This window comes from Hetaerina americana, unplaced genomic scaffold, assembly GCF_022747635.1.
Source record: "Hetaerina americana unplaced genomic scaffold, ioHetAmer1.1.p SCAF_24, whole genome shotgun sequence".
NCBI lineage: Eukaryota > Metazoa > Arthropoda > Insecta > Odonata > Calopterygidae > Hetaerina > Hetaerina americana.
Window position 1 is genome coordinate 6,964,376 of NW_027286808.1, and position 72,089 is coordinate 7,036,464.

The window sequence follows — 72,089 nt, forward strand, 5'->3', positions numbered from 1 at the left end:
TAAATAAATAAATAAATAAATAGATAAATAAATATATAGTAAAAACAAATGACATCGGCAAGAATAAAAATACCACAGCTAAAGTTTCCTCATTAGGCCAGTTTCCTTTAAAAATAATAAAACCTTGCTTAAAGAGTTGGGGTCGTCTCCTAATATTTGATCCAGATCTCCCATTACATGAAACTTTTCTCTGGCCCTTTTATATTTTTGGCACTGCGTAAGAATATGTTTCATTGTAAGGGGCAGGTCGCACTCATTGCAGCGCGGTTGCACTTTTCCCTCTGTGAAGAGGTACGAGTGTGTGAGGGCAGAGTGCCCTATCCTCAGACGCGTAATCGTGACCTCTTCCCTCCGATTCTTTCGGATGGAAGAGGGCCATGCCGAAACAACCGGTTTTATCTCCCTAAGTTTATTATTTATTAGGGACCGCCAAGCTTCTTTCCACTGGTTTAGGACATTATGCCGCAAGGCGGCCTTTATGTCCTCCACCGGTACCAAACAATGATCGGACTCATTTTGGTCCAGGGCTTCCTTCGCTGCTTTGTCGGCTTTTTCGTTGCCAGGTATTCCCACATGACCAGGAATCCACATAAAGGATACCCTGGTCCCCTTTCTCTGAAGGGATAAGAGACTATGATGGATCTCTTGGACTATCGGGTGCATTGATGAGAACACCGAAATGGATTTTAAGGCGCTAGAAGAGTCCGAACAGATGAGAAAAGAGCCGTTATTTTCATTTAGTTGTTTTAGGGCGGTTCTTATGGCTGACAGTTCGGCTGTGAATATACCGCAAAGCGTGTTCAATTTTTCCCTCACGACTCCATGGTAGCGGGAGACGACTGCATAGGCACATGCGGACGCCGACTTCGACCCATCGGTGTAGACCGGGACGAAGTCCGGGTGCGATCCGAGGAAGGCGTTAAAGAGTCCTTGGTATTCTGACTCGGTCGTGAACGCTTTGCAGTGCGCATGAGGCAACGACTTCATATCCGGCTTTGGTGTTAGCCAAGGAGGATGTTTAGCATAACCGACAGGGAGAACTTGAGGTAAGGTAATATTGAGTGCCTGGATAAAATCAGTAAAACGAACGGCCAAGGGCCTAGTTGCCCTTCTTCGCCTGTTAAATATATCTAAAAATCTTGGTTTAAAAAGAATGTTAAAACATGGGTGCTTGGTCACGGATAAAACTTTACAGGCATAATTTCCCATCAAAATCAACCTTCGGGTTGCTAACGAGGGTTCACCTGCGTCAGCAAGTAGGCTGGGGACTGGGCTGGTTCTAAATGCCCCAGTGGCCAAACGTATCTCGGCATTGTGGACACACGTCAGGGGTTTCAAATAGGACTCTCGTCCTGACGAGTATATTATGGACCCGTAGTCCAGCTTCGAACGGACCAAGCCTCGATATAATAAAAGCATGGTAGAGCGATCTGCTCCCCATTTGGAGTGGGTCAAAAACCTTAGGATATTTAGGGTCTGGCGACACCTCTCCCGTAATACCCGTATATGCTCCCGCCAATTTAGTTTTTCGTCCAGGATCATGCCGAGAAAGCGAATGGACTCGACAAATGGGAGATTTCTGCCCAGAAGGCATAAGGTCGGTGGTGTGTGCTGTCCGCGAAGACGGTGGAAATGAACACATTTCGTTTTCTCCGTGGAGAAGCGAAACCCGTTCCTTCGCGACCACTCTCCCAGTTTGTTCAAGGTGACCTGGGCTTGCCTGGAGGCGTATGCCAGTCTTGTAGAGCGGCAGAAAATAGCCAGGTCGTCAACAAATAGCGATGCCATCACCGGGGCATTGATGCATTCCGTTACGTCGTTGATTGCGATGGCGAACAACGTCACGCTCAGGACTGATCCCTGAGGTACGCCGTTCTCCTGAGTGTAGGATCGGGATAAATGATTGCCCGTCCTTACTCTAAAAAGGCGGTTTGTTAAAATTTTTTTTATAAATATGGCCATATTGCCCTTAAAACCCCACTTGTGCAACGTGTTTAAAATCTTTCGTCGCCACACACTGTCGTAGGCCTTCTCGAGGTCGAAGAAGACTGCTACGACGTGTTGGCGTAACAGAAAGGCTTCCTGGATGAAATTGTCAGTGCGCACCAGATGATCTGTCGTGGACCTCTCACGCCGGAAGCCGCACTGAGCGTCGGAGAGGAGGTGTTGTCTCTCCAGGCACCAGACGAGACGTCGGTTAACCATTCTTTCCATCACCTTGCACAGGCAACTGGTGAGAGAGATGGGCCGATAGCTGTTCGGGTCGCTCTTGTTCTTACCCTGTTTCGGAACGGGTATCACCAGGGACTCCCGCCAGGAATTCGGAAAACTACCCTCAATCCACAATTGGTTGAGGGTATTGAGGACCTCCCCCAACGCTGACTTCGGAATATTCCGAAGAAAGGCGTTGTGGATCTGATCCATTCCCGGTGAGGTGTTATGGGAGTCCATGATAGAGGACTCTAGTTCCCATGGCGAGAATGGCTCGTTGTATGCTGCAGGATTTCCAGCTTCGCCAAAATTGAGAGGGACTCTCTCACATTGCCTCTTGAAGTTTGCGAAGTTGGCGTCATATAGTTCATCACTGCTGCTGGCCGCGAACTGCTGGGCGAAAGTGTCGCTTATTTCTGGGGGTGAAGTCACCACCCGTCCAGCAACAAGCAGTGGCGAGATGACGAAGGAGCCCTTGGACCCAGAGATTTTTTTGACTTTCTCCCATACCTGCGCAAGGGGGGTTCTCTGGTTAATGGTAGCGACATACTCTATCCAGGATGCCCTCTTGGCCTGCTTCACCGCCTTCCGGGCTCGCGCTCGTAGGTGGCGGTAGGCTGCCAGGTTTGTTGCCGTGGGGTATTTCTTAAAAATATTCAACGCTTTTTTCCTCGTCCGGATCGCCCTGTCGCAGTCCTCATTCCACCAAGGGACGGGTGCCCGATGAAGGGTGCCGGACGTGCGAGGAACACTTTCGGTAGCTGCGGCTACGAGCGTTGAAGTCAGTGTCTCGACATTTTGCAACGCGTCGAGACTTGCGTCGTGTTTAAAATGAAAAATATTCTTAAAAAGCGACCAGTCGGCACGGCTGATACGCCAGTTTTCTGGAGGTCTGAAGGTGTTTGGCGAACGATCTACTTTCTCGAGTAGAAGAGGAAAGTGGTCACTCCCACAGAGATCGTTGTGGACGTTCATCTTCAGCTTCGGGGCTAGGCTTCTCGAGCATATGGCAAGATCTATTGCTGAAAATTCCCGATTGAAGCTGTTGAAGCGAGTTTTTTCCCCGCTATTTAATAAAAACAAATTAAAATCCTCAATAAAATTCGATAAAATTCGCCCTCTCCTATTGCTTGGGGTGGATGGGCCTCCCCATAGTGGGTCATGGGCATTAAAATCGCCCATCAAAATAAATGGCCGAGGTAGCTGACGGACAAGGGCTTCCAAGTTAAAACGAGTTACCGGTGCACCCTCCGGCAGATAGACGTTGCATAACGTCATCGTCTCTGGGGTGTGCACTGTGACAGCCACTGCCTGGAATGGGGTGTTCAGTTGGACTCGGGAGGTGTAAAGGGCCTCGCGAATGGCAACTGCCACTCCTCCTTGGGCGCGTTGACCACTCGTGTCGTCCAGTCTAAAAACAGTGCACCCCTTTAAAACACCCTTGTCTGTCGCTTTAAAATGCGTCTCTTGCAGACAGATGCAAGAGGGATCAAAAGCGTCCATTAAAACGGCCAGCTCCTCCTTGTGCCGATAAAAACCGTTGCAGTTCCACTGCAGTAAAAAGGCCATTAAAATTAATTATAATTAAAATAAATAAATAGATAAATAAATGTGTTTTAAAATTTGGGAGATGACCGGTTTTTAAGAAATCATCGCTTAAAGCGATGTTTCCTCCTCCACTCAGTTGCCAGGACCTCCGTATCCGAGATACTCTGGTCCTCCAGAACCTCCGGCCTCCCTGGTTTTGCGGGAGGTGTAGGGGAAGGTGTCTTCTCACGCCGTATCGTCGTGTTCCCCTTGGTGGTTTTTGGTGGTGGGCTCATCTTCGAAGGGCCCACCGGAGTAGGTGGCGCATTGTCCACCTTACTCTTTGTCTCTTTGGTGCTCTTCTGTTTTTTGCTTCGCGTGTCCAAAGCGGTGACTTGAGGGGCGTCAGTTTGCGTGGCGATGGTGCACTTTGGCAATGGGATAGACGCGACGGAAGCAAAGGACCGGGAGAACGTCGGGGCGACGAGTGCCCTGTACTTTCTCCTCGCTTCCAAATACGGTATCTTTTCCAGCGTCTTTATCTCCATGATCTTTCTTTCCTCTTTCATCTTTGGACAATCACGGGAGTACACTGGATGTGTACCCTCGCAATTGACGCAAAGAGCTTCCGAGGAGCACTCTCTATCCTCGTGCGCGTCCTTGCCACAGCGCGGGCAGGTTGCCTTGCCCTCGCAGCGCGACGCGACGTGGCCGAAACGTTGGCACTGAAAACAACGCACGGGATTAGGAATGAACGGCCTCACTGGGACCGATTCATATCCAATGAATACCTTGTCGGGCAGCCTATCACGTGCGAACGTCAAAATCACGGACGTGGTGTTAATGTTCTCGCCGTTGCGCCTTGTCGTTAGTCGACGACAATCCGTCACTCCCTGAGAGAACATTTCTCTCTTGATTTCGTCGACGTCGACATAGAGGAGGTCGTAATGGCTGATGACTCCCCGACAAGTGTTGAGAGTGCGGTGCACCTCCACTTTTACCGGAATATCATGGAGCATTCCCATTGCCAATAATTTTTCGCTTTGTTTTTCATTATTTGTCTCTATAAGCAGAGTACCGTCCCTTAGTTTCTTGACGCTCTTTGGGTCCCCAGGTACTATCTGCGACAAAACTCTCCGTATAAGGAAAGGAGAGACCTTTTTCAAGGTCTCACCTTCCTTAGCACATGACATTATGAGGTACCGCTTGCAAGCACCTATGCATTGATCTCCCCCGCCCGAGTCCGGACGGGATCTTTTTGTTGGTGGAAAGGGTTTTTCCTCCATAATAATTAATAATTCGTCCCTCGGCCTCCCCACCCACCACGGAGCCACACATTCGGGACGCCGCTCCGCCAAACCGGAGCGGTCGCCAGGGCTAACGCGAGGGATATAGCGCTTCAGGAGTGGTTGTCTGTTTCGGGGTGGATCTTCGATACAAGGGCCCACCAAAACCCTTACATCTCCGACCTCCCTACGCAGACCCCCACAACCTTGGCACTCGCCACCGGAGCGAAAACGCGACGGAAGCCGATTGACCGGGAGTGGCTAGCTCCCGGCCTCCCGTTTACACGAAATCCGGGGCCGAAGAGGGGTATCACTCCCCGGTCCATACAGGGCATCAGTAGTAATTAGATAATATGCACCTACCATGGGGTAACCCTAGGACATTATATTCATAAACACTATACACACATCACCCAAAGGCTAATAATATAGGCTTAAAATGAGTAGGAGAATGGAAAAAGGTGAAATGCACAAAAAGGAAAACAAACGAGAAAGGATTAGGCATGGTGGGAGAAATTCCAAAGGAAGATGAAGACAGAGCGTTTTGGTTGGCGACGGGATGTTGAAGACTTGGATAGAGGAGAGAACGAAGGAAGGGGAAATAAAAGGATAAGCCTGTTGGAAGGAATGAAGGTAGGATGGAAGTATGTGGAAGTGAAGAAGGGTTTATTGAAGTGTGAAGTTAGGTTGTCTTTAGGACGAGTGAATACACATAAGCATATGTCTATTTGCATCACACAATAATGGGCGAGTGTGCACGAGTGTTTTTGTAAATGAGCAGGCATCATGAACTGTTGCTCCAAAAAAATCTAGGTATTCATGTCCCGTTGATGGTGATTTTTTAATGAGATGGACTAATTAAATGGTGGAAGGCATTTGAATGAAGACCAATGAGATGATTGCCAATGAAATAGTGTATAACAAGTTGGAAAAAATGGAAGTAAATTTTATGTTTCAGGCATCTTGGTACGTGGACTGTCTTAAGTATAATTTCTCCTGATTAAGTTCAACTGCCTCGGTTTCTGAATATTTTAGATGCATATGAAGACAAAGTTTTCAACTTTTCATTACGTCCGAGAAATGGAACAAATGTTGTTGCCTCTTTTCCGAACGAATATTCGCATATGACTCCATTTTCGCCTTCATAACCTAATACGCGAATACAAACACAAGACCTTCATTTCCGCGAAACGTGCTGTCGTATGAATTCTATGGTCTCGGGCTCAACTTTGTGGAGGTTCATGTTCGTTTGAATGAAAATACTTTGTAACTTCCACACAATTTTTATTCGTACTACCGGTTCCAACGCATCGGCGTCATCATCAGGTACTATGGTACCATCATCATGGTACGGCATCATCATGATACCATGGAACGGCATCATCAACGGTACGGCATCATCATGGTACCTGATGATGACGCCGATGCGTTGAAACCGGTAGTACGAATAAAAATTGTGTGGAAGTTACAAAGTATTTTCATTCAAACGTGCTGTCGTATCTTTTGGGTTTTCTTTTAATTATTCATTAATTTTCGCCAAGTTAATCATTTTTCCAAAAATCATTTATAATTGCTTCACGAAAACCTTAATGACAGCGTTCGATTTCAGTCAATCGATATCATACTAATATAATAATAATAATATGTATGCAACAATTTATATTCCAGCGTGAGCCACCATTTTATGCCAGGAGAAGAGTTTCGCTTACGACTAGACCCTTATGCGATTAATAATCAAAGTGTAAAACATAGGAACAGTAACCTGAGCTTCCGCTGCAATGGCGCGTGGCAAGGACATAATAGTAGCATACCGTTATTTTGTTCATTAACTGAAGAAAAAACGATATGTTCGTAGTAAGAATGACAGATAAAACTATGTTTTCTACAGCAGCAGTGTGAGGGAAGAGCGACTATCTCTGATCGGAGGTAAGCGTCTCCCATTTTGTGGGTGGTCTCAACTGACGATTTACCGGACCACAGCAAGAATCCGAAAAGAGTCCCTCGCATTGTAACCTAATTGCATACCATATGTTAAGGCCATCTAGCGATTCATGGCAGGAGGTAAGAGTATCAATGCAAGCACCAAATTAAAAAGGAAGAGGAAAGTGCTCATAATTGGGGCTGGATTTAGGAGTATTCGTCTTGTCATTTACATGCTCATTTTAATTTCTTGGTCCGATCCGTGGATATGATTTAGGTGGTTGACGAAACAGTTGATTAAAGCTCTCGCGATTAGCGTCTTCAGTAAAGTCAATTGTTTTTCTTCGATATTCCCCACCTCCGGTTTGTTAGCACCGTGATGAAACTTATCATCAAATCACGTAAGTTTTTGGAGAAATGGTTGGTCTATTGAAGCAGTAGTGGATCAAACATGGGCCATTACACCACTTCGGAGACCTTGCCATGGTATAATACTTCTATTATTCGGTGTGTTAAAAATTATCTAACGCCCAAAACCGTAAATATTGCTTTCTAAAAACTATTATGCGTTACTGATTTAGCCATGTTTCCATCCAATGCTGAACAATGTGTTCAGGAAAATGTTTTCGCTCCTCCACGTCAAAGTAGACCGTACGAGTACCATACAGTTTCAAAATTGAAGGTACTCGGAGCCACCGATATTTGAACCCAGACCTCGGTTCAGCAGTCGACCTACCACTAAGTACCGTCCTATTAATTTCCATGAAAGTGAGTTCTCGTTTTCTTCCTAACCATGAACATTTTTCGCGTAGGCGCTGTCTTCACCGAATGGTGAGAAGGGAAGAATGGATAAAAAGAATGAATCGCGAAATTACGGCAGGGGTGCGGCAGGAAAGGGCAGACGGTTTTGGAGCGAGAATAAGCGGAGAAGATGAAATAGTTCGCCGTGAAGGAGGAGGAGAGAAACATTTCACGAGTCAAGTTTACGACGGTACCGTGAGGTGGGAGGGGAAGGCGGTGTCGCGCAGTCTGGGTGAGCGCGGCGACGCGAGAGCAGGAGGGACGGGAGGCGAAGGGATTCGAACCAGGGCCGTTGAAAGATCGAATTTTTTCAGTCCAGTTCACGGGGCACGGCCGCGCTCTCTGCTTGCGTGGGCGTAACATTCACGTCCTCTCCCGCAGAGCGCCTTTGTCTCCAGTAAAGGTCGGCGGTGGTGAATGAGATTTACGTGACCCGGCCGTTTACAGTCGTTTCGCGCGGGGCAAGAAGCACTTGGGGGCCCACGTGGGGCAATGGGGGAGCAGTTTCGCACCGCTTAACTTGCGGTAGGGCGGAGAAGAATATTCGGTCCAGGTCTCCTTTGGCAAACACGTTGGACCTCGAATCGCATTTACCGACGTCTCCATACGACCGCTTTTGCGAATTTTCCATTGTAAAACCATAAGTGAAGGGTCTTAAATTTAACGGCAACCTCAAATTCAGTTCACTAAAATTATTTTCAACAGTTTTCCATCCTTTCGGCCCAGATCTCGTATTCAGGTGGGGCTTCAAATTTAGGCTCTTGAAATGTTACCTGTTTTACCTCTTTGTGTAATTTCATTTTTTTAAATTCGTTTTACTGAGACTAAGAAATAAGTTTTTCACTCATCATTATAAACGCTTTTGAGCCTTTTTTTCACACCCTGAGACAATACAGTTATCAATACATATAATACACGCATATCACTGATTCGGTCTATGCCTACCTCGACTTCTCTTGAGACGCTACATATGCCCCCAGGTCGCAAAACTACATGATATACGAATACACGAGAGAATTTTGGAGGGGAAGACAAAAGAAAAATAAAGACAATGTTTGCAATAATAACAAATGTTTAAGATTTGAAATATATCCTAGAAGATAAAAACGACGTACTATGTATGTATATATATATATATATATATATTATGATGCATATATGATATATATTATGATACATATATGATATATATATATATATATATATATATATATATATATATATATATATATATATATATATATATATGATTACAAAGATGGATGAGCGGCGAAAATGGAAGAATATAAATACAGAATTAGGCAAAATGAAGTACAAAGAATTGAGCAATAAATTGAGGCGGGCAACAAATAAAGCAAAAGAAGCATGGTGGAAGACGCAGTGCGAGGATATGGAAAGTCTGCAGAGGAAGGGTGAAATCGGTGCGCTGTACAGCAAAGTTAAATCGTTATCGGGAAGTAAGAAAGGAAGAGCTATGCTAACAGTTAGAGATAAGGCGGGTAAGGTAATAGTTGACGCAGGAAAGATCAAAGAGAGATGGAAGGAGTATATAGAAGAACTGTATAGTAAAGAACTCAGACCAACAAAGTTAGACATTGAAAAAGAAAATGACGTAGAGGAAGACAGCTTAGGTCCAGGCATACTAGACAATGAGATAGAAAGGGCATTAAGGGAGATGAAACTAAATAAGGCCGTGGGGGTAGATAACATTCCCGTGGAACTTTTAAAATGCTTAGGAAAATGTGGGAGGAAGAGGCTATATGGGCTGATCCGTAGCATTTATGAGGAGGGAATCTGGCCGGAAGACTTTGTGAGAGCAGTTTTAGTTCCGATTCCGAAAAAGGTAAAGGCCACGTCATGTGAGGACTATAGGACAATTAGTTTGATATCCCACGCAGCTAAAGTTGTTCTCAGGATCATAAACAAAAGGATAGAGAGTAGGGCAAATGATTACTTAGGGTATGATCAGTTTGGGTTTAGGAAGGGGAGAGGTACGCGTGATGCCATTGCAGTAATGAGATTATTAATCGAGAGGAATATAGAACACAACCAGGAGGTATTTGCCTGTTTCGTAGATTTCGAAAAAGCGTTTGATAGAGTGAATTGGGAAAAACTAATGAGTATATTGCAGAAAATAGGAATAGATTGGAGGGAAAGGAGGCTAATCCGCAACCTGTACATGTCTCAGACTGCTCAGGTGCGGGTGGGAAACGGGGAGTCAGGATGGGCAGTGTTAGGAAGGGGTGTAAGGCAGGGTTGCCCATTATCACCGTTGCTGTTCAACCTGTATGCAGAGGAAATGATCAAAGAGGCATGGGAAGAACTCGAGGTAGGAATGAAAGTGGGCGGGGGATTCGTAAAATCAGTTAGGTTTGCTGATGACCAAGCTTTAGTTTGTCAGTCAGCCAAGGGGCTGCAAGCATTGCTGAGTGAATTGGAAATTCAGTGCGACAGGTATGGGATGAGAATCAATATTAAGAAAACAAAGGTTATGCGACTTTCTAGAAAGAAAAAGGGCAAGCTTAACATTAAAATAGGAGGGCAAAAACTAGAGCAGGTAGAACAGTTTACGTATCTCGGTAGTGTTTTGGACCAACACGGTCAAAGTAGTAGGGACGTAAGGAGAAGAATTGCGCTAGGCAAAGAGGCTTTCACAAGGAGGAGGGAGTTGATGACGGGGACTTTGAGTAAGGATGTTAAGAAAAGACTCGTAAAAACTTTGATATGGAGCGTAGCTATGTACGGCGCGGAAACGTGGTCATTGAAGCAGGAGGATAGACGTAGATTTGTGGCTTCCGAAATGTGGGTGTGGAGAAGAATGGAGAAGGTGAAATGGACCGAGAAGGAAACAAAGGAGGGAGTACATGGTATGGTGGGCAAAGAAAGGGGTTTGTTGGGAGCAATCCTATGGAGGCAAGAAAATGGGATGAAGGGGGTTTTGCCTGGCAGTGGGATGTTGAAGACTGTAATGGAGGGGAGAATATTAGGCAAACTAGGAAAGGGCAGGAACAGGATAGGGATGTTGGACGGGATGAAGGGAGGAAGAAAGTACTCAGAGATGAAGAGGGGCCTGATATAGAGTAGGATGATGGATTTTGTGTTTTGTTAGGAGTAATAAAATATTTGTTTGGTAGTTATGTCCATCGAAAAAACTACCTTAACCGGTAGATTACCTTAAAAAAAAAAATATATATATATATATATATATATATATATATATATATGCATAGTACGTCGTTTTTATCTTCTAGGATATATTTCAAATCTTAAACATTTGTTATAATATTAATTAATATAATAATTGTATATATATGTGTATATATATATGTATAAATATATATATAATTATATATATATGTATGTATAGTGGGCCGCGGTAGTCCAGTGGGTAGAGCGTTGGACTGCTGACCGGAGGGTCCCGGGCAAGGCATTCTGGGCACCTGCAGCTCCACCCAAGCTAAAGTGATTTTTCGGGTACCAGGTCTTCCTGGGAGGCCATAACCGGCCCAGGGAAAGGAACTGGCCCCCTACCCTGATGTGTGAACTTTCACACGCCGTATAGGCCTTAGTACTGGGTGATCTCTACCATCACCTACTAAACCGACCTTCGGGTTGATTACTGTGTTTATGGTTTTTTTATATATATGTATATATACATACATATATACATATATATATATATATATATATATATATATATATATATATATATATATATACATACATACATATATATATATACATATATAAACATCAACACAGTAATCAACCCGAAGGTCGGTTTGGTAGGGTTCACCCAGTACGAAGCCCTATACGGCGTGTGAAATTCATTGCTGATTGCATTTCAAAATCAGTGAAATAGATATGGGATGAAGATCACTGTAACCAACACGAAGGTTTTGAGGTTTTCGAGGAGGAGGCTACGTCAAAATTGGAGGGTTGAAACTAGAGCGAGAGGAACAATTTTGAACGGGCAAAACGTAGCATGTCTTTTGTGACCAAGATGGTCAAAGTAGCAGGACGTCGAAATAAGAATTATGTAAGGCAAAGATGATTTCTAAAGGAGGAGGGGATTGAAGACAGGAACGCTGAGTAAGATGTACTGAGAAAAGAGCAGTGAAAACTTTGAAATGGAATGATTTTGTACGACATGGCAACTTGGTCATCAAAGGCAGATGATGGGCGTAGTTTGAAGGCTTCTAAGATGTGGGCGTGGGGAAGGATAAAAAGATAAAACTAACGAAAAGGAAACCAAACGAAGACGTAATAGGAATGGTAAAGAAGGAGAGGGGATTGTTGGGCGAAATCCAAAGGAGACAGTAAAGGTGAATGCAGAGCATTCTGATTGGCGAAGGAATATTGTATAGTATACTGTGATAGAGGGGAGGATATTAGACAAGCAAGGTAGGAGTAGGAAAAGGGTAGACGGATGAAATGAGGTAGAAAGTATGAAGAATTGAAGAGCAATTTATTCTAGTGTGGGGTAGTAGTCAGGTTGTGTCTTATTAGAGGAAACTAAGAAATGTAGAGGCGTCAAGCTAGTGTCAATCCAACACATTCATGTATTTTAAACCGTATACTACCAAACAGTAATACGAGTTATGATATTTCTAAATATGTTACAGCTGAATTCTATTAATCATGCGGCAAATTCATTAAGAGATAAGTTTAAGAATGCTAAAAAAATATCGTGTTGCTTTATATGAGTCACAAACGACTGATACTGAACTAGTTCAATCTAAGCTTTGTTTACTTCGGCCAAGATACGTGGCGTTAGAATACGGCAAGGGAGTGCTGCGATTCTTCGTCAGCTTATCTTTTGCTTAGCCAGCAGAGCTCAGAGACTTATGTTCCTACTGCAACCGAGGGAAGGTTTGGATTTTTGAGCGTCTGTATATTTGAACGAGCCCCATTCGAAGAATGGGCAAACAAAAATGCAGCGGGAGATATGAGGCACGAAAGTCAGACAACTGGTCCCGGTCAGACTCGTTATATACCTCTCCACCCTATTGCCTATTCAGGCCAAAACACGGTTTTACCGTGTCGTTCTTCGTGGATTCAAGTCGAGAGAGCATTTACGTAACCACGTGAAATATAGTATATCAATAGAGATTTAGGTGTGATGTGGTGGAATCGTTCCATAATAACAGAAACAGAGAAAAACACTTGCAATTTTCCACTTTTTATAAAGTAAAAAGTGGAAAATTTCAAGTGCTTTTCTCTGTTTCTGAAAATTTTCGCAGGCCTGGAAATGGGATCCGAGACAGCGACGCTCGCTCGTTTCTGTTGGCGTTTGCGTTACGATAGCAAGGAATTAAAACCTGCCCCCCTGCCACATACCCTTTTAGTGGTGTGAAGATGATTCAATTGTAGAATTAAAGATTTAGCTCATTTTTCAATCCTATGAATCCCTTTTTTATTGCTCATTCTGCCGTCAACTCGCTCTTTTTTTTGACATGGATCACGATTAAAAATTTCATTGAAGAACTAGTGAAAACTCTAGTATATGGCGTAGTATTGGACGGTTCGGAAACTTGGTCGTTGAGGTAAGAGGATAAACGTCGCCTGGAGGCTTTTGAGATGTGATTGTGGAGGGGAATAGAGAAAGTGAAATGGGCAGAATGAAAAAGAAACGAAGAAGTTCTAACCATGGTGGGGATATAGAAACATTGGGAGATATTAAAATTAGGCAAGAAACGTGAATGCAGGGAATATTGAGTGCCCATGGATTATCGAATACAATGGTAGAGGGTAGCATTTGGACAGACGTGGTAGAGTATTACTCGCGATCATGATGCAAACAAAGGAATGATACACCTACTACGTATTTAAGCATTTATATCTATTCATAAATGTTTTCCTGTGATTTTGGCTGGGATATATATATATCCCAGCCAAAAGCATATACATATATATATATATATACACATTTATATAATATATAAATATAATATAAACATATATATATAAATAAATAAATATATATATATATATATATATATATATATATATATATATATATATATATATATATACACATTCAAACACGAAATCCCGCCAAACGGCGAATAAATACTCATATATACAGAAACAGATATAAGGAAAAGGGATAGGAACACATAAAGGACGAACGAATATATATATATATATATATATATATATATGGGTCGCGGTAGTCTAGAGGGTAGAGCGTTGGACTGACCGGAGGGTCCCGGGTTCGATTCCCGGGCAAGTCTCTGGGTACCTGCAGCTCCACCCAAGCTATGTGATTTTTCGGGTACCAGATCTTTCTGGGAAACCATAACCGGCACAGGGAAAGGAACTGGCCCCCCTACCCTGATATGTGAATTTCACACGCCGTCGGGCTTAGTATTGGGTGAACTCTACCATCACCTACCAAACCGACCTTCGGGTTGATTACTGTGTTTATGGTTAATATATATATAATCAAAACCTTAATTTTTTTCAAATCGGTATAATTAATAAATCGAATTTATTACGAGAAATAATAATATTCACATTCCTTTGAATGAAATCGTTTAGGTAAAATACACAAATACTTTTAAATACTTCCATTTCTCTGATAATTTGAAAAATAATACCATTAAATACGATTGAAATGTCAAATAAATAATTAGTTCATAGTAATAAAATGGTCACAAGTTTTTTTATAATTGTGAGTCAACATTTTTTTTGCATTCAATTGAATGCGGAAAAGCTTTTAAATCAATAATTACAAATTTACTATCCAGCCAGGGATCATGAATTATACCTTCAGTGTCCGTCACATTCGACAGCAGGGTTAATCAATTATGCAACGGCGAGCCATTAAACACGAGGTTGCGTGGCTTCTGATGAGCAGAGAATACTATTGTGTTTAGCAACTCAGAGGTGAGTAATTCGAGGATAACGTCACCACTATTCTTTTAGAGGTTGGAAGAGGAGACAGTGAGCTGGTAATCTTCAAGGTATTTGCCAAGAGACAACTTTATCACTCGTATTGTGCATTCAGTGGCACATTTTTAAGGTCGCCAGTCAGCGAGAAAATCTTGTCGCTGACACTTGTCTCACTGATATTGAAGCAGCACGTAGGACACTAACGCAAAATGAATACCCTGAAATGAATCATCGCCTTTGTCGAAAAGTCTACATTCATTACTCAGCATCATGGATTCAATGGAATCTAATTTAGGTATTATGCTCAGAAAAACGTACTTGCACCCATTTCCTTATAATGGAAGTGAAAGAAGTGGCTAAAAGCGATCATGACACATAAACTTCATGAACGGGAAATTTACCCGGAGTTTTAGAAACTCTCTCTTTTGCCCTGGAGGTGGAAGGCAAAATATGCAAGAGCAATGTTTTACTTGATAAATGATTGTTGATGGCTATCATTTAATTATGACTAGGAATTCAAGAGCATATACGATCGTATTTCAACTAAACATTTAGTACGTATATGATAATACCCTTTCCAGATTCTATCATTAATGCTTCATTTAACACAATTGGATCTACTTTAAGTAATGAATTACTACCTCAAGAAATGAGCGCCCATCTTTATATTCCACCATTCGTAAAGGGATATGCATTTTTCGTCAAAAATATTTAAAACAATTAATAACGCGTGATTACTTTTGTGCAACCATACTATTCATCGTATTAATTACGTGCAATAATAAAGTTACCAGTCTATTAATTCATGTATATGAGTATTTCTTTTGGAAAACAATTTTTTTCAAAGGTGCAACTTACATTGCAGAGACAATATAACAATCACATCCAAATTTATCAACATGGGATTTGGCATGGGGGACACTTACTCAAGGAAAAAGTTACTTCCAATTTAATCTCGTAAACAACAGAGAAAGGGATACCCTGCACATTGTCCTTTCCAGCCAACATTAAATTGCTTTTCATGGCTAATCGAAAAGCGTCAAGGTTTTTACCTACCCGAAGCAATTTTCTTTTCAACTCTCCACTAAAAAACCTTGTGCATTCTAATGCTTATAGAAAAATTAAAAAAATGAAAGATCATTGCCATTCTCCAAAGACATAAAAAAACACAGAATCGCATAATATATCCTTCAAACGGATTAAAAAACCTCTCTGTTAGCTTCAATTAATGTCGAACAATAAACATTTTTAACAATTACAAAACCTGAGAGCGGTACAAAACTCAGTCTGGATTCAAATGAATTATTATCATCTCCAGGTGGACCTGAAATATTTTGTAAAGCATATATTTATTGATCACGGAATACAAAAAAATATACGAAAGATCTTTATTTATTTCATGATGACGATCTAGCTATTCTCAGAGCCTAAGTACTGTAAGTCCATTTGGCCATATGTTTTTTGCTGAATTCAGTCGGAAAATAGTATGGTTAAGATTTACTTCGAGAAATCTAATCACAAATACTTCCATTATATCAGTCCTATCAAAACGGGAGGAGACGGGAAAGCTTTGCCCCAAGGGTCTCAAAAGTAGCTTTCTATCCTTTAATTACTACCCACTTAGCTTTTTGTCAGATTATATTCTCTCTGTAATGAAATAATACCTCTCACACGATTGACTTTTATTTACCAGCAACTACCAAAAGCGAACAGTGAGAGAAAAAAATTATTCTTTTCAAGAACATCACACCTTTGTTTATATTACCCAATGGCGATCGACTCAAAATGAGTCCGGATCAATAATTAATACAATATTAACAAGCAGTGACCCATTCCTGCAAATACTTATTTCTGAATATTAAAGGCAGATTTTCATAATGGTAAAATTTCTGTACACCTTTACATACCAAGCTATCTATTGCTATGACGAAAATATGATATGTCTGCATTTACATTGCTGCTCAGATCTTTTGCCTGAAGAGCTTTTTGCATTGTAAGTATGCCTTATCGCGGAAAAGTAAAGATTAGTTGCATGAAACTATTAAGCCTTCGTCGTTTGTTATGTGTAGGAGCCGACATTATCATCTGCGCCCGTTTATGACAATGGCTCTTCAATAAAAAGAGAGATAATACATTTTTTATTCGCATGATTTCACGTCCAAAAATTTGACTTAATAATATATAGTTTAGCTTTCGCTTTATGTATTATGGGTATTTGGTTCAAGTTTCATTGATTTAAAACTAGTATTTAATCAGCTGCAATAGTTGCAACATGTTTAGTTAGCCTGCGGCAACTATGGGGTTAAAACTCAGCAAATAATACGCTCCATTCAAATTTGGTTGAAAAAACTTCATTCTCATGAGGCCTCGTTAATTCAGGAGGCCTGTACACAGGAGATCTGAGGAGAGATTTTTTCTACCCAATTTCACATATAAGAAATAGTTTAAAATGTATAAAGACGGGTGACAATCAATTTCAAAGGGAGGTAGACCTGGTGTTCCAGACACTGCCATTACGACAGTAAAAATTAACACCCCTACTGCTATTGTGAGAGGAGATCATGGAATAGCGTTAAAAGCACTATCAGAAATATTGAAAATTACATTGGGTATCCCCCACAAGTTGCATCAGAAAAATTGTACAAGAGACGTAATTGTGCGCTGTGGGTTTACAGACTGGTCATACTCGAATGATTGTACATTCATCAATCGGTTTGTCTACAACTGAAGTTAATTGTACTGGTAGATGATGATTTTCTTTTGATGGTTATTATTGTAGATGAAACTTGGCCACAAGATGTAGACACTAAGAGCTAGCAGCAAAATTTCGTTTGGAATTCTCCACCATCACCAACACAAAAAAAGCCAAAGTGGCTTCTGCTGGGTGAGTTATGGTAATATCATTTTTCAATAAAATTATAAAATTAACGTACCTATTGTCGTGAAGCAATGACAACGAGATAGCCGAGACCGTGAACTTGATCGACTGTTGGCTCGTAAAGAGGGGGAGGTAAAACAAAGTTACTAGTAAGTGAACGAGTGAGTCAGTGCGATTCACGAAGGTCTAACACACTCGAGTGATTCAGTGATTGCGAGCGGGAACTTGGGTCTGTTCTTTTTATTTTTATTGTTTTTATTCCAGTGTGAGTACAACGGATCCCTGGCATAGGAGATATCCTTTCAAATCCTGAGTGTGTGTGTGAATGCGATTCGCGATAGTGAATCCGTCCCGGCGTCGGCATTAGCCTACTCTTTTCGAAAGGCGCCAAGGGGTCCGCAGTTTAACGTCCCATCCGACAGACGTCGTACACACTCAAAGTGCTCTCCATAACGCACCTCAAGTAGGGATCGGGATACCAATGAAAAAATTTGCCGCCTACGGGATTCAAACCCGGGCCCTCGCGGTGGGAAGTCTGTACGTTAGCCACCGTACCATCCCGATCCCCACATTATAAATACAGCTACGAGGAACGATGGAATTAAGGGTTCAAAGATAAGAATTTCTTCTTTTTACACTAAATTACGCAATTTTAACCGTTTCACGGCCGTCACTATCCCATAAATTAAACGATTAATATTAGACTAGTAAGATAATTTTCCGTAATCGTAGAAATCATTGAGCCTAATACATATCGACACCAAATTTACCCGGACTAACTGCTGCTTGAAGAGCACGACGATGAACGAGATTAAGGGTAATATCCTCCAAATCGTACTACGCTTGCTCCGTGGAAACGAGACACCGCCGGGAGCTGAGCGTCCAATAAGCCGTAACTATTAGTAGCTCGTTGGAACGTAGCGATCGAGGTCACTGGTAAGCTAAAGGAGTGCCGCGGTGTTTATTTCCCGGCGATCCCAAGGCCGCCAAGGGGAACGGCATGCCTCTCGGGCGCAAGGGAAGACGTGGAAATGGACAATTAAACGCTGAAATCCATTACATTCTTACGCTAAATATTCTAATATCCCGGAATCACTCGATCTGAGCATCGCCGAAGTGTACTCTCGCTCAGTTTTCACGAGCGAAGGCAAAACTGCGAAATGCCTCCGGGAAACAATGGGTGTTCTTTTTTAGCATTGAAGATCACTTCCGCGTGGACATAAACATTTTTTCCGTCAACCGTGCTTCATATCGGAGCAAAAATTGTAGGTCATTTGAGCGGAAAGGCGTTGCCGATGCGGGCGAGAAATTTCTCCTCTCGTCGATCTTTATTCCTTTCCAAATGGGTGGGTATAATATTTTTTGTCGACTTTTCGCCGTAGGCATACTTCCGGATCCTTAACGCTTGAGACAAAGCTCACGTGACTCATTACAATCAGTATATCAAGTGTATAGGGGATGCAATTAATTGGTCATCTGCGTTCTTTGGCTTGAGTTGTTCGTCGAGACTTGGATGACTAATCTAAGAAATAATAACCGAAATATGACGAAAGCTACAAACAAATCAGTGATCGAATATTCAGTGACGTTGTGATTGAACTGAGGGGAAGATTCCTCGCCGTGATAACCCAATGTTATAGAGTTGGGCGTGGTCAGAAATAATCATGCCCGCATTGATTTACAGTTAATACCACTTACCACTTCAGAGTTTGTAGTTGTTTGTTGTAATTTAAAAAGAATCATCACGAAGGCTATTAACGGCAGCATGAACCAATGCTCCAACAAACTCCAAGGAAAGCATTTAATAAAATCTTGAGGATTTTTATCAAATAGACTATTTTCATAGAGGGAGAGGCTGATTAGTTTTGAAGTTGAAAGGTATATTGACTGAAACCTTTCGTTGCTCCTCATGCAATTAACTCTTAGACTCACATTATGGTTTTTCAGTCTGTTGTCCTTCATTTGACATTCATATTTCTATCGTAATCTTCCTTTTGAAATTGAATCGAATTGAATGCTGCTTTAAATTATCTCAGATCTCATGCATGTGAATCGTCAAGGGAAAAAAATAGTTATTGACGGCTTCACCATTGCTACTTAATTGCGTCCATGGTGTAATAATTGAAAATTATGTCGTGCATCACGCAGAGCAATACTGAGAAAATCTAGGATGATGAAGTTTTTTGTTGCAATATGAAAGTCAAAATTGTATTTTCATATCTCAATGGGATTTTTTCAGACATCTACCGGCCTTCAGCTCTTTTGGGAGAAAAATAACACCCAAAAGGTATGTTAACCACTTTCAATATGAAAAGGGAGAAACAATTACTCGATCTAAAATTTTCATTTATTCGTTACCTAGATCAATTTGTAAATCGATGCCCTACGTACGTACAATGCTACCGTCGTAATTACGTTGTTACTCCATAGTAAAAATTAACCGAATCTATTTGTTTCCCGGGTGCAAAGCACACAAGTCATTGATTTTTTAATTAGTGAAACAGAAGTCACAGTGAACGATGGCGATTGGAGTCGAAGCATGGCATACTTATCTATAGTGGATATGTAATTGATAATGTTTATATGAAAAAAAACTACTAAGGTGGAAATATAGAAAGAATAATCTCGCTCGGGAGACGGGTAATACTTCCGCATGCATTAGAAATTATTGAGATTGTTGCAAAGAGTGGGAATTAGATATTTACATCTTATCTGGGAAACATCTAACAATATCCAATTAAGAACATCAAATTTTGGAGCACAATAAATGTCTAGCATAATATCAATTTTCTGAATGAAACTAGGAAACGATTTGGATAATTGGAAAAATTTTAAATGCTCAGGAGTCACTTTTATCGCTTGGGTAAAACGTATTAGAAAAATGTGCTGATCACTCCACAGCAAACATTTCTTTGTTTGAGGGATTCAGGGTAAAAGCAGAACAAAATTGAACCAGAGGTTATAATTGTCTTAGATTGACCAGCTTGATGTTAAAATAAGTATTCCGGATTCATCGACGAAAGATTTGATTTTGGAATCAAATAAAATACAATGAGGGAACTTCAAATATACATCCTTAAATTTGTTACTCGGAAGAATGTTACAGCTTTTGTTAAAGAGATCAAGGCAAAATCAAATTTAAGAATCCTAACAATAATGTTAGAAGCCATTATTTTTAAGAATATTTCAGGTATCCACCGATTCCAAAATTAAAGTCTGGTGGCATTGCACCTACTTTTCAAACATTGTTTGCCTCGAAAAGGAACGGTAACATTCTCTCTCTCTGATCGCACTTGGTAGTCCTAATCCTTGAGATCCCTTCATAAATGATGTCCTAATATGGCTTTAATTTTTCCTACAACCAATGTAACGCCCAACATGATTGCAAAAAACAAACAGCAAAATAATAGCAGGATCAAGAAAATTAACAGTTTTAAAATCAAAATTGTTGAATGTTATTCAGATTAGACAAAGTGCATTATCACACAATGAAAGGAAGCTTGACTTTTTCTCTCAAGATCAAATGAAAAGTTTATTTTGAACATAAACGGATGCCATTTAGGGGATCCCCTTGTCGGGGGACACATCAAGGCACATAGACCAGTGGTTCCTCGATCTATTTGATATTCGGAAACTGTAGACGAAAATGTTTAAATCTTACCTTTGGTATGGAATATAAGTAGGCTCAACTTCCCGCATATTTTTCATGTCTCACAATTTTTGGATATTGTTATAATTTTATGAATATATTTGCATTGTGACTGTGCAAAAATGGCGAGAGAAAGCAAACAATTTCCTCGAATTAAACCACGACAGCGTACCTAACAGTAAGGTTTAGGTGCGCTTTAATAACAATAAATAGCATAAACATACAAATTGTGTGCTTCTCTTGGTCTCGGCTTATGTAGGTGTCAAACTGCAAATCTTCATGCGAAGGGAACCATCCAAAAATATTTTTATCAAAATATTAAAAATTGGCTTGAAAACGATTTCACACATTGAGCAAGGTTTCCGTAGTGTAGTGGTCATCACGTGCGCCTCACACGCGCAAGGTCCCCGGTTCGATCCCGGGCGGAAACAATTTTTTTCCCAATTGCGTTAGTTTGCTGGTAGCACAAAGGGAATGGTCAGGATACCAAATTGATTGACCGGATTGTGCAAGCCCAATGAGATATTTGAAAAAGACTTCGGCTCCAATTTATTCTGATATTTAAATAAATCTGATGTTTATATTAAATTAAAATAAATCCTCTATCTTCTCGCCTTCCGTCTTCTGGTATTTTTTTCCCGAGCAGAATTCGCGATCAGAAAAATAACTTATGTTATTACCACCGCCACACTAATCAAAGTACCTAACTATAGTTCGACATCTCCGTGGGCGGTAGCAGAATTACTAGCATAAGAGGATGCGCCGAAAAGAAATCATCCCCGATTATATTCAAATTTTTTTTCCTCCGTCATGATTCAAGGACTTGTATTTATCAAATTAAAAATTCATAAAATCTTTAAAGTTTTCAATTATATCACTGCAGATTTGCAAATATCCTCACATTTCATAAGGCAGAAGAGCAAGACAATGGGCATTCCTATCATGAATGAGTCAGCTTCTCCCGAAATTCTATTCGTTGGACTTCCGAATACACCTGCCATACGCCCCCCCAGAAATCTCGCTGGTTGTAATTCACATTTAGAGTGCTAATCAGGTTAGATCAAGTGTTCCAATTCAAAACTAATAACGAGCACGAATTCCACCGAGTAAAAACTTTCATACTGTTTTCCATTCTAATTCACATGCATACAAATTAACTACCATTACCACTCAACGAAAGGGGGTGATGTGGCCATTGCAACCATTACAACTTAGTAGACAAAGGAAAATCAGCAAATAATAGTTGGCATTTTCTGGATTTTTCTGAAAATTGCCTCGAGTGTATCTCATGGTTTCCGTAGTGTAGTGGTTATCACGTGCGCTTCACACGCGCAAGGTCCTCGGTTCGACCCCGGGCGGAAACATCTTTTTTTCCTTAGATAGCCACTCGGTGTCCGATTTCCTTTTAGTAATGATTTCCAACAAGAAAGGGAAGGCTTTTGGAGAAAATTAAGTAAAGAATGTGATTTCCACATTTTTCGGGCTGCGTCCGCGTATGTCGTTTAAATGTACAACAGTTTCGCCAGCTATCCTGCTGGCGTCCTCAGGTCAAGGATGAGAAGAAGCTTGTTGTCCCGTCTTATATAGGGAAAATCCGGCGCCAATACCGGGAAATTTCTTGGCCAACCAGGGAACGTCCTCATATTTGCGCGGAATAATTCTTTTCCACGCACTGTGGAGTGGATATCCATCCTCTCTGTTAAAATTTTTTTTCTGGCCTTTTAACGATTTCAATGGCCTCTCTGATTATTCTCTGGAAGTATTTTCCTTCTTTCGCTATTATTTTAGCGTCGTCGAACAGAATAGTGTCCGGGTTCACTCCAGGCGTGCTCAGCGATGGCCGATGCTCTAAACTGTTTGGCCTTGGTTGCCCTCTGGTGTTCACTCATGCGTGTTTTCAGCGCTCGGCATGTTTCACCGATGTACCATTTGCCACAGGAGCATGGCACTTGGTATACGCCTTCTGATATTAACGGTGAAATTCCATCCTTGGGTCCGGGTAGGGTGTCAGCTATCTTGGTGACGCAGTTGAATCTGGTCACCACATCATGCTTCCTTAAAGCCCTCGCGATTCTTTCCGAAGTCCCTGCGATGAAGGGGATGGTGACGTAAGCCTTCGGTCGTGGTCTGGAGTCTTCCTCCCTGTCAGGAACAGCGGTGGTTTGTCTCTTCTTTTCTTCCTTCTCGGCCCTTTTTTGGATCATATGAGCGCTGTATCCATTCCTTTGCAGGGCATTTGTCAAGTGTTTCTTCTCGTTGGCAATAGAATCGGAGTCACATATTTTATATGCTCGGTTGACAAGTGTGTCTACCAGTGAGGTCTTCTGACTGGGATGGTGGTGCGATGCAGCATTAAGGTAGCGGTCGGTATAATAGCGAAAGAAGGAAAATACTTCCAGAGAATAATCAGAGAGGCCATTGAAATCGTTAAAAGGCCAGAAAAAAAATTTTAACAGAGAGGATGGATATCCACTCCACAGTGCGTGGAAAAGAATTATTCCGCGCAAATATGAGGACGTTCCCTGGTTGGCCAAGAAATTTCCCGGTATTGGCGCCGGATTTTCCCTATATAAGACGGGACAACAAGCTTCTTCTCATCCTTGACCTGAGGACGCCAGCAGGATAGCTGGCGAAACTGTTGTACATTTAAACGACATACGCGGACGCAGCCCGAAAAATGTGGAAATCACCTACTCATCGCCGCGGAAACCTGCGAACGAACATTAAGTAAAGAATCATCATTTTTACAATGGACGGTATTGATTTTTATCATATTTATTATACTATCATGTCACAGTTTCAGGGGTACTATAGAGAAAATTCTTCATGATTGAAGAAGGTCTTTGGCTTTTATAATTGACACTAATATTATAATAAATTATTTAATTACCATGTAAGACTCTTTTATGTGAAAAACCAAGTGTATTATTTCATTATTTTATGATAGTGTTGAGCGTTATTTTGGAAGCTATCTTTCCCTCCGTCTCATCTCATCTGTCACTCCCGAAAAGAACTATGGTTATACAATGGTTGAAGTGGCAACGTAGAAATTTAATTCACTATTACGCCTGACAAAATTGGGGAATAATTACAACAATGATGAACAATTTCATTGAAATAGTTTTTTTTCCGTTTAAACACAAGAAATTTTTGTAACTAATTTAAACTGATATGAACGCATGTTCGGTTTCATTTTTTAATTATGAAATAAAAAGTAAAATGGTGTAGTGATGTAAATCAATCGACGATGAAATTAAACTTTTTCCCATCATATAGTATACCAATGACTGAAATAAAAAAAAACTTCACGATACTGAAACCCACGTCAAGTTACAGAAAGCTCGCATTGTTAAAGCTATTACTATAAAATATTTCATACTGTTCTCAAAAATATTTAATTTTTCATAATTGAAAAATCAATGAAATTGATAAACTGAAAAAGATCCTTCCCATAATCGACTATGTAACTAAAAAATTGTTGCCCATGGAACTATCCAGAGAAAAAAACATGATGTGGATGAAAACCTGATGAAATTTCGCTGGAGACCGTTACGAGCAGAGCAATCTCACTAAACGCGGTCGCATTGGAATAGCTTTCACATAATAGTTATTTGTTACCACCTCGGGGCATTAGCTTCAATTTTCTTGCTATTCTGGAACGAAATCGTTCAGAGGAATATAAATGTCTTTTCCTGAGGCCAAGGCATTAGAATTCTGCATCGAAACATTGGATAAGTTTGAATTAGCGTGGAATAACTAGAACATATCATCTGCTTGCTCTCTTTAGGCAACTAATGTCTAAGGTATCCTTCGAATAAATCGACGGATAATGCCGGAAGAATTCAAAGAGATGCGTTTGAAAAAAGGTGAAGTACATATACTGGACAGTATTGAATCGCCATTGTGAACATGGGCAGTGGATCAGAAGAGAAAGTATCTATTCACTAGGAAACGATATAAATGTCGAAAAAGGGAATGAAAAACAAAAATTCAATCATAGAATCAAATTTGATTCTTGAATATGACGCGCAAATGAATGATTTTCACACAGGAGTGTGGCAGGCCGTTACTAAACATATTTAGCCACCTGCAAAATCTATTGCACAAAAAGGGCCACATAGTAATAAAATGTTCGTTTCACATAAATTCTCGAAATATTGCCTAAAGGTGTAATTTCCAATAAGAGTAAGATTTTGAATTGAGAAAAAAGTCAATAAAGTAATGAAAATAGCCATCCAAAATTTTACATTTTGAGCGCAAATCTTTCTTCTATATTGAAGCCATAGGCAAATCAAAATATGTCGCGATTTTTTTGATAAATCACAGGGAAATTTTCAACAAAAGAGGAAGTATAATACATTGCTGATATAAGCGGAAGGTATTAAAAATAACTTACATTTGTTGGCATTAACTTAAAATTGATGACATAAAATATATTTTTATATTTTTTATTTTTTTGGCATTAGATATGATCATAGAATTTATCAACCCGTCAAATAGACTAAAAATATTATTTGAAATATATTTATATAAATCTGTGCCAATTATCACATACATAGATAACTTCACAAGCTATGAAATATTGTCCAAAAAATGTTCACAGGTTCAAGGTAATAGAATAAATGCACACACTCATTCTTTCCCCGTAGAATTAGCGATCACAACAAAAATTGGGTCAACTATTGCTCGCATCAAATACATCAAATCAAAGGCCCTAATTACAGTCCGACATCTCCAAGAGCTCTGGCAGAATTATTTGTAGATGAGTATTTTAAAGTTTTCGATTAAATTGGAGCAGATTTCAAATATTTTCATTTGCTCCATGAGCCATAAGAGTGGAAGACATTCAACGCCCTGGGACCAATGGGAATCCCCTAAATAGATATAAATGCATTTGTTCAGCCAAATATATTTTAGATAAGCTGCCAACATCACCTGCCGCACGCCTCCGAGGATTCTCTCAGGGTGTGGCGTAGATGTATATTGCAAATCAGGACAGACCAACCAGGTGTCCAAAAACAAAACCATTAATACGCAGGAGTTCCATTGCATAACAATGCTTTGCGTTCATATTGTCTTATATTCAAATCAAATGTTTACCAAAAGACTACCATTACCACTCCGCAAAGGGAGATAAGTAATGTTGTGCTCATTACAACCATTATCACCCTGTAAACCGAGGTAAATCCTTCTAATAACGTAAAAATATCATTCCGAATTCGGCTAAATGAAATTTGTATCAATACTTCCACTACATGTGATAACTGTTTCCGTAGTGTAGTGGTTATCACGTGCGCCTCACACGCGCAAGGTCCCCGGTTCGATCCCGGGCGGAAACATTTTTTTTCTCTCTTTGAATTTTTCTATAAATGTGCATTTCGATATCCTGTGTCAGTAATATTTAGTAAAACTGACACCAATTTTTGTTTCACAACTTCTTCCTCAAATTTAAAACAGTTGATCTCATGGCATATTTGGGTCGCTCTTTCTCACACTAGTCACAAACATGATTTGCAATAGCATTTTCTATGGCCTGATATTTGAGCGATTCTGAATAACGACCGAGATTAAGCAAGAGATATTCATTAAAGTAGAATAATGGAAAAATCTATGTCCAATGCTTTCCCTTTTTTTGGCCCATGCTACTTAACAACAAGTCCTATTGATAAGTTGGGGTTTCGAACGCCTTTATGTTATCAGAAAAGTTCGATTATATCATAAGTGCCATAGCCAGGTAGGTTTATTCCTTGCAGCATATACCCTTTATCTTAACGATAAATTGAAATTGCATTCGTAGAGAAAGGTTTTCGGTAAATAGAAAACAGTTGATTGCATATGTAAAACGCATTTCGTTCTATGAATGAATTACACACAATACAAGCAAATGATTGAAAAAGTAACAGTCAGAACTGCCAACATCTTTTGTAGTGAGGATTTTTTATCCATTGTCAGGAGATAGCTCTAAAAGTTAGTTTGTTTGAAGAAATAATTTAAAAATAATATTAATAATACTCAGTACTTCCAAACCAATGCTCGTTTTGGACCGTTGTAAGAATTGACCAAGAAAATACATTACGCAACTCATTAAAACGTATTATTCAATTTCAGACCTGGTTTCGAACTGTTGACCATCAGTTTAGCCTACGATTTCATTCCCCACAGGTCTTAACCAAACGATGAGGTCCCTCGGTTCCCATCATGCTTCATTCCTCACAGGCCATGCCATCATGCTGTCCCTAACCGTGGAGCTCTAAGGTAATGAAAAAAATGAACCACACGAACTCTACTACGTACCACTCGCAGGATAGGACAAAGGAATGGGGGGAGTAAAATAGTGAATCCACATCCACCAGTCATATATAAAATGAAATCATCAATTTAACGCCCAATTTTGGTTGCGGAAACAGTACGCAGCGCCGCGAGAATCGTATTACCGAAGCGCCGTCGGCGCGAATTGTCCCGAGCGAATTCTGACCTTGTCGAAGTCATGATGAGCCAAGAGTCGAGCACACAGGGCGATTTCGCAGGTCACCCCTTGACACTGTCGTTGCTCTCCTGATTTGGAAGGCAACGTTTTCAGTCCCCCGGCGACGTCGTCTCTTCACCGCCCTCCACGCTTCGTTGATTCACCGCGGAGCGCGTCGTTCATACGGCCACCAAGCGCCATTCCTCAGATTTGTCACGAGCGCCACGTAAACAACCCCCCCCCCTTAACTTCGCCTCTTCTGAGATTTAAGCAGGTGGTTGTCAATGAAACGTCACTTCGAGAGACAGGAAATGCGTGAATGCATTTGATATTATGGTACGCGGGAAGTGCATTTTCACGTCAATTAGACCACATAGGGAAGACGCGTTAAGTATTCGTATTCATCGAGAAGAATATGGTTTCTAGAGTTAGATCAATCCGAATAGGATAATAAAATCTATGAAAAAATTCTTTCGGTAAGAAAATATTCCAAGGTCATATGGTCTAAAATGCTAAAGAAACATTGGTGTTGAGGATTCGCAGTTTGGACCATGAGAGAAATGGACTTCGCAAAATTAGTAATTACAATAAAACTTAAGTTTTTTATGGATAAGGTGTTATCCAACTATGCAGCATTGTAAGCAAACAAAACGTTTTACCATTTTTCATTTCCTTTCATAAACAAAAAAATATATTCATATCGCCTATGGTGAAAGTAGGATAAGATTTATTTTTCTCAACATTTTCCATGGGTGTAATCCTACGCTGCTTTTGGTCATCAACATAATATCAATTTTTCCGGTCTCTTGCTAACTCTATCGGCAGTGTTGAATTCTGATTTTCAGGTGGCTAATGGCTCCCCCGAACACAATGGTCTCCTTGAGCCTTTCAGTACTGTGATAACTGAGATTTCACTACCGCATTGCATTTCTCTAAACTCGAAACCTTATAGATCGTATTTTACGAGACTACTTCCTTATGGATAGTATTGCATTCCTACATCTCATGTTTTTTTAAGCAATGAATATTTTTAATGGTCGAGTTACCCCACCACATGAGTCCGAGTGAACAAAAATATATACGAGTATGTGACAGGTTGGAGACTGGTTAGGATTTTTTATGCTGCCAATGATTTACACCGTTCCCTTTCGGCGTAAGAAAAGTAAAAACATCTGATTTTGAGTGATTTCAGGAGACTAATACCTTTTCCTAATTTCTACACCCTGTCCTTACGTATTACTTTCGCCTCTGTCACCTACATACAATACAACATACTCTTTTCTGTTCCTTATACTTCTAATATCTCTTCTCTTCGACCAAATTCCCTCGAAATTTCCCAATCTATTCCCTACACTAGAACAATACGTACATTTAGTACAATGCGTACTTTTTGGCGAATCGACTCTCAGTCATTCTCCCAACATGAACAAACTAGAGTGGCACCCTTCTTTTTTCTGATTTAATTTTAAATACATTAAACCCCTCATATCAATACATTTGCCTCTTTTAATAACGCCGTTATTCTCACTCGGAGCCGTTAAGGCAGATTTACTTGAAAGGCTTCGTCAATATCCGTGGACACATTCTTTCAAGTGAAAGACGGAACTTTGAGAGCTGTACACGAAGCTGAGTTAAAGGTATATGGCAAGATATCCAGGCACTTTTTTTCCTTAAAAATTTTTCGAAGGCCAAGTTTAAATAAATCACTACAAAATCGCCGCGTAAAAGAGGGATACGTTTAGAAACGGACCGAAAAAAAAGAATAGCGGAACATGCAGACGGTTGGACTACGATAAGGAGTTATGAAAAAATAGAAAAAACCAAACAAGTGCCCCACCCACTTAGCGAGACACTCACAAGCTGCCCACCATTTTTAACCCATCGCGTTACCCCCTGGATGGGACACATGTGGGACGTGTGTTTGTGGGGAAAGGGGCGGAAAGATGGCGGCTTGGCATGAGTAGGATGAGGGGACGGGGGTAAAAGGAGGAGAAGGAGGGAGGGAGGGGTTTCTCCTCCTGGTGAGAACGGAGCGCCAGGGATGGCAAACATGGGGTACCAGCAGAAAACGGGACTGCAGTACGCGATGCGGGAAAACTGGGCCGAGACGGGGAGTTGGGGGAAGGGAGAGGAGGTTGGGAGGGGCAGACCTCGGAAATGTTGTCGGGGAGGGAAACAAAAGGTGGGCGTGTTGAGGGAGATAATGTTATGCGAAGAGATTGATGCCCCGCTTCAACTTCTTGCACTCCGTCAGAGAAGGAGAGAAGTGCTTGCTCGTTTCGTATTACAACAACCACTTTATTATTTATCACTTACTCATTTCCTCAATAGAGATTCACGAACATTCAAACATCTTTGAATGCTTGAAACCTCGTAATAAGGCAATTGAGGACGGGAATGAAGGTGGAATTTCAATGGAAGAAAATAAAAATCTAATAGATACATTTTCGCAAGATGTGTTGGATCCAAAGTTTACGGCCGAAATATTCGAGGGTATAATAAATCTTGCCATGAACATAAATTTCAGTCACCTTCATCATGTTCCGACGCTCATTCCAAATTAGTATTGATTTGTCGATTGGAAGGTATTGAGGATGACATGGAGCATCTAAAAAAAATCGAAACATTCATATTATCATCGTTCCGCAAACTCACGTTGGAACAAAGGCTAATTTGAACTTAAGCAATGTAAAGTTTTTATTCGCCTTAAAAAATTGCATTCTCATCTTAATTGATCCTACCCTCGCCCTATGCTTTTGTCTACGCTCCCAACAGAAAAATAACCAGCTCAAATGAGTTACCAGGATAAGCAAACGAAGTAAGACATCTTTCAAGCGCAAGTATGTATACATTTTAAAAATTAATCGCTTAAGTAAGGACCCACCATTGTAAGATGCTAGTAGGGGAAATGGGAATGAGGAAGAAAGTGAGGCAAGGGAGGGAGAAGGGGTGAGGGGAATGTTGGAGGTCACGAGGAGTACAAAAAGACTTGAGCAGTTTCATATGGACGGAGGCGAAACGATAGGTGGGAGAAGGGGAACCGAGAATCGTCGCGGGTGGTGTCGGTCGAGGGGTGGAGGGGAGAGAGAGGAGAGGGGCCGGAGGGAGAGGGACGGAGCTTTCAAGGTACTGGTGATGATGATCGTGACTGAATGGAAGGGGGGAACATGGATAGATGTTTGGCTTAACAACTCCCCAACAGATTTTCTATTAGCACCGAGGTAATTGTATTCTTGGCATTAAACAACCATTCAGAGTTTGCTCGTTTAAAGGGTTGACTTTTCAATGGGAAAACACAAAAATAGGAAAATTCCATCGGGGGAACAGTTATACTCCGCGTAAAATATCAAAATAAAATATTATTATGGACTTAAATGTTCCTTTTGATTGGTTAAAGGAGACCTCACATCAAACTAAGATTATGGTGGGGGTAAACATTACACTCATTCAGAGAATAAGGGCTTAGTTATTTTACCTATGCCTTCCATAGCGACTCAGAAATATCCCACCACCAGAAACTAGTCCAGGAATGGTCAGATTGACCGTGTCCAGAGGCTTCACAAGGAAATCATGCCTGGACTGCCCAATCAACAATCGAACGATCAAGCCGATGGGGACGTCTTTATTCTCTTTTAATATCTGGGGCGGTACTGTATTGGATTTAGTATTAAATTAGTGTACATTGCCGTTTTTACGTTCGAAACCATTAGTCGTCGAATCACGCTCGTCCCTACGGGGATAGGAGAGATGAGGAACATCCTCAGCTGGTGGGGAGGGTAGATGGAAGTGATTTCGACCTTGACACTTCCGAAATGTTTACGGCCTTCTTCGCGGCTGGGAACTAAAACCTAAGCTGAACACGCGTCGCAGATATATCCTTCGGCAATGGGACCGCAATGTCACGCACGGGAATCGCAACACATGCACCCGATGCCGTTACATAACGCCCATATCCAATTTTATAGGGAGCTGGTTCATAAAAGCTGGGAAACCCATGACAGTGTACACATTTTATTTAAAGCAGCGGCATTTTTGCAAGGGATAAGATGATATTCTGCCTTTTTTTGGATCCATCCCCACGAAATACGAGATCGAAGAAAGTATAAAGAACTCTTCACAAAAATCGACAGACTCGACTATGACTTTGTGGATATTCGAAATATTGGGTAAAAAAATTTACCAAATAACTTTTTTCACAAAAGCATTGCTTAATAACTTAACTTCCGAATTTTACCGTTCATTTCCCCTAAAATTATAATTTTAATCAATTTAATCATAGTGGAAATGAATAATACCTAGTTATTTGTACTTCGTGCAAGACCTTCAAATTTGGTCATCGTAACTCCTGGCGTTGAGGTTAGATTCACAAAAAAGCGGCCTGGGCCGAGACCTCTTTTAAGGGCCGTTACAATGCGAGTCAATACACTCGCTCATGAAAAATTAATTTAATAAATGGCGAGAATTACAGTTTATTTTCATTTTCCACTTAAACGAGTGCAATAGTCACCTCAGGGATTGCCTGAAATTTACTATCCAAACCTCACGCAACGCAGGGGAACTGGCTAGTTTAATCAATATTGTGGCCTCGAAATATACCTGAGCAAACGCCAGGAAGGCTGAACTGTCTGCCTGTGGTTAATAAATATTGAAAAAAATGTATAGTTGGATAAAAAAATACAGCTGCAATTAATTGTGATCGTCTCTCCCACACTCTCGGATTATAATTATAAAGTTTGAATAGTAGTAATTCCTTTGAAATTCCTGAAAAATAAATAAACAAATATATTTAAAGGATTGAAGTTATTGTTCTTTTGCTGTACTAAGTAGCATTGCAAAAGTTCGAAAAATAATGATGAAAAACGAGTTCTATGCTTGTAATTTTTGGTTCGGAGGATTTTGGTGAATCTTAATTCGTAATTTTTTTGTAAAATTTAGTTCAACAGTTCTTACTATAATACAAAATTATTATTATTTACATTTAGTTCTACGCTGAATCTTAATTTGAGAGCTAGTTGAGGCCAAAATTGGTGGAATCGGTTATGATAATAGAACAATTTCAGAGCGTAAAAATCATTCGCCTTGACTGGGACTCGAACCCAGATCCCTCAATATCCGGTCGAGTGCTTTAGCCACTTAAGCTACCGAGGCGTCCTCTTAAACTCTGAAATTTTGGGGCTTTTAAAGGAACTAGATGTTATGACGAAATACCGTACATACAATGTCACATGCATTCGTAGTCGTGCGCGAGGCGCCACTGTCCACGAGGTTAAAAGCCAACTTTAAACACGTATGGTGTTTTCCCTTTGACAAATTCCAAAGAAACTGCGGGAGATGCCGCAACAGTAACTTTTAACGGAGTCATCCGCTAATGTGCATTTTAATGCAACAATTTCAGAGCGTAAAAATCATTCGCCTTGACTGGGACTCGAACCCAGATCCCTCAATATCCGGTCGAGTGCTTTAGCCACTTAAGCTACCGAGGCGTCCTCTTAAACTCTGAAATTTTGGGGCTTTTAAAGGAACTAGATGTTATGACGAAATACCGTACATACAATGTCACATGCATTCGTAGTCGTGCGCGAGGCGCCACTGTCCACGAGGTTAAAAGCCAACATTGTTGCATTAAAATGCACATTAGCGGATGACTCCGTTAAAAGTTACTGTTGCGGCATCTCCCGCAGTTTCTTTGGAATTTGTCAAAGGGAAAACACCATACGTGTTTAAAGTTGGCTTTTAACCTCGTGGACAGTGGCGCCTCGCGCACGACTACGAATGCATGTGACATTGTATGTACGGTATTTCGTCATAACATCTAGTTCCTTTAAAAGCCCCAAAATTTCAGAGTTTAAGAGGACGCCTCGGTAGCTTAAGTGGCTAAAGCACTCGACCGGATATTGAGGGATCTGGGTTCGAGTCCCAGTCAAGGCGAATGATTTTTACGCTCTGAAATTGTTGCATTAAAATGCACATTAGCGGATGACTCCGTTAAAAGTTACTGTTGCGGCATCTCCCGCAGTTTCTTTGGAATTTGTCAAAGGGAAAACACCATACGTGTTTAAAGTTGGCTTTTAACCTCGTGGACAGTGGCGCCTCGCGCACGACTACGAATGCATGTGACATTGTATGTACGGTATTTCGTCATAACATCTAGTTCCTTTAAAAGCCCCAAAATTTCAGAGTTTAAGAGGACGCCTCGGTAGCTTAAGTGGCTAAAGCACTCGACCGGATATTGAGGGATCTGGGTTCGAGTCCCAGTCAAGGCGAATGATTTTTACGCTCTGAAATTGTTGCATTAAAATGCACATTAGCGGATGACTCCGTTAAAAGTTACTGTTGCGGCATCTCCCGCAGTTTCTTTGGAATTTATGATAATAGAATATTAACACAACATAGACTTTGCGTTCCACAGTAAGTACATTTATTATACTAGACTCTTACTGTGTTTATAATTGTCCTTAAATAATTTATCCTCATGGTGTTGACTTATTCATATTTGTCAGAGACAAATATTAAATTATATGATTTTTATAAAAGGTAAATCAAAAATCCATTTCACCTTCACCTTCTTGCAAAAACATACTTATTTATCAAGTGAAACTTGAGGATTAAAAGAATATGTATTTAAAAATTCAAGGTGAGGAACGAGGAAGCGTATGAAAGAGTAAAGGAGAAGAACGAAAATTGGAGCATGATAAGAAAAGAAGAACCAGATGGTTATGAGTACACCTTGAGAAATAAATAATGGATTAGTTAAGAAATAAACAGAGGGGAACATAGAAGGGGAAGGCTGAGGACCAAGGTCGAGGGGCAAATGCGTAGGCCAAGTGGAGAGGGATTTTAGACGGATGAGCTATAAGGGCACACAAGAGCATTAGAAAAGGAAGAGTGGATGTCTACATTCAGACTGAAATTATCACCATGATGATTTATAGATTTAAATTAGCCGCGTGACAGCAGCATGTATAATTTAAATTTGAACAGTTGAAAAGGAAACACCCAAATCAATTCCATCGTTGTATTATGGCTCTCCTCGAGGAATGTGGATTTCGTGTGGGAAATGGAACATCATCCCGCTTAAGAGACTTATTGATTGCTTTTGAGAATTTAAAGGTATCAACGAAACATTTTCTTTGTCGCAATGCATATAAACGGCATCACAGACACATACGCTAGACTTAAAAACATTCCCATAACTTCCAGAAAAACGTTCACTTGTAGCTTAGATTCAACGGAACGCATGTAAGAACAAAAGTTAAACTATAGGCTATGAATTCTAGCCGCTGACCAAAATATTTCATGCGACACAATTTTGGTGGGCGATGAAAATTCTTATAGGAATGTAAAATGATTAAATTTTAGCCAAGGGTTACACATATTTTTCCAATATAAGCGAGCATGCTTGCTTGCTTGCATCCCCTGCTACAAACCGTTTTGGTGGGCCGAGGATATTTACATGAAACTAGGTACTCTAGGGGGAGCAATGCGTTTGGTTTTTATCTCAAACAATTAAAAATAATACGCCGATTGAAATTAAGCTCCTATACAATTTCCGTGCAGAAAAAATGACTTCTCACACAATAAGAGAGGCAGACTAAACCATTTTTTCAGACTCATGAATTTCTCGGGCTCGTATTGAGATCTTTTTGATTTCCATTGAACCCCTGAAGTGCAGAAAGAGAAGAACTTTTGTGGTGACTCCTAAATTCCATCCATAAGTGAGCTAACAACTGAGCGCTTGAGTTCTTAGGGTAAGCCGGTAAGACTAACCTTTCTGGATAATCTGCATCGCAATCCTGCCTTCATAAATAATTCAATTCAGATCTGCATCTGACAATCAATTGTTAAACTCAGGTAAGTTGAAAACAAATATTATTTCCAGTTTTTCAGTAGAAGCGTCGGTTCATAAGACTATTCACAAGATACATAATCGTTGGTGGGTCTCAAAAGAGCCTTCAAGGGTTTACATTTATTGTACGTGTTTGCAAAATCAACAGAGTTTTATAATAACAGGGACGACGGGTTTTTCAATTTTTCACTTAATACTATTATGTATACTAATAAGTATATATATATATACTTAATATATATATATATATATATATATATATATATATATATATATATATATATGTGGTATAATTATGTATAATATTAACTGGAAAATTGTAATATTTTTCGTCTATGTTATAATGAAACAGTTCCATCATATCACATCTAAACCTGTAATTTATATCAACAGAGTTTTGCTCGTGCTGAGTCTCATAGCACAAGTAAATTTGTGCCACGCTAAGTTTCAGTCAACTAGCGTACATAATTACATATACATATATGACCCACGACCCACACACACACACACACACACATTTATGTATATATATATATATATATATATATTTACTCTTGTGATCCGTTCGATTCCGCCTTCCCCACCTCTATTGTGTTCGTCCTTTATATGTGTTCCTATCCCTTTTCCTTATATCTGTTTCTGTATATATGAGTATATATGAGTATATATATATATATATATATATATATATATATATATATATATATATATATAATATATATGTATGTATATATGTGTTTGTGTGTGGGTCGTGGTAGTCCAGGGGGTAGAGCGATGGACTACTGGCCGGAGGATCCTGGGTTCGAGTCTTGGGCAAGTCTCAGGGCTCCGGGCAGGGAAAAGACTGTCCCCCTACCCTGATGTGTGAACACGCCGGGCGTGGGGAGAACTCTACCATCACCTACCAAACCGACCTTCGGTTTGGTAGGTGATGGTAGAGGAAATATACCTGTATATATATATATATATATATATATATATATATATATATACAGGTATATTTCCTCTACCATCACCTACCGGAGGGTCCGGGGTTCGATTCCCGGGCAAGGCACTTTGGGCACCTGCAGATCCACCCAAGCTTAAGTGATTTTTCGGGTACCAGGTCTTCCTGGGAAACCATAACCGGCACAGGGAAAGGAGCTGGCCCGCCTACCCTGATGTGTGAATTTTCACACGCCGTATAGGGCTTAGTACTGGGTGAACTCTACCATCACCTACTAAATCGACCTTCGGGTTGATTACTGTGTTTATGGTTTTATATAAAATTTGTACGTAAATGTTTCAAAGGCCCCAGCTCCACCTTTAAATTTAAAAAAATTATCGCTCACTCAGTAATCTTCAACATTTGGCAGTCCCCGCGTGCACCCGTAGTATCTTAGGATCACCCTCGACCCGTTTTTGGGCGCCCTTTTACAAATTTGCCCATAATTAATGCTTGATGGTTTGTTCGCCGCGTGCAATCGAAGGGAGAAACGTGCCATCGTACTTAAATACAGTTGAAAGATATAGTGAATGAGTGGAAGACTAATTGAGTGTAGTGATGGAAAAGGACAGCGATTGCGGGCTTTATTTAATTCGCGAGGCGATTGAAAGAATGAACGTTTTTTTGCAGAACGTTATTTTGGAATATTAACTTTAACAAATCCATATTTGAGGTTCGTCTTACGATTCACAAAAATGTAAGTGAATATTGGCGTTATTATTTTTTTCGCGACTCGGCAACATGTGCCCGTCCTTTTCGTGAATACTCGTACGGAATTCATCTCATTTTAATGGGCAAATTTCTGAAACTGATCACGAAAGCTTCTGGGGGGCAAGCTTCAAAAAGCAATAAAAACCATAGTGGATTTGGATTCTTCTCACCAGTTTAGTTGGAGTTGATTTATGAGGGACGATGAAAAATTATTTGAATATTTTACTTACATATGAATGGAGGTTCTCTAAGACGTATAGTCAGCTGGCGCTCGACTGGCAGACCAGATGCCGCCGGTCGTAATCCCTTTAGTGGCGTGGATGATTCTCGTCATGAGATGATTTACGCGCATGCAATGATCGTAGCGATCATGATGATTCACATCTTGATTAAACTTTTGGCTTAGATGAATGACAGTCGGGAGTCCCGAACTGAAAAAAGAGGTTTGATTTTTCGTTGCTTGCTTATAATAAATCATAATGAAATTTGTAGCTAACTTAACATGCAAACATCTACACTCGCCCCGACAGTAAGCAAACAAAATCCTCCGTTGTGACATTCTCACGAAGAGAGTTGGTGAAAGGTGAAATGGTGATAACATTTTTAAAAATGCCAATGATAACACTTGTAAACAGGTTTTCTTTACAGATAATACCCACGGTTTTCAATGAATAGTAATAATTCAAAGAAACGAAAGCTCTTGCCTGAGCTAGATGCATAACATTTTTCACCTAGAAGTATTTTTCTAAGTAATTTCTTATTCCTTTAGCCAGAGAGACTGGTAGATAGCGAGCAGGATCCCTCGGCTTTTACGTTCAGAAGTGGGATGTTGGGATGATGACGCGTAGAAAAGGGGCACGGAAGGGGTTGAGGCCGAAAGCTGCGAGTCCTGAATACGGAACCCGAACTATTAGGAGATGAATGGAATGGGAGGATTCGGAGGCTTTCTTATTCCTGGATCAAAAAAATCACCAAAATGAAATCACTATTTCATTTACTATAACTTTTAAACGCCCGATATGATATTCTATGTGTTCTATTAAATTAACATAAATTAATTGATAAGAGAAAAAATATGCGAAAGGAAGTAAGGGAACAGAGCAAGATTATTGCACCTTTGATTGACTTTACACCTTGAAAGTAATTTTTTTGACGTAGACCCTTTGGGCTTCAGGGGCTGCAGTGGAGTTCTGAGTAGGAGAGCTTAACAGCCCAGGGAACTCGGGTAAGAGATCCTTAAAATTAGGGAAAATGGGTCGTCACGATTACCGCTGCGGGCGGAGGCTCGCAGTTGCCTCTTCGGGCACGTGCGGCCCAGGTACGGAGTGTGAGGAGATGGGGAGGAGGAGGAGTGAAGAAGGGCAAAGGAATGGGAACTGGACGCGGGAGAAGGAGGGTGTACTGGTGCTGGTGAAGGGGTTGAGGAGACGCAAGCGACGCTCCTTAACCTTAGTGCTGGGCCATGAAATCCCCCTAGGCCTTCCCCCATCACTTCGATGCGGGTCAAATCATCGCCGATCCTCACGCAGTGCTTGATGCGGAAGGACAAATACTTTTTTATTCAATTCCGAACGACTTAGATCATCGTTGATATTGGCGGTGCAGAATCCACCCGGAAATTTCTTATGCCGGAATCCAATATTCAGGTAGGTACTCAGCATTACGACCAGGTTCCCACAAATACTTCCCGTTTCATTACCACGTTTAAAGAGTTTACAAGACAAGTTTTTCTCTCACCTTTATGTATAATTTTTTTCCGTGAAATCAACGTTTAGATATACATATTCACTGGATTTTTTCCGTAATTCTTATTCAAATCCGCACATTTTATAGCATGACTGTCATATATCAAACTAATGTTTGCGGTAAATATGTGATGTAGAGTTTCCTTGCCAAAAATACGAATATTGCGAGAGTCGATTCTTCTTTCATAAAGTAATGAGATGTAATAAAAATCTCTAAATAAAACATTAACTTCACATAATACGATTCTTTCTATTCAGGAGTTACGATTTACACTAGTGTTGAACATGTATCCATCCCCATTTGAACATAATACCCTGGGCTTGAAAGAATTGCAATGAAACACAGGAAAATTGCTAACGGAATCCAAAAAAATGTTTTTAAGATTAAGAGTTAGATTCCGCCCATTTAAATTCGGTATTCTTACGACATTCAATGTTGGTGGAAAACACTGCTTGCACGAGACGGAAAGTTTACCACATTATATAGTCATTTTAGGGATCTATTTCTATACCTAGAACTCTCAAACATTTTGGGCGTGACCTTGTAGCCACTTCATTTCCTTTAGTGTGTCGGTGTTCAGCTTCCCACATGGATGTCAGGATGAGAGCATATTTAAAATAGAATGCCACAGAGTTGGACCCTTCGACCAAAGCAAAGGTACGAGCAAAATAGAAAGAAAGGCATCCCTACGAAGAAGCGAGAAGGAACACGAATATTAATGAGCGCCCAAACTATTAGATTATTAATCGACGATGAAGTTGAAAATTTACCGCTTGATTTTAGTTTCGCCTGATTAAATTCTCCTCCATTCAGGTTCAAGAGCAACGGCTGCGAAAGTCCCACGAAAATATAATGAACTTTCTATGTAATTTGCATCCCTTGATATTTGAAATGGAAATACTAGCTTGATATGTACTTCTCCCAAAAATTCAATTCGCTGGGGATCACTCCGTTTCATAAAGAATTAATACTGGAGAGAATGAAATAAGCGAGAGCCAGAAGTCGCCGAATTCACTAGAGATAAGCTTGTACATATGCGGTTTAAGGGCATACACACACACGCGCGTGCTTGATTCGAAGGGCTTCGACAAAATTTTCTTCATGCCGACCTCGCGCGAATTTACTTCGGAGGCACTTCGATTTCTCCGAGCAGACGGGAAGGAAAGGGGAATTGGACCCCGGGTAACCTCACCTCGAGTCAGGATCCGACCGCCTTATCTCCCGTGATAAGCCTTCGGCATCTTATAACACCCAATCGCTCAAAGCACGCACACACGGCTTTCACGGATGGAGACGGTCCAAGTCGACGGTGCGAACAATTTTCCGAAAAGAAAGGAAAAAAAAGTAAAGACGAAACATTTTGCTAAAAAAAAAGGCCGGCACGGAGCACTCATGTGGTAAAATTATCGACTCTCGAGGCCACCTCGAGGGTGAAGTAGGAGGAGGGGCGAACGGAAGAGTGGGTGTACCGGAAGAGGCCTTCATGAGGGTCGGAGGGAGGGCGTGGAGGAGCGCAGTGGGTACATCCATGCCTCGGCGGTCGAACGGGGTTCGGGGAGGGAGAGAGAGGGTTGGGTAATGAGGTCACGGGAAAATAGGTCGTCGCGGGAAGGTGGAGCGCGGGCTGGTGACTCAGTCACTCGGGGTCCCCCCTTCCACTTACGCCTCCTCCCTCCCTCCACCGTTTCATCCCCCCCACCTCCCCCATCGTTTCATTCGCCTGAGCGGTGCACAAAACGAACCACTGAAAAGGAATGCTCTCAGCGGGACGGGTCGGGGCAGTGTTTTGCCGATACGGCCCGAGATTTCATCATTTTCCCCGAATTATTTTCTCGCCCTGGATCTTTCTCCCTCTTTCTTTCTCTCTCTCCCTCCCTCTCTCTGACGTGTTCGGCCGTTGGAACCGTATGTCGTTTTGATTGAGAGGTTAATTGGAGATGGACGATACGCGCGACGAATTTTGTTTCCTATATTTTGTTTTTTTTTATTTTTGTTTGTTTTCCGGACGACTCCGACGTTTCGACATCCGGCGCGGAAAGACGCGTGCCGCGGACAGGCCACGAGAGACGAATCCGAAAAACGACGAGGACAATGGGGATGAGGGGAAGAAGACGTGGAAAGCACTGACTGGGTTGTACGCGCCTCCGTGAGCAAGCATTGGGATGATGACGCGTAGAGAAGGGGCACGGACGGGGTTGAGGCCGAAAGCTGCGAGTCCTGAATACGGAACCCGAACTGTTAGGAGGTGAATGGAATGGGACTGGCTCGGCCAGGAGTTTAAACGTTGCCAAACGGCAATCTCTCCCCAGTAATATTTCTCTATTCAACACGAACGCTGTCATCTTTAAATTTTATAAATTGAGCAACTGAATCTAAAACAGCCAACTACGAAGACGATCGCAAACAACCAAGATCTGAGTGGATAAAACTCATTCGGGTGGGAATAGAAGCTGTGACCTCTAGATAAGTAGTTTAAGGCGTTATCCCGCCGCCACAGAGGCCGGCAATATACTTAAATGACAATAACATTTTTGCTAGACCTTACCTTATCTCATAAAATCGAACAGAAATATTAAATACAACAAAAGTGTATTACAGGTACCCCCGAGGAAAACTTGTGTAGGGGTTGCCATCATTAATCTTGGCATTTATTGCATCATTATATATATATATATATTTTTATTTATTTATTTATTTAAACGCATGTATATATATTTTTTCTTCACATTTTACTTACGTTTTTGCAGTTTCTTTTACAACTTACTGTGTAAAGCAATAGAGAACCTTCATAATGAACTTTTAAAAGTTGCACTTAGGTATACGAAATTTTAAATGACTTGTTAAATATGTAATAAAATAAACATAGTTAGCACACTTTTAATGGCATATACTTTACTCTGGAAGATTAATTATTACCCTCGTCCTAAGTCCTCGCTAATTCATTTACTACCTTGATCAAAAATTTCCCGGAATTTATTCAGAAAATTAAAAATACAAGTTAATTCATCTAAATCTATATTGTCCCCTTCAAAGTAATCCCCATCGACTGCAACACACTTATGCCAGCGCTTGATCCAATCCTCGAAACATTTTTTATATTCGGTTTTCGGTATGTCCATCAGTGCTTCCTGCGATTTTTCCATTACTTCCTCTCGGCTGCTAAAACGCGTTCCCCGTAATGGTTTTTTAACTCGATTGAACAGAAAGAAGTCACAGGGAGCCAAATCAGGTGAATTCGGTGGCTGTTGGATGGTATTTGTTGCATTTTTCGTCAAAAAATTACGAATAATGATAGCACTGTGCGACGGTGCGTTATCATGGTGCAAAATCCACGAGTTTTCTGCCCACATTTCTGGTCTCTTTCGGCGAATTGCTTCACGCAAACGTCTCATAACGCCCAAATAATACTCTTTGTTTACTGTCTGGCCTTCTGGCAAAAATTCATGATGCACTACACCGTTGTAATCCATGAAAACCGTCAGCATTGCCTTCTTTTTTGACTGAAAACGACGTGGTTTTTTTGGTCTCGGCTCATTTGGTGAACGCCATTCACTTGCCTGATGTCTGGATTGCGTGTCGTACTCATAAACCCACGTCTCGTCTCCAGTAATGATCCTTTTGATGAATGTGGGATCGGATTCAGCCTCGCAAATCATGTCTTTTGCGACGTCAACACGGTCTCTTTTTTGCATGAAATTGAGGTCTTTTGGCATGCTACACGACGGAAACCCAAATCATTAACCACAATGTCTTGGGCGGATCCATAGGCAATGTTCAAGTCCTCCGCTATTTCTCTGATGGTTAATTTGCGGTTATTGACCAACATTTCTTTTACTTTATCAATTTTTTCACCGACTTTCGATGTCGATGGTCTGCCACTGCGTTCATCATCTTCGATTGACTCACGACCACTTCTGAACCGCTCGTGCCACTGGTAAACGACCGTTTTTTTAGAGAATCGTTGCCGAAACACTTTTCCAACATTTCCAACGTTCGTGCGCCACTAAATCCGTTTTTTACGCAAAATTTAATACAAGTTCGTTGTTGCAAATTTAAATCCATTTCTGCAATTGTAAAAAATCGCCAACACACACAGAGATAGATGTACTCTTGGCTACGTAACTTTTGCAAATGTCAAGTTATGACACTAAGATTTAAAGGGAATATCAACAACAGATGTACCAATTTAACAAAAAAACAGAACTCAAATCGGAACGATGGGAGCGCCACACGGTGGTTATTCCGGGAACTTTTTGATCAAGGTAGTATATTGTTGATGAGATTCTACTTCGCTGAGTAAGATCGTGTTAGTTATGATCGCCGAACTAAAGGCCAGGAAAGGAACGTAAATGCGGAAGGAAAATGAAAAATGCGGCGGAAAACATGAGTGCACGCAGGCCTTTAGTCTATGGGATCCGTCACATGAAAACACTGAGAATGAAAAGACAACGCACATGCTTCAATCCCGGACCTTTGTTCACTGTTTATCGGAAGCGACACAAAAAATGAACTCACTATCTCAAAATGAATGAACTCTCTTTTTCAACTTCGAAGAGTGCACACGACGCAATTTCTCATCCATCATTTTCATTTGTGAGAGAGCTACGCAGGGCGCTGTCCCCCCCATGACCACTTCCTGTTCACGGTTATACGGGGGAGAAAGGCCAGAAGGAAATATGGGGAAGGATAATTATTTTCCGATCACAATGAGACGTTACCAAAGCAAAGCATATCGGTAAGATCTTCACTTGAGGATAGGACATGAGTTGATCAATTGAGCTGAGACACTCCATATCTGACGGAATTCCCCTGAGGAGATCCGACCACCAAGAGTTCGTCGTGCTCCTCCGAAAACGTGAGGTAAGCACCTAATTCAAACCGCACACAAATGAAATGTCACATGTTTTTTGGTTCTAATCTTTTTCCTGGTTTATTTCTCATCTTACCGCCGTATTTTTCTTATTTTTCGCCTCTCAGGTCTTTTCCGGAAAAATCAAGCGAGCAACTTGTATAAATCTACTCTATTTACGTTTTTTTACTTAGACTAACAAATTAACTTGGTGCATTTACTTCTAATGCGGTCTCTCCACATCTTTTTTTTACATTTTCACCGTTCCATAGTTTCCTATTCGCTGCTGTGGTGACGAGCCTTGCACTCGAGTGAACGGGACTCTTCTTCATGTCCCCCAAAGACTAATATCTCGCTTTATAGAATACTTACACCGCGCCTACTTAGATTGACCAATGTAGCAAATATTCTGTACACCTTTCCCCCGGAGGGGATCCCATAATTCGTCAGAATTCTTTAATAAGCGCAGGTCAAACGTGTATGCACCCTGTATGCTTTCCGTTTTCTCACTGTTCTTCCTCATTGCTTTCCTATCTTGATTACCAGTAAACTCTCATGACTCAATTCCGATTAAATTTTTTTCAATCGACTGTTTTGATAAACACTTCGTTTTCATGCTTAAGTTTTTTAATACTTGATAAGAAATTACGCTGAACTAAAAAGAGTGAAATTGAAGGAGAAAGAAAAATTACATACTCGATTGGGATTTCGTAACGCCTCAACGTGGTGTGAGTAATTTCTCGCATAAAACAAGGCAAACGCCTATTGAATAGCATGCGAACGCAGAAATTCCATGGCCATCCCAGTCGCGACTCATGACAAGCATCGATCTTGCGGGACACAATAACGCAAGTCAAATAGGGAAAAGAATAATATTCTCGATCGACGACCTTCTCATGGCTTGATTGAATTGAATATTTAGAAACTGCGACTCGCATTCATCTTCAAAGCGAATTATTCTCGTTTTAGAAAGCAAATGCATAGGTTGAAGTTTCATGCGTCATGACGGTGAATGCGCAAATTTAAATGGAATGGAATCTATTAAAAATATTTTGTCAGGCATTGTTACAGGAATATGACGTGTGATAAACGCGACAGTTATTTTAATTTGTAAACTCGCTTGGTACTCGTTAAAATTGGACACTTGCTGAAAATGCATTCATCCAACGATTCTTTCAATAAATATCCTTTTAATTTCAAGCCTTACTTTGGGTAAGTAATTAATATCTTTATTAAATTTTGTACTTTTTCATAGATTTTACCAACAAAATGTGCCACCGACTTGGGGCATCATCAGGTACAAATGTGTAAATAGCATCGACAATAAGATTGAGAGCAGGGCAAATTAAAACTTAGGTGATGATCAGTTTGGCCTCACGAAGGGATTGGGCAAGCGTGATGCCATTGCAGTAATGAGATCACTAATCGAGAGGAATATAGAATACAATCAGGACATATTCGTCTGTTTCATAGATGTCGAAAAGGCATTTAAGAGAGTGAATGGGAAAAATAATGAATATGTTGCAGGAGATAGGAATAAATTGGAGGGATAGGAGGTTAATCCATAACCTGTACATGTCTCAAGCTGCTCAGGTGCAAGTGGGGGACGGAAAGTCCGGATGGGCAGTGTTAGGAAGGGTTGTCCATTATCACCGGTGCTGTCCAACGTATATGTGGAGGAGATGATAAAAGTGGCCTGAGAATAACTAGAGATAGGAATGAAAGCCGGCGGAGAAATCGTAAAATTAGGTTTGTTGATGACCAAGCTCTATGTTGTCAGTCAGCCAAGGGGTTCTAACCATTGCTGAGTGGGTTGGAATTTCTGTACTATAGATATGGGATGAGAATTAATATAAATAAAACAAAGGTCATGTGGTATTCCAGAAAGGCTAAGTTTAATGTTAAAATAGGAGGGCAAAATAAAGATCAGGTGGAACAATTTACATAACTCGGAAGTATTTTGGACCAAAATGGTCAATGTAGTAAGGAAATAAGGAGAAGAATTGCGTCGGGAAAACAAGCTTTCACAGGGACAAGAGAATTGATGACAGGAACGTTGGGCAAGGATGTTAAGAAAAGGCCCGTTTAAACAATGATATGGAGCGTAGTTACGTACGGCGCGGAAACATGGTCATTAAAACAGGATGATAGGCGTAGATTGGACGCCTTTTAAATGTCGGTATAGAGAAGGATGGAGAAGGTGAAGTGGACAGATAGGAAAACAAATGAGAATGTTCTAGATATGGTGAGGGAGGAAGAGGTGATTGATGGGAAAAATCATAAGGGGACAGGGGAAATGGATGCAAAGCATATTGACTCGCACTGGGATGCTGAGGACTGTGATGGAGGGGAGAGAATGTTAGGCAAATGAGGAAGGGGCAGAAATAGGATAGGAATGCCGGACGGAATGAAGGGAGGAAGGAATCATTCGGAGATGAAGAAGACCTTGTTGTAGGGTAGGATGTTGGGTTGTATTTTGCTAGGGGAAGTTGTGATGATACAGGTACTTCAGAGTGCAAGTCTTAGAAAATGATTTTATATTGTAAAAGAAAATTAATATGAGGTTAAGACCAGCTATTTCAAATCAAGTGACCCAGCAGTATGGGTCAATAAACAACGTAGACAAACAAACAGCAAAGACAACAGATGGCTGTGTTTGTGTACTACATTTTTGTTCATTTTATCCTTAGGGCGGAGTGCGTATCACCTTCCGTCTTGTATAAAAATTAATTTATGGCTTAAAATTAGGCAACTTTAACCTTTACAGTTTACATCAATAATCACTTTCCAATTTGTCTGTAAGCAGCTGATTCTCGGGATTGGGGGAAATTAAATCTCACTGAAAATATGTTCTCTCGTTCGAGTTTTGCTAAAAGGGAATATGAGACAAGAACGAATTAACCAAACTGGTTTTTCCCCGCAACTAACACATATCACGGTCATTAAAAGTGTCCAGACTGTAAGTTACCTCTCGGAATGATTTTCTACATTTTATCAAGATTAAATGGATCTCCTTGATCTGAAACCTAAAAAAATTATCATATTTTAAAGTGTTACATCCAGTTGCCATTAGATGGTATCGCATGAAAAAAGCTGCATAAGCTGTAATTATAACGAATTGTCATAAAACATTACGGTACAGGGGAAATAGGAAACATGAACGTTATGAGAAGAAAAAACTGAAAAATGATTCAAAAACCTAATTTTTTGTCGAATGACTTATATTTTATCCGTTTGCATTTTGTAGTAAGTACTAGTTAGAAAAAGAACACTCGGGGATTTATTCAATTCGGGAGATTTTCCTACTCCACGCACCTCCATAATCTAAAAAACCTTTCCGCGCAGAAGTAAAATATTTACTATGGCCTAATTTGCGTAGGAGAGTATAAAATCTGCTTGCCTAGGGACATATAAAGCAAAGCTATAAACGGATATTTAATCTCATGGTTAATATCGATTGAAACATACATTTTACTGCTGCCCAAACAAACGATGAAACAGTTAAAAAGAATTCAGACTTCAAAACTTAATGGTGGCTGACTTGAAGAAAAATAACATGAGCTGGAGAGAATTTCAAGGTGGTAAATTTTGACTTCCTGCCATTCGAGGTTATTTTAGCACCAGAAAATTTAAAACGATGATTGATCCAGGTCCTACTCAATTTTATCCGTACCGGGAAAATCGCAGTTACAGTGAGTGCATGGGCACTTCAGTCTGCAGGGTCTACGCTTAAGTTCAATTTTAATCAAGAAATTTTAATTAAGGAATAAATCTAATAGACAATATACATCTCATACACTAAGTCAAAATTCTGAGGGAAAGATCTACTGAAACCTTAAATCGAATCACCATAACAACTCGGAAGTTTTGCTGATGATTTAAGGCATACTAACGCTATCCAATATTTGTGACCTCCGGCAATAAACTGCTTATCTAAATTACTGGTGAAAACTTAATAATAAATAATAGATATTATTAGTCATATTATCTTATATATACATATATATATATATATATATATATATATATATATATATATATATATATTTACAAACTTTATACGGAAGACATGACATATTAGCGAGGAAATATATATATATATATATATATATATATATATATATATATTTCCTCGCTAATATGTCATGTCTTCCGTATAAAATTTGTATGACATGTTTAGATTAACGTCAATGAAGGGAAAGAGACTCTTGTAATGAGTCTCTCATGAGCCCATTATTTGTTTATGGACTTATTAAAGAAATTACATGTGGTAAAAATCAGCTGAATAACACATTTAATTCTAATGCATTTATCTTGGATCCCAAGCACAGAAACTACCATGAAATCTGTCATTTGTAAAAATGCCAACAAAATATCAAGTTGACATTAATTTGATGTTTTTTCTTCCATTAACCAGCCTTCGATTGCGAAAAGGTCGACCAAAAAAAATTCAAAGCCAAAGAGGACGAATACCAATTCACAATGGTCATTTAAAACTATTAATCAGAGAACTTTTTATCATATGGAAGAAAAATCAATTACAAACATTCTTTTTAAATTCCTCTTGAAAAAGATTTATTGCCACGATGTAGGTTTCGACACTTTGGGTCATCTTCAGCTCGTGAAAAGTAAATAGATTGCGGTAATAAATCCTCATTAAGGGGAACTAACAAGCTCTTGTCTCAATAATGGAGAAGTTTCACAAATTGAAGCCCGATTTGTAATCGTATGTTCCATTCATATCGTGTATTGGAGAAAGAGAAGGGAGAGTCAAATATTTTTACGAGTGTAGGGAAAAAGGTACTGGAGGTCAACAATCCTCTTCTTTTGAGGCTTAAAACGACTGAGAAATGCAAAAGGAGACGACCTGGACGAAACGACAACCCAATTTCTCGGCGTGCCACTCTCATGAGCAACGGATCCTCCAACCAACACGAGAGGTTGTAGGTTTGACTCCCGCCTGTGTGCCATGTGGTGTTGTATAAACTCCATTGGGTCAAACTCAGAGAAAGTTAATAAAATACAAAACCGGCCAATCGGGATTCCTGGGGGCACAGAGGTCAACAGAATCGTCCGGAAAGCAACAAAAATTGTTATACGATTAATCCAGAAAGCATGTAGGAATAAATCAAACCACAAGCAAGTATGAAAGAACAGTTCGTATTTTGAAAAGTGTGGCGCCGGTGAAATAATATGAAATGATAAAGGGAATGGGGAAATAGTACATGAAGACGAAAACAAAAAAATACCTCGACTTGAAAGGACCGCAAAATGTTGAAGCTACAGCCTTAAAACTAAAATAAATAAAAGTAAACCTTCTTGAATTACACAATGAAGGTTTTTATGCTTGATGGCATGCTGTATCATGGACGAAAATGACCAGCGTTCCACTTTTCATAAAAAATTGTAGCGGGAGTTCGCGAAGTCTCTGCCATACCGTTGGTGTCGTCGAGAAATCATTGAGGATCCGGCGAAGCGAGATTGGGAGTCGTCTTTGTTTTTCTTAATAATGGCATTTGTATTACGTAGCAGCCCAATTTTTTCTTTGTGATGATCCACTCTTCATGAAAAATGATCAAGTGAATGAGAAGGGAAACTTCCACAATTTGGTTAAGAAATATAAATTATAGAAACGAAAAAAAAAATTTATCATCGAAAGTTGTGAAGTAGTCCTCTGATCGAAAGTTACGGGCTATAAAACCTCACCGTGGATCCACTTACGCGTACGATGATTATTTGTGAAATTTATGAGATGATCAAGGTTCCCAGAATCCTTTGGCGCTGAAAATTCGTGCTCCTAATACCACATCCTATTCGGCCTCTGAAAACTAAAATTACCCGGTGAATGTATTTTTTACATGTGCCACCCTAAAGACTAATTTCAAAAACATGATGAAAATTCTCTTCGTCGATACAGTCTATTCCGCCTTCGTTAAGACTTGGAAACTTTTATTTTTCTTACATTTGAGTTCACTATAAACGTTATTATAGGTAAGAGTATGATATTCATTAAAAAACTGAATTCGGGTTTCCACTGGGAATAGCTCTTTTGAGATCCCCTGAACCAGTTTAGATATTCTTACGATGAAAAACATACCCGTATATGAGACTGTCATTCAATGAGCAGGATATCTGAGGAAAAAGTTTCCTCATGCACATACTATTCAAAATTTAGCTTTTTATTGAAAGTAAAACTATTGATTAGAATTTGGTCAAAATTATCCCGATTTAAAACGATTTTATCGGTAGATGTGATAATGCTCAATTTAAAATGTATATACAATGGTTTTCTAAAGATTTATTGGCTCTAAAAACGTAATTAGGATTTGAGGGAATTCCTCAAAAACAGTGTCTCTCAATATGTCTGTATAAAATAATAGTTAACTGTAAGTAGTTGATACTTGATATTTTCAAAGCAGGAAGTTAGAGAAGCAATGTGCTGGTCTCATCAGATTTCGTGAGTTGAAATCAGTGAAAAAATTTTCGCCTGAGTCGCGTAACACATTTAATTTCATGTCACAATTATTTAAAGCGATTTCCCTCTTGAATGCAGTGAAATAGCGTTTTAAAATCCAACCACGTGTGCTTTTCATTTCCATAAGGACATGCAATTAAAGAGCGTGATTACTATTTCTAGCCTGGCGAATGATTAAGCCAGAGGGAGACAAAATAATATTCCTTTAAATACACTAAGAATACCAGTAAAGTGCATTCAAGACAGTATCAGTGGAGGATCTGGACCAATGATGTACGCAATGCATCTTGTCTCGAGAAGGACGGTGATAGAGGAAGAGAGGGGATTGTAGAGATAGGGAGCTGGAGGAAGGGCCAGGAAAACAGGGTTAGAAGAACAGTAAGACTTTGCAATATTTAGGCGTGACGACGGCACATTGTGATTTCGAACAAAGAGGCCTTTCATTATATCGCATGTTATTTCGATAGTGAAATGTTACGTACATTCATACATTTATCTTATAACTTTTAAAAAATTATTTGAAATTACCACATTGATGTTATAGAAGTATAAAGAAAAATATACACTAAGTCCTTGTTAACCATGGGCTTAAATCCTTTATTATTTATTCATATGGGTCCATATGAGGAGAAGTGGGTGGGTGACGAAATTATATTCAAAGTCCACATTTTCGGTGTTGATAAAAATACACGTTGGCAATATTCTATTCACATCCCAATGCACAAATGCTAAAATCTCACCGACCTTAGAGTCAAATGGAGCTGGTGATATTTCGGAAACATTATTTCGCAACCGCTTGTTACTTCCAAGGGCCCTAAATCTTTAGGCAATACAGCTAATCGGCGAGTGAGGAGGTGGTACACATTTCGGTTCGAGTGTTGTTTCGCCGAGTTTAATTTCAAGCATCCCGGAGCGAAGTAGATCGAATGCGTCGATATGTAGACTTCGCTATGCAAATCGATGACTTCCAGTTTCAGATCACGACATGACATTCACATCACATATGATAAGATATTGGGACCGTTGCATTCAACGGTTTTCGTGTCGTTGCTCCATCGAAGTCCACATTTTCCCGCTATATGATGTTGATGCTGTCGATGAATAACGCGTCCGAGCGGGACCTCATGGACGACACTGCCCGATGGAAATAAATACCAATTACACGAGTTTAACACTGGCAACGGAAGTATCATTCCAACTCAGACATATTCCTAACTATTGCCAATTGTACAAGTATTCTGAATTTTCACACAAGAGTATTATAAAAGATTCAAGTACGCCTCCTCCCCTCGCACAAGAAGTAAACATTAAAAAAATCAGGCGGAACTACTCCTAGGTGCTTGATTCGAAAGCCAATTTTACAACTTTACTTGAATATACCCTTTATGGCATAACAATAATAATAATAAAATGTTTTTAATTGGGCTAGATTGAGACTTGATTGAGTCCCTTCTTTCACTTAAGAAGAAGAAGTTACCCAATGTAGATGTGTGTGTGTGTGATCATGCCCGTGCAACCATATGTTTATGCATATATTTACGTAAAAGGCTGATGCATTAATACTCCATCACAAGCCCTTGTAGCGGCTGGCGGGGTACTGTGTAACTGTAAATTTATCGCAGGTTATATAGGAGGGGGGTGTTTACAGATTCAAGGGGAACAAAACACAGGAATAGGTGATTCGAAGAGTCGCTTTTTACCATACAACATGAGGTCATTCACTCAAGCGCGAAATATCAATTTTGTTCACGATTTCGGAAAAGTGAGCAAATAATAATTTTGGATGAAATAATTTTCTACCAATATCAACCGCTCACTCATAATGCTAGTGTAATATCACCGATAAAAGTTACCACCAGCCATTACATGATTTATTCTCGAGTGGGGAGAGGAAAAAGAAGGGAAAGTGTTCGTGTTTGGCTCGACTCAACAATACCGACCGCTCTGCCGTTTGCCGCCGACAAGATGGCCATTTAGATTGGGTCAAAAAAACCTGGGAGGCATACTATGACATATTGTACAACGATTATATGGATTTGTATGTATGGTCAAGGTCATTTGTGCCTGTAACAATCATAAATGCCTTTTGGGAACCATGAACTTCGAGCTTATGGAAGTCTCTCACTAGAAGAAGAACAATCAATAATTGGGCATTTACTGAGGCACGATAGCTTACTGAAGACCGTAATTGAGGGATATATAGGTGGAGAATAATTACAGGGGAAGGCCAAAGTTGAGCAACGAGAAGTATGCAATAGAAAATGTCGGTACAAGGAGCCATGAGAGACAGGGGACAGGACAGGTTGGAGAGCTGCACAGACCAATCCTCACCTTGACGACTAATGATGATGCTGTCAACGTTGGATTACAAGCGTATTGAATTTTGACTTAGTGTAGATGTATTTTTTATTCTAGTATATTTTTTCTTATGTTACAACCATTTTCAGTTTTAAAAAAGGCCATACGTAGTATGTAAATATTATAATATACGTAGCGTGTAAATTATTAAGTCAATTCAGGGAGATGCAGGGAACAGAGTCCTCTAGGGATGGCAAATATAAATTAAATCTTGTATTGAAAATTCATCGTAAAAGCCCATTATTTCTCATCATACCTCTGAATTCCCTTATTCGTGTGCTCTACATACAAATCCTCATTTACGTAAACAATCGTTAATCGTTATGTAAAGTTCGGTTATGTAATGTGGAGTTCCTGACATTTCGCAGTCACGCACAATCCGGTTATGGAAACACGGTAGCCGACGTTGATGCTCGTCTCTGGAATGACGCAAGCATTATACTATATTCCCTATCTAACTTATGAACTATTCATTTCTGTTTTGGGAACAAATAATTATAAATACCATTTGTTCACTACATCATCGGGTAGAGGCTTCATGTTATGGGGAGAAAACGATTGTTGAATGAGAAATTTCCTTGACCCTTTAATTTTTCGAAAAATTGGAAAAATGCTTTGTAATTTAAAAAAAATCATTAAAGTTTTACCGTTTTAAATAAGCACACGTTATCCCCAGTATTATACATGGGTATCATGTGAATACGTTGAATGCAGTGTTGACTTCTAAAAATCGTGTTGAAGTTTTTACAAGTGTTTTTTATTTATTTTTCAAAAGGAGCTTCATGGGGTTGCAACATCCGATTTACCAAATTAATTCATAGTTAGATAAAATATGTATAATTATTAACATTGCAAAATTATAAATATAGGATTGTAGCAAGTAAAAGATCAACACGAGAAACCAGATTATAGCGTATCTAAATGGAAGAAGTAACTTAATTCCAAACGACCTTTATTAAAATTAATGATGATGACGTCCGACGTCGAAACCTCGGTCGTATTTTAACAAAGTTCGAGAGAAATTATTAATTTACTTCTTTCGTTGAAATATTTTGTAAAATTTCCATAATGTTACGTCGGAGACAATTTCAGATTATAGTGGTTAAAACTCGGGTGTTTGATAATTTTATGACGAGCGAGAGCAACTGCCTCCTTCCCTCTCCTCTTGAATCATCCTATGCCCACTGACGTCAACTTAATCTTTATTATATTGCAATTCCTCCGCTGTGGTTTTATAAGAATTTAGCTGGGGGAGAATACAACCATGTTCATAATTTATTAGTTCGAATCCATAAACGCGCAAAATTCGGTTATATAACCAGACCAACTCCTTATCCTTGAGCACTAAGCTAAGGGTCACTTCTTAGGATTACCGATCCTGTTAAAGGCAACGTAGCCCTGTTACCGAAGAGCAATGCTTTAATACTCTTACCACTCTGGTATTCGTTATAAAGAACTGCCGCGATCAGTCCTCCAAGTTGGGGGCTTAGAAACGAGGCGCGTGGGGTCTCAGATGCTCCTCAGTGTTTACACTCCGATGGCTAATTTATATTATTACTAAAAACTTTTCATTCAGTTTGGCAAGTGAAATTTTTTTTAACTGCCCAATTACACCAATAGATAATCCATGCTTATCATTGCACCTCAGATATCATATCAAATTGAGTATCTTGTACGTTTTAATTATTAAATATAAAAGTATTTTCCGAGTTATGTCTTTTATTTCCTTATTAAATTGCGTTCAAGGAAAAAAAATCATGCCAACACAAGAGCAATCCAAATGTAGGAGCAACAAATTCACGTAGTTAGGATAGTATTTGTTTTCATTTACTTTCCTGCTGGTGAGGAATTGAATTTGCTCTTTACATTGGCTCTCAGTTATTAAATGTCGTAAAAGCCTTTCATGAAAATGTTTTCTATTATTTTTGTGACTTTTCAGTAAAAAGTACGATAAAATTATTCCTGGAGCTATGGTTCACTTATATGGTGTTTGGAATCGTATTCAGATGCAGGGCCTTTTTCAGCTATGATATACGTATAGATTGTGTCCTCCTATATTCAGCCAAGTAAGGTGCATATTCTCTTACCAATATCTAAGAGATCCCGTGCCTGCATAAAATTGTTATCTCTATAGCTTTGACAAAACCGAATGCTTCCCATGGAAACGCAATTCCGCTTGAAGGACAAAAATAAAATGACTCGTTCGATTTTTTTCTTGTCTATAGCGAATAGGGAGGAGTGGGAAGGGAGCAGGCAAGGGAGAACGGTCTGAGTTTCGACGGAAAACACTCAAGCATCCCTTCGTTAAATATTTTTCCGAAAACACTAGAAAAAAACTCATCGGAATAGTCTGGTCTGAAACATCAAGCAAAGAAACGGTCTGTCTCTGGGGTAGCGAGAAGGGATGGAGTACGGCGCGGATGGCAAGATGGAGAAGTGGGCAGAAGAAGGTATTTGAACGAGAGATGAGAGGAGAAGAATAGAATAATTGTGGGAGGGGGCGACATTGATTGAATGCTGAAAGGGAAGTAGATGGAGGAGATGGAAGGAAGGCCGTAGTGCTCTCCCCATTGTGATGACGCTGAGTGAACCTCAAAGTACATACAAGGAACCTCCCACGTATACTAAATGTAGGGAGTGGGAGATTGAGGGACAAAGTGAGAGAGAGAGGATTCTGAGTCTCAAAAAGAAAACGCTTGCATATGGAGACTTCTCAAATAGACAGAGGAGGATATAATAAAAAGTGAACTATAAAGTAGCATTCCCATGCACAAAAGAAGGGAAAGAGAGAAATGTAAAAAATTATCCCTCCAAGACCTAACATAATCAGAAAGTTTTCTGAATTTCCTCCTTATATACCGCGTCTTTATAGACGAAAGTTGCTTGGGTGTCCTGTGAGTATTTTTCCATAATGAAGAGTTAATCATCAGGGTATTGAACCGCGGTTCAACAGTACTACTCCAAGGAAGAGCACGCACGGTGTAGTAAGACAGCGTTCGCTAGCAATGTTAATGATTTTTGGGAAGTCGGGCGCGATACCTCTCATCCAAACTGTCCAAGAAAACTATATTTTAAAAAAATATACACCCACGGTTAAGGGCATAGGACTTCTTAATATATATTAATGATCTAGGGCCCAGGAGTTAGTCAAACTCGCGACCTCCAAAGTTGTTAGTTGAAGCCGTTTACCGTTAGGTTGACCTCAGAGGTAAGCTCCTGCTCGGATTATCTAAGTCCTATATGTTAATTTAAAGGGACAACAAACATATTTGCCCTTACTGATTAAAATTTTTAGTAGTATGTCTTTTTATAGTTTTTGGTCTAATATCTTCGTCATCGATGAGTATTAAAACAATCAATGAGTCTATATATTTTGTACATCTCTAATTTTTATTAAATTCTTTCGTTCATCGTCATTCATTCGAGTTATTATCCGAGAGGACTATTGATTCTCTTTCAGTGGCCAATAACACCACGAATATGACTTTAATCAGCAGCAAAGTGTGTCCTTTCCCACTTATAAATGTCTCTTCTTCTCATTTAATGGTGTAAAAAATTTCGTTTGCAAAAAAGGTCTCGATTCTCCGATAAAATAATACCACATTAATATTACACATCGATTGTTCTCTTCTAAAATAAGTGCTTTTATGTATCGCATATCGCCTGGCAATTTCTTTTACGCTTATGAATAAGATCGCGGAGTCCTCGGGGCGCAAATAATTTAGATATGATTTTTAGAAAAACGTGAGATTTTTAAAGTTATCCTATTTATTTCATATCAAAACTAAAAAGCAATAATGTCATATAGTAAATAAGTGTGAACCGATGAAAAGGGTACGTACGTGTTACCTCCTTCTTCGGACTGAACCTAACCTACTCCACACGTAGTTAAGGACAAAATATTTAACTTTAAGTTCCCAATTCTTTAAAATCACCTGGAATATAAACTGGAAACAATAATAGTAATCAATCATGGAGGAGAATAAGAATAAATTAATATCTTTGAGTTGAAATATTAGGATGTGCTATTTAAAATTTTTGCTCATCCTTGGGAAGGGAAATCAACTCACAAACTTCCATGATTTTCCTCTGTTCAATTTTTCCCGAATTTCAAAATAATCGTGGTATTATTCTACAAGTCCGAACATTTTCGAGGAGGCAAGTGCGAACACATCAACCAAATGTGATGCGTATTGGTTGTATGGAAATCATCTGTTCTTATGACAGGAAAAATATAATCACTATTATTTGAATAGAGGTATGAGGGTTATTGGCAATCAGATATACTATAAAAAAAGGTTGGAGGATTAAAAGGAATTGTAACGAAGAAGGCAAACTTTTATATAGAAACTTCCAGCAATAAGTGAAGAAAAATTTGAACAGAGGTAAGAGGCCAGTGTAGGAACAGCTCTGGAAAACTATTAGTGCCCATCCTTCCATCTCAAGTCCTCTTTAAGCATTTTTCTAACCTGTGGTTAGAAAAATGACCTCATTGACCCGACTACCGAGATAGAAGTTTCTCTCCTTCCAAATAAAACTGCCTCTAAGATTTCTGAGCTTCCGCACAATAAATATACAAAAGTCATCACCAAATCTACCGGATTTTTCCTTGTTACGGATTATACCTATACATATATAACTGCTTTACACACAAAAATGTACTCGCACATTGAACCAAACAGAAATCTCTGTCCACTCCCACGTTTTTTTTCATAGCCCATCCTTCACCGCTACAACTCTAAATCCATTAAATAATTAGCTTCTCTTTGGCAAACCCATGATTTTAAATCGAGTCCGAAGAGCAATTACTCATCTGGTGTGAAGGTTTTCACCCCGCAGACTTGAAGGTTGGACGGTTTGGAACTGAGGACGCAGACGGCGCTGATGGGTAGCGTCCCCTGAAGAAGCGAAGGCTGGTGAAAAAAGAAAGGCACGCATCCTTCACAAAAAAATCACGTCATAGACACCCTAAATGCCTCCATAGTGTATGAAGTTTTATGTTTTTTTGCTCAAACCCTTTCAGAGACAAAACACACTGTAACCGGGATCAATTTCCCTGCCAAAATTCAGAATCATCGACTGGGAGGAAATGTTTAAGGTCTTTACCTAGGCTATGCGAGCGAATTTTTGCGTCGCTGAAATGTTCTTTTGCAAAAATCAAAAAATTATGGTATTAACGCATACTTCTCTGGCCCGCATTGGGCATGCACGGGGACTCGTTTAAAATTGACGGACGGAAGGGTAGGAAGGATTTCATGATTGAGTCACGTAAACACTGCTTCCATTTCGGTGAAATTGAGACCACGGGTCATGGCCATCTGGTTTATCTTTGCGTTTCCCAGTTAATATACAGGCATGTCAGTATGTAGCATGGCATTCTGCTTCAGCGCACCGAAATATGTCACTTAAAGATCTACCTATGAGGCCAAAGATGTGATTTACACATTCACCAAAATATTAGAAGGTAAAAACAAATGAAAATTTGTGAGTTGTGTTTTTACATATTTCCATTTCCTTCTCACGTCTATCTTTCTAATTATCTCGTCCGTAATCCATGGATTCCATACCCTTTTCCTATTTACTGTTCCATTAGTTTTGTTTGCGGATTTCAATATCCCTTTCATGGTACGTTCTCATTTTTCTTCTATTGTACCATTTTCCTTTCCTAATTCATAATTTTCTCTACAGCCAGCTGATATTCCTTCTTATTAGCCAGGTTAATGCTCCTATATTTTATTTATTCAACTGTCTTCCCGATTTTATCCTCTTGAATCTGACATTTAACTCAATTAGTGCTAAATTATGTTCTAATCCCCAGCTGTTCCCGGGAAACTACGAATTAATCACGCTGTTCTAAATTCTGTGCCTAACCATTACATAGACTGATATATTTCTGTATCTCAAGACATTTTTCAAACATACGAGTACCTACGCCTATGACAGTGTTTAAACCTATTGTTCGTCATGATTAAGCCCTGCCTCCTGTATAACTCTATTTCTTTCGCTCCACTGTCATTCATTATTCCTGAATCTTCGCCCTCTACCTCACTACCATCTCTTTTTTCGCCTACCATCGCTTTCTAACACCCGAGCACTATAAAATTCTTCCTATCAAGAATTCTCCCAAATATTTAATCAAATTAATCGTTCACCTGTCGACGTTTTCTCCTCATGATTGCTTGGTGGTATGTGGAGCTGATCAATGGTCATTGGTTCAGCATTTACCTCTACTATTAATATTCTATCAGTCGCTTGCTCTATGCTTACTACGCATCTTCCTACTTTTTTGTTCAATATTATTGCCACCCCTCGCCGTCTCTCTTCCTATCCGCTCCATTACTATCGCTGCAGCAATTATCGCTATCCATCTTTCCTCTCTTGATCTTCCGATTTATATGTTCCAATTTCCCTGTCCTCAGCATCGTTCTAACATTTTAAGTCCCTGGTCTCACCTGTAAACCGCTAAAATAACTTGAGCAAATGAAAATGGAAATATTGAAATTGAGAACAAGGACTTTACAATATCAGGTAATATGTGAGTGAACAGATTCAGCAGATGATTTTTCATCAATGATTCGGTCATCAATTGTTTGACTGCAAAACATATCATTCGATCTTCACGGATTCCCTTCAAGTAAAATTAGCTCGTCAGTAAATAATATTGCGTTCGTGTACCCCAAGAGGGGAATATTAAACCATTGTACAAAGGCTAAATAAATCCTCAGCCTAAGCATATATTGCAGAAGCCAGCCTTGACACGTGACGTTTGCGATTACTTCAGGAAAGATTATATAGAATGACGTAATTGCCTATAGCATGAATTCGTGACGTCATCTTCCTAGAGAACTCTGGATGCTTCTTAATCTAAGAAGTGTATGTTAACTGCGTAATAAGATCAGGAGGTAACATACGAGGGTGATCTGGAAAGTTTAAGACCCCAGAAAATTTCAGAAATTTCAGAAAATGTCAGAAAAAATGTCTTGTATCTTTGTTAGGTCGGAAACTTTTCAGTCCACCCATGTATAAGTAGCATACAGAAAGCCATATGATACAAAAGCTTAAAGCATGCTATAATAAAAGAGAATTGAATGATAAGGATAGTGAATGTTGAAACAAGGAAGAATTAATTCTACGAAAACTATGATAATTTAGATAAGAAGATCACAGGAAAGTAGAATATATTATATGCATTATTATAATACACAATTATAAAACCAAGAATATTTACTTGAAGGACTGCATAATAATGATGTTATAATTCATTACATATTAGGCATAGTAAGTAAAATGCAATAGTTTTCGTAATGGGCATGATAAAATAATCGGAGTTCAATGTTAAGAGTATTACACCGAAGACATTCACTGTATCAATAAAATGTTTTAGATATAACCCAAGGGTGAAGAGCATGTTTTTTAACCTTGACAAGGTGCCATTTATAGCTTCTAAATGTAAAGGGATGCAGTTTTAATATGTAAAATGAGTTCTTTGTTTTTGATGACCTACACTGTACCTCCACTGGGTTACCTTTTTCTTGATATGATGTTGATGTACATTGACTCCAATTTCAAAGGAATCAAGAGTCTCTTTGACGTTACGCAATAGACACATCAAAAAGGTTTTTTCAGGTACAACCAACCATACGATATGATGAAGAATTTCTAGAAATAACTGCTGAAAAATTGTAAAAAATGGCATAATAAGGATCATCTGAGTATACAGGTAGTTCGTTGCTGTTCACCTAGTGGTATGACAACAGTGGAATCTGGACACTAGATATGATACGTAGACACTAGACCTGGTGGAATATGGATACTAAATATCCCTTTGATGCCAACTTGTATTAAATCTTCAAAAGCAGTTGCTCCCCCCAATGTGATTGCAACTTGACCATTGAAGATTTAAGATAGTTGCAAATGTTTTCAAAGAAACGTTTTCGGAAATATATTTAGGAAATAATGCTTTTGCTTTCGACAAGTTGCTTCGCTATTGGTCAATTTAAACCGAAAGAACTGATTTGCATTTGGAGCAGCAACAGAAAATATCGATACGCTCTGTTAAACTATCACTCCTTCTCTCCGTCAGCACTCATTCAGCAGGGGATTTGCTGTCGCCATGAAGCTGACCGAAATATTTCCCAGTAGTATGGAACAAGAAGCTTAAATAAAATCCTGCTATTCTAATTACTTATCCTTGAAATTCATTTTAGCTTTGGGTCGTTATCGTAGGAAGGAAACAAAATTTAAAAAAACGAACTGGATTTACGGGTGGGAGAAGTTGTGAAGTTTTAAATGTTGCTGGAGTGAATGCGATGAAGAAAGATTAGCCGATATGATTTTTCAAAAAGTATCACTAAGTCCAAAAGTAACATTTCAAATCTTCGCAAACTGGGTCGTTTTTTAAGGAGGAAAAATAAACGAATAAATATTTTGAAGCATCAAGGTAACGGACGGACGTGTTGGACAATTTCCTAGATTGATAGCCAATGAATAACAATAATAAGACGTTTTATCGTGAACAAAGCGAAATAAATCAAAAGATGTTTCCATCCCATTTGCCAATTACAGACAAATTATCGTTTGACATTTAAAATGGTAGTTATCATCTGACATAACGAAATACGTTAAATATTATTTCTAATCCAATAGCAAAATGAAACTAATGGCAATGTATTACAGACATGAACTCTTTCACTTGGTAGTTACTTATTTGCTGGCTGATCGGCGAGTGCCAAAAAAAACTGGAAGACAATGCCGTAGATCGGAATGCACTGAAGTTCATGATTACATCGGAGCCATGCGCATTCACCTGTGGGTGGGTAATAAGGCAGTCGAAACACAGACGTTGAACGGTGGCGTTAGAATTCGCAGACGGGAGTGGGAATATGGAGAGAAAGAGAATGAGAGAGACCGCTGCGCCGCCGCCTCCTCTCCAATCTCGCCTTGTGATGGTGGTACCGATGAGGTGGGCCGCCTCCACCTCGAGAGGAGGGGTGTGTGAGTCACGGAGAAGAAAAAGAGGTCTGGTGCCGTTCCAGTCGACGCTATAGCCCGATGAGGCGAAGGAAGGTTGGGGCGATGGGGAAGGAAGAGGAGGAGGAGGGAGAAAGACGCTGGCTGGCCTGGAGAAGGCAGCGTATGGAGAGAGAGAGAGAGGAAAATAAACAACTTGGAAGGCGGACGGGAGAGTGGATGTGAAAGGGTTAGCATATTTTTGCGCTTGTGGCGACCCATTGATGTTCGAATGAAATTTATCCATCGATACCAATCTGCGCGTCCAATTGTCTTGCTTCCTAAGACAGGGTTCTGAACGTGGGTTTGACAGAAACGACAGATTTATTTCCGAGGTAAATCACATAAAAGTTGAGGCTTGATTAGTCAAGTAAACGCAATTGCATTGCTTCGCTGCTGCATGATGTGAAGGTATTCATCAACGTAATACAATTTTAATTCCTGTAGTTATATTATCATTAAATCTTTCCAATTAAGTGGACAGGTCATGATTTTCAAAATATTTAACACATAGTCATGGAGATGATAGCATTAATTTGAGATATTATCAACACAGTATTGCTGCTTCTAACCATGACTGATTAATGTCAATATTAAAATTTTATTTAATCATTGAATTTTTAACTATATTCCCGATGTAGATAAAAAAAGTTCCCTACCAGAGAGGAAGAATGATCAAAATAGGAACTTAAAAATAAAGACTGAAATCATCGTATTCAATTTCGTTTAGGAAATAAAATATTTATTTAATTAGAATTAGCTAAACTGTTATTAACAGAAAAACAAAAGAATCAACCGATGCATTTAATATTAAACTGAAATGAAGGACTCCATGCTTATCTATTAATAATTAATATGATTGAGTTTAAAGTGAAATTGCATCAATATTTCCTCGAAATCATGCATTTACATATTCATAAACTTATTAACAGATAAGTATTGGAAAAGCACTGATGAATTTGCACCGATTATTATGAATATATGTTTAAAAGCGATGCGTCCCAATTATCTTTGATTGAGAAATAATCTTGACCTGGATTTCCGATTTCTCCGGTATCAATCAAATGTTCGTCTTCATATCTTCTATGTACATCAAAACGAGATACCTTTAGGACCATGTACAGGTGGTAAAACTGGAACCTTCTTATCGCTGATTTAGCGCACGCTGAAACTTCCATTCATGCATAAAGCAGATGAACAGCATTGCCTTGGCTTGTATTCAATTATTATCACAGGAAAAAACAGACTGAAAAAAATTGGTGGTCAACTTAAAGAAAAAAACAAAATGCACGGGTCAGAGTGAAAAAACATCGAAGAAGTCGCAAGGAATTTTCAACCATAAATGTTAATTTTTACGAAACTAAAAGAAACAGAATCGTGACACAAACAAGTTTCCTCTCTCTCGCCGGGCTATTTAAACGCTAATTTTAGTCGGCACGCTTAACCTCGACGCCATTCCTGCTCGTGCAACTCTGTGCTAACATCCTCGTTAGGGTATACGTTCCGAATAGTAGAACGTTCGATGCTAGGGAAACATTGAACATCGATGCTTGTGACTTAACAGACATCCGACGAGAGAAAATACGGAGGGAGAGAGATCGAGAGAGGCAGGCAGTAGTAACTCGGGCACCAACTCAGGGACTCCTGCCGGGTTCTCGCTAGCGTTGTTCCTCGGTCCCATTTCTTTATTTCGCGGTGATCACGTCCGCCCGTGAGGGGAGGGGAGGTCGGGGGTGTCGGTAGGAATGGAAGAGGGCGTCGTCGTTTCGCCCGTCCCAGTTGGGGAAAAAAAAGGAAGCTCGGTGGGGACGTCGACGCTGGGCCGTATGCCGGCGAAACAGTAACTTTTCGCGTTTAGATGTCGCGCGATAATTGGCCGTGCGGACCTCTTGTTTTATCGCCAGTTAGGCTTGGCCCGACGCCGAATGACACAAATAAACCGTGCGACAGGCCTGTTGATACCAACTTTATTGATTGCATTAAGCTCGAAACAGGACCGGCCAAGCACAGTTGCATGTTCTGGGATTCCGATATATATCTAAAAAAATTGCATGGCAACAAAAATCGTAGGGCCGTTGCGAAATCGATATTTTCATTGGAAAATATTTTATTCTGCTTATATCTACGAACGACAAGGAACTGCATTACACCGTGGACTTAAATTATTTTTTTTAAACGCAACATTTTTACTCTTAATAAAACCGTAAACACTTGCATACAAGTTTTGTCACTATACTCATAAATTTTAATGCCAATCACCTTAGATTTGCGACTTAGGAGGAGTTTTCTACGCCTCTCATTTTGGCACTGAAGGGCTAAATATGTCGAATTAGTAATTCACGTCAATTAACGTCTTATCAAAGTGGGGCGAAGTCAATTACTACACTTTACTTCTAAGTAGAATTCTTTCAGAATAAACTTCAAAGAAAGACTTGCATATGCCAAATAATTACAGGTAATTTACAATCAGTCATTTTCAACCTTCGTAATATATACAATTGTACATACCATACGCCATAGAAATAAATGGAATATTTCCGCAAACCAGAAAAGAAGTAAGCGCAGTACAATTTCAACTTTATCAGAACGAGTTAATTTTCATCAATGTCATGTTAATTTGACGGGCATCCTGAAGTAAAAAACAAAGCATTAATCTCCTGGAAACAATAACTCCTTAACGCTTGAATGAAAAATTATTTACAATGTGCATTTCTTGAAATTGAAGATAGGGTATTATATAGGATCACCATGACATCATTAGCACATATGTTAAATAGAAAAATATTGTCGAGGCCACATTAATATAATCGAACTAGATACCGATATATATTGTCAGTTATTTGTGAGCTCATCCTATATATGTTTATAATAATATTGGTCTATCTAATTCATGATTACATTTAATGTCCATGATTACACAGCTGGGGTCGATGCATATTGAAATTTACAAAATTTTGACTAGGATTTCTTTTTTAAATAATACTCTCTTCAATTAGTTCTAAATTTCCCAACCCAAATTCTGATCGGATCAAATAAGTGTGGAACCATCGATATTTTTACCTCGCGTTCCAAATGCAGGGCCCTGGGAAATAATTCCATAGAAACTTGCTATTCAACTCAGAATGGGTTACAATCACTCAGTCAAGGTTCTTTAAATGTTTTTGTTCTATCCACTCATACAGCCGCTTCGTTTCACAGCTATTCAATCATAGATGACCTGCTTTCCGGAAAATAAATAACGACGCCTCGTCCATCAGTCTTTCCCTTATCCCCATAACTACAATAGAAGACTTGAATTACGCAATGTCATGGGAGTATTAATGGGGACGATTTGGTACCACAACACCGGCTTTTGGAAGCAAAAAGTTCCATTCCGAGATGAGCGGAGGTGATAACGTGGGAAATAAAAAAAATGATATGATCCACCCGCGGGAAACACCTTATCGACGCCGGCCCGGGGCATCGAAACGTATAACCCTGACACAGATATCACACTCGACCAAGCCTGGTGATAGAGTGGGCGAAGTGGCTGACTGGGACGAGAGGTAGCTACGCTGTGTTCCTAGGGATGGGCAATATTTATCAATATATGAGCGTATCGCACTTTTCATTCGATACTCATTTGATAATTATCGTTTTATCGATTTAATCGATAATTTTTTCTTGACTTTTGCTTTGAGATGCAAGTATTTTATTTTTTTAATTACGGTACGTTAACTACGCTTGCTCGGAGGATAATATTTTTTCATGCTTTCAGCTAGGTCAGGTTGGACCTTAATTGCCAGTGGGATATGAAAAGAAGAAGAAACATTCATGCTTGAATGAAACACTTCCTCCACAGGCTGACTCGGGTGACGCGACGCGTTCCATCACTCTATGGAAAATTTTTGTATTTTACTGATTTAATTTTATGAGCGTACTGCAAATTGATATAATGGGAAGAGTTCACCCCAGCCGTACTCTTATAAATGGGCAAAGGATGGGTGGGGGATATTGGAGAAAATAGAAACAGTAAATCGATAAAAATTATAAAATTAAATAATTAACTGAAAATAAGACTAACAATAAATATAGTAAAAAACTGAAAATAATTGAAATATTTAAATACCGCAAACGGTTAGAACAATGAAATGGAGGGGGAAAAAAATTAATTTTTTTGAATACTAAAAAAGTGAAAATTAATCACGCATTCTCTAGCTTGGATGTACTATGCAGCAGTGATCCTTGCTAGTCGCATACACTCTCACCCTATCAGGGCTTACGAGAGGTTTCCCTCTGCGTCAGGGGCCCACCAATCACAATTATTGAAATAAAATTAAGAAATATAATAAACGAAAAATGATCACGCGCTCTCTAGCTCGGATGTACTAAATAGCATTGATCCTTGCTAGTCACAGGCACTCACCTTCAATCAGGGCTTAGGAGAGGTTCCCTCTGCCCACTGGCGCAGAGGGAACGCAGCTGATTTGGTCAGCATGACCAAATCAGCTGCGGTGGCTAGTGTACTGGGCTTTCCACCTCGAGGGCTCACGATGTCATCCTGACAGTGGCAGAATTTTTCAGAGGTAGCCGGTGCCATGTTGAGAGAGCACTCCAAGTGGAGTGCGCCGTGCTGTGTACCTTTTGGCCCCATTCTTTAAAACGTATTGTAGTTCATGTCCTAGCCGGGTTTCTCTCCACCCTTCCTTCATTCCCCGTAATTCCTTCCTCTACCAATTGACACACCTATCTCTAATGGCGCATCTAAGCCAGCTCATGCCAGATATGCGACAGATCAGCTTTCGGTCATATTCCCTAATATTAATTAAGAAAATACCAAAACCAGAATAGCAAACTTCATTTATATTTTTCTATCTTCACTGCATCCAAATTACATCATTTTATGACCCATTCATTTCTCACTCTCTCTATCCTACTTTTAGGAAAAGATTCCTCAAATGTCTATACACCAAGGATATTTTACGAGCTTTACTACTCGCAAAATTTCAAGTAAAATAAAAGTTTCCACCGGAATTTTCTCTCCAATTTCACTGACCCGGGAACACACGATTATGTTCATAGGGGATGAGAAAATTGCCCTCCAAATAATGCGAAGTGTGCGACGACGACCTGCTCGTTGCGTGTAACGATATGACGAGGAGGTAATTTCGACGACTAAGAAATGCTTTTGTTGACATACAATATTTGAACGCCTGCGATGCATTGCGTTTAAAGTTCCTGGCAAAACCAAGAGACACGATTCGTCCCGCTTGCTGTCCGTGAACACGTTTCCGTCAGGTGGGACATAATGAATTACATTTAAGGTCGAAGCGAGAGATGTAAATTTACTCTTAGAAATTACTACAGAGGGAGACTCTTCATGAATTGCAAAACGAGCAAATTTTTCGTCCGGGCGAACTCCGCACCGCACCTTAAAAGACCAGAGTATTATTTGGGGCGTATCTGGGAGACGCAATCAACGACGCCCATATGAGAACGCTCGAAAAGCAAGCTAAGTTCGCTTGAATAATGACCCCACTAACAATGGAGATGTTTTCAAAGAAAAGAAACAATTAAATGAAGGGCTGTAGAAAAGGAAGGATGGGGAGGAAAAGGTGGATTGGGGGAATGGGGAGGTAGGGGGAACTTGATGTCCTCGCCCGGAGCGGAGCGCATTACTTCCTTCGCGACAGGCTTTTCATATTTATGCTCAGCCATAGCGAAGGGACGGCGAGGAAAGATGATGGAAGCAAACGGAGGAAATAAAGGCATGGCACAGATGGGCTCCTCCTACCCTTGAGCGAGTTTGTTGGAGGGAGACAATGATAAGGAAGGACAACCCGCACCATGACTCCGATATTTAAAAAAAATAAATAACTTGTTCATACAGAAACTATCATATGGCAATTTATGAACAACGTATAATTGCACTTGAAACATGAAACAATTGCCTATTTTGCAAGCCAAAGCAGACCAAGGATGACAACACGTTTTCGAAACGCGGTGCTGGAAAAAAATGAGAGGGGAGGAAGAGTGGAGAAGATTAAATGAACACAACCTCATGGCTTAATTTCTAAAGCAAATTTAAAATACGTTTTTCTGCGCCCAGGTGTTCTTGGCCGCCGGCAGTATTATTGACGATGATAACTGATGCATATCAAAATATCAATATGTTCCTCCTGATTGAGTAAGCGACACGCCTTCGTAATTGTTAACATGTCGAAAGTCAGACGCATCAATATTTTTTCTCGACATCGGCCATAATTACGAGGATGACGTTTCGCCAATCAACCGGACGCTTTGTCCGCATTCTTATTTTGCGCATTTTTTTCTTCTTTTTTATGATCCTGTCCAAAGGATAACATTTGCGAGTTGACTAAATGATCCATCAGACATCCATCGTTGCATATGTTCCAATTAGCCTTAATTAGAGAGCAAAATATGTGCCTAACTCATAGGCGGGAGCAGAAAGTGTGGGAGAAGGAGTCTGGCGATCTATTTCACTCACGGGATGCGGCCGCACCGCTGCCCGCTTTCGCAATGACATTTGTTCTGTTCTCATTTGCGTCAAGGACCGCCGCCTTCTTATCTCATCCGAACCCGACGCGTGCATTCTCGTATAGTCAACCGACCATTGACGTTAAAAAAAAAAACAGACCGGCGAGTGTAAAAATCACCCGGAGAATCCGATGTGACGAATCCGAAAGGAGGACTCAATGTTAATGATAACGTAGAAACGCGCCAGTCCCGCAGAGCACGCGTTTCCTGAATCAGTAGTATCGAGATTAGCTCGCCTATGCATTTAAAGCACAAGGTCATCATCTTCTTCCGTGAAGGAACCGACTCCCTGGATCATCAAACCCTTATCAAGTCTTGGAAGGAGGAAGGGAAGAAAAAACGCGCGACCTTTAACTTCGTCATCGCTCGTCTGGCGTTTACTTGCCGTAGGAAAAAGATCGTCATCGCAGCGTTTTGAAAGAAACGCCGCTGCGTCACGGAACCACGCTAACGAAATTCGTGCGCACGTTCACTCGTTCGCCTTTATTTCCTTCGACAGCACGCATGAATTTTGCTGCGGGGGGAGATTTTCTGGCCAAACGAATATGTTTGTAGTAGGATAGGTAAATCTCGATTCGAAAATCATTGTAAATTATGGCGGCGTTAAGCTCATTTTTCCATTAGCGCACGGATGTCTTCGCCCAATCGTCGATTTTGACATAGTTCTGGTCTTATAAAGGCCAGAAAAATGTTTTGGAATTTGAATAGCAACAGCTTATCACAGGTATATGCGCCACCAATACTTTCTCACTATCTAGTGCCAGTGAGACGATTAGACAATGCTTCTTAAGAAATTGTAAACTGATAGCATGCATGCATGTACGTTTGCTATGCCTATATTTATACTATCTAAGCTGGGCTATACGGGATGCCACCCTGTCATGCCCATACAAAAAAAAACATCATTTTCAGAAGTCTGGAAGTATGAATGAGAAAAAGAATTTCCTTCAAATCATTTCAATTAATTACTAAACTAAACTATTTACTTTAACGTGGTCGTAATTCTACCTCCTCGCCGGGGCTCTACAATGGCGCGGAGAGGATTAGCTTTTATTTAGTATATTATCGCTAAATTATATTTTAGAATTCGAAGAAATGCTGATCCATTGGTCTTTACTTTTAAAGGAAGGGTTAATATTTATCGGCATTTATTCAAGAATCAGCTAGCGCATAAGCTAACATGAAAAAGGCGAGAAGAACAAAGAGGATATTAAAGCAGGCGTATCTCAGGTACAATAGAGGGAACTAAAAAAATCAAATATCGGTAGTAGAGCCTTAATATTTTTTAGAAATCCTACGTTACTTCTTCTTTGTTCCGAAAATTAAAAGTTACAGGCAAACGTTGCCCTGTGAAAATTGGTTCCGCTTAATCTAAAACTCTATCATTTCATTTTGAATCACATGCGGGAAAAGTAAATCAATCCATCTTCGTCTACGTTGGATCCGGATCAAAATGGCGAACTAACAAAATGCTTTCATCGACCCTTGACATTAACTCATGAACCAACCGATATTCAATCTCCCTGAGTGCCGATACTACATCGTCGCCTTTTGACTTCTGTTCCACTCAAGTACTTTCCTGTGGTGAGGAATTATTATAATTTTATAATGTAGCAAATACTGTAAAGTGCAAAAAACGTATCGGAGAAGAAAATCAGAGCGGAAAAGTATGGTGATGATTGGAATTATCGAAGAGTATATGATGTCTGTAAGAGCGAGATATAATTTTCAAAGCTTCATTGTTTGACAGTGTACTCAGGGAGTCAAAGAATCGATAGCATTCATGACACACGTCTCATACCTAGGAAATATTGGCATTTATTTGATTAAGAAAAAAATCTATGGCCATGAAACTTTTAAGCCATCCTTCACAGGGTCATGGTTTATTTTTTATAACTTCTCCAGCAATCATTCCGCTCTCCTACTAGCAATCTTCATTCGCTCTCATCCCCCTCAAGCATTCAATCTTATTCGTGGAATTCTCATTCCTCTTTTAATTTTCCTATAGTTTTTTCTTTTTACTCTCTTCAAACCCAAGCACCCGTCTCTATGGATTGGAGTTGCGCAGATTCAGCCCTACACTACAGGTATGGGGATCACTGTCGGTATTTTAACTTTGACACGATAATATGTTCACCCAATGTTTTTCGCGATTCTGCTGTTAAAATTGTTTATTTATATGTTGGGAGGAGGTTTAAGTCAGCGTTCACTCTAACAAAATAGCAAAGCTTGGTATAAGCATTCAAAGGCCCAAAGGTCGTAAATGTGTCACCGTAAAGAACATCATTTTCATATACAGATGCTATTCCTAATGTTTTCAATGTTCTACATATTACAGATAAAAAAAATCAGCTTTTAACTTTATCATTCATTGCACATATTTTTAGGGAAACTAGATGTTTGGCCGACGAACACGTCCCAATCACCTGGCTGCCCTAGTTCGGCCATTCCGCTTCCACTCATGATAAGGGAGAAAAAATAGTATCTACACATATCTACACATCCAAGGCTATACAAAAAGTCCATCTCTGCTACTACTAGTACTTCATTTAAAGACATTATTTGCCCTTTGAGAAAATTTGCTACTTAATTCCAACATTAAATTTAAATTTCACGCTCCAGCTTATAGCGCAGCATAATTTAAATAGGCTAAACCATAATATAAAATAATTAAAAATAGGCAACCAAAGAAAAAAGTGGACAATTTAATAATTTATAATTGATTGTTGGATTCCTTTCAGATATTTGCTTCATGCATTCATCCTTCAACAGTGATTTATACTGCTATGGGGATGATTTTTAATTAATCTTTGTTCTATCAATATGATTCAGAGACCAAAGAGATGAGCAAGGATTGGAAGCACAGCGACTCACCTCACCCCAAGAAGGCCAAGGTGCAGAAGTCTGCAGGGAAGGTCATGATGTCTGTTTTTTGGAACTGTCGTGGAGACATCTCAACAGGCCAACTGGAGAAGGGTCAGGATCACTGGTGCCCATTACTGCAAACTGCTGAACATATTGCATGTTGCTCTGGAAAGGAAACAGCACGATATGATCACCAAGGGCAACCGTCTTCTTGCTTGTAAGGCACCTGCTAACTCATTTCGAGGTTCACTTAAGGGATCAAAGCGGTGCTACTTTGAAATGTTTCACACATATTCGTCCTATTTTCCCGATCTCACCCCAGGCGTCCTTTCTTATTCTCAGAACTCAAAAATCTATTGATTGATTGGGGATTTGACAACAAAAATGACGCCATTCAAGAAGTGAAACAATGGTTTTCGACAGTTTTCGAAAGGTCAAGAAACACTGTGTGAAATATAACTCTGGATGGTGACTGTGAAGAGTTGAAGAAATCTTTAGAATAACAAATAAAAATCAAGTTTTGATCTCGGTTATTTAATAATAATAATTAAATTTTACGATACCCTCTCGCATATATATTCATACGTTTTCCATGTATCTAAATCCATGTGAATATATGGTCGACGTTTGTCGGTTTGTTTGTTGAAATACAAGCCATACTGGTACTTGTACGCATATAAAATAGATTATATTTCATTAGAATAGAAACATCATCATTCTGTAGCATTATACAAACACAATCAACTTCAATGATATTAGTAATAATAAATAAATTTTAACTATATGCTATGCACAAAGCTAATGAAAAGATTAACTACATGTAGCCTTTATTTAGAGCCTCACGTAGTCACACCACCATCATAAAATGAAAAAATAGGTTGCGCGCATCCCAAGTCTGTGCTGCCAAAAAATACATGAAGCGACGTGACGGATGAAGGTCAAAAAATTGTCAGAGAAGCGGTAGACGTGATAAATGCGGCGTATATTTAATGCCTTGACACTGGAAACAACGCGAACGCCTGTGCATGTTACCGCCCGAGGGATGACAAAAGATCGCCTTTCCCACTGTCGGC

The 72,089-nt window shown here is 39.7% G+C and overlaps 3 non-coding genes across 3 annotated transcripts; all 3 read left to right on the forward strand.

Moving 5' to 3' along the window:
* Positions 1-21,527: 21,527 nt before the first annotated feature.
* On the forward strand, positions 21,528-21,600 carry TRNAV-CAC (transfer RNA valine (anticodon CAC)). Its single transcript has one exon. It is a non-coding gene; the product is annotated as a tRNA-Val (tRNA).
* Positions 21,601-22,460: 860 nt separating this feature from the next.
* On the forward strand, positions 22,461-22,533 carry TRNAV-CAC (transfer RNA valine (anticodon CAC)). Its single transcript has one exon. It is a non-coding gene; the product is annotated as a tRNA-Val (tRNA).
* A 3,902-nt stretch (positions 22,534-26,435) lies between these two features.
* TRNAV-CAC (transfer RNA valine (anticodon CAC)) lies at positions 26,436-26,508 on the forward strand. The gene has a single exon. It is a non-coding gene; the product is annotated as a tRNA-Val (tRNA).
* Positions 26,509-72,089: the final 45,581 nt, after the last annotated feature.